This window comes from Loxodonta africana, chromosome X (genome assembly GCF_030014295.1).
Source record: "Loxodonta africana isolate mLoxAfr1 chromosome X, mLoxAfr1.hap2, whole genome shotgun sequence".
Classification (NCBI taxonomy): Eukaryota; Metazoa; Chordata; class Mammalia; order Proboscidea; family Elephantidae; genus Loxodonta; species Loxodonta africana.
The window spans coordinates 147,952,744-148,024,832 of NC_087369.1; positions in this window are offsets into that span (position 1 = coordinate 147,952,744).

Genomic DNA, 72,089 nt, shown 5'->3' on the forward strand with positions numbered 1-72,089 from the left:
CATGAGTAAGAAAAGTTCACATTAAAATAACAATAGAAAGTACAGTACAGTACATACATAAACCAGTAACATAGGCGTTTGTTATGAATATTCAGATACATGTGTTACAAGCTGTATATATATTGTACCATTATGTGCCTGGCAGTACAACCACTTTGTGTACAAGAAACATGAGATACACATGTTGCATGCAGGAAGCTGTTGCATTCACTATGTCCTGTTAAGTCCTGTTCTTTCATTGGAATTTCTGAGCTCTATTATAACCTTTTTATTATAACCTATGGGACCATGGACGTGTATGCGGTGGAATGTTGCCTGAATGGACATTATATAAAATATAACACATGAGTCGGAATCAACTCGACGGCAGTTGGTTTGGTTTTGGTTTGGGTACCTAATGTGCCTTCAGTGAAAATTTATGATCTCTGAGCCATGTTTGTTTTTTTACAAATTCCTCTTAATATTTATGAGACATAAAAATATATACTCATATTTAGTTCCTTTTATATTTGGTAAAAATAACACCCATATAAATAGTGCTAGTATTATGTCTCCCCATTTTTTCATTAATATAACTATGCAATATTTATGTATAATAATGTGTTTGCAGTCAGCGTTCAGATTACTATTTTGTACTGATAAATGAGGTGTGTCAATTTCATCTGGGATACTATACCTGAAACACATTTCTTTTATGTCTGTACTTTCCTCAAATTTCTTGAGCTTTTTACTTAAAAGAGTACAGACAGCTTCTAGGCTAGAACCAAGTGATGTTGAGAGATTTACAGTTTTGTATATCAACTAGCAATTTTGAACCTTTATTTTTATCTGATTGCATCCATTTTTAGGAAAGTAAAATGTCTGCTAACAAATGAAGTCTTAAATCATGCATGCAGGACCGAAGCTGTAGATTCAAAGGCATGATGATAAAATTTCAGGTATTTACATAGCCTTCTGAGGTCAGGGTCTCAATTAGGTACTTCTGTTACGTCTGGGAGCCACTGTGTTTATGTGTTTTAACAGAAAGTCTGTTGTATACCAATCTATTTCATTACTGCTTGTTGCTACTAACATACTCAGATAAATTTGTATTAGCTTCACCTATCTCCCCTACACCAGATTCCCTTCCATTGAGTGGGGGCTTATATGAGAGGTTTCTCCACACTGTCTCATACTGTTCCTGATTATTTAATGTGTTTAAATGTAGTTTTCTTAGTCAGATTGTTAACTTCTCAAGGGGTTAGGTCATGTTTCCTACTTCTTTTGCACAATACACAGTTTTAAGTACATAGTAAATTCTTGATAAAAACTTGTGATTGACCAGTTCATAAACCAAGAGAACAAAAGGAGAGGACAAAATGGATATGCAAAAAGTAAAAGTACAATATTTTGAAATCAAAGTATTTGTAGTGGAGAAAGGATTTGAATTGAATTGTAATAATGCCACAGAACTTAGTTGAGTTCTCATTATTCCTGTCTACCTATTTATCTACCATCTATGTGAATCTATCTATATCTATTTATCTGTCTATCTATGTGGAGCTCTGGTGGCACAGTGGTTAAGAGCGCAGCTGCTAACCAAAAGGTTGGCAGTTCCAATCCACCAGGTGCTCTTTGGAAACCCTATGGGGCAGTTCTACTCTGTCCTATAGGGTTGCTATGAGTCGGAAGCGACTCAACGGCAATGGATTTGGGTATCTATCTGTCTGTCTGTCTATCTATCTGTCTATCTAATCTATCTAGCTACCTAGCCATCCATCCATCTATTCTCCTTTTTAGCATACTGGACAATTTTATGGACTGTATCTGTCCACCTGTGTGTATGTCCACTGTATCTGCCTGATCTACGATTGAGGAAAAGGAGATGTCTAGCCAATAAACAAGTTAGTTTTCCAATTTAAAATCAGTTAAAGCAGACGATGTGTCATTTCATTGTGATATTGTGAAATATAAGCTTGGTTATTAACTATGATTCAAAATATTTTGAAAAAGTTACTATTTTTAACTTCAAAACTAAAAAAAAAACAGGGCAAAGACATTGAAAATTGAGAGGCAGGGTAATAGTAAAACTGATGGGTCAGTCACACATCTTTTTGAAGAAAGGTCAGTTCTGGAAGTTTCTTTTTTAGATTCTTCTGCAGGAAAATAGACGTCACAAATAAATAAAGGCTTTGCAAATTGGAGCAGATTCTCAGGTATGGAGGCATCTATCTGCCTTCAGAAATAGACGTACATAATTGTTTTCAATTTATTTCATATAGATGTAAAGCAAGGCTGTCCTTAATGAATATTTTGGGACATTTTCTTTATATTTGTATTTATTTCCCTTGCATTATCTTTACCAGCAAGTATAAATATCAGATAATAAAAAATGAAACATAGTTAATTAGTGTTGTTTTACAATAATATATGATAATGATATCCTGTTATTTATAACAGACGCGAGGCACATTATTCCCTAATTATTAAGTTGAATAAATTTTCACATAATCTCTAATTATAATACAGTTATACCACTTCAGGCTGTGACCTTGTCAAGTGTCCTAAGTGTCCTAAGACAAGCAACTGTGAAATTGGTTTCTAGTCTGATGGGAAGCTTTGTCCAAGCCTTACAATGCAGAAACTGGTTTAGATGACTCAGCAAGCTATGCTCCCCCACCCCCACCCTCCCTTCTGCCAAAAAAAAAAATGGCACTACTAAAGGCCTATGCTGCCAAATGGGTGAAGAAGTTAACGATTTATCACATATTTCATTAACTAGAAACAGAATTATAGGGAAAGAGGCAATTTTAACTCTATGCTCACTTCTTTGCCCTCTTCATCATCTCTAAAAGGAAGGAAGGCACATGATTGGTGAGAGCCCAACTTTGGGCTTCCTTATATAAGAGGGTAGATTCAATGCTGATTATATGTTTTATGGGAGGCACTACAGTGTAGTGGTAAAGACAGTGGGGCTCTTGAGCCAGACAGCATAGTTTGAAATCTGGCCCTACAACTTGCTGTCTGTGGGACTTTGGACAAGTTATTATCGTCCCTTCATTTCATATTTATTATCCCATCTATAACACGTACATCATGGGGTTGTTTTGATGACTGATGAGTTAATACATACACAGCATTAAGAGCAGTGTCTGGCAGAGTGTAAACACTCAATAAATTTCTCATAAAACCTAATAGTTTTTCCTTTCCCTTAGCATTTAACTTTGCAGAGACAACTTGACAGCCATGCTAATGGAGGTTATTGAGTGCTGACTGCAGTGCAGCACACGCTTACTGACCATTACTAAAAATTAGTACACACGGGAATAAAATATTTGTAGAACTAGCTACTTGTCTACTCATATACAGCTCATCAATCTCTACATTGTCTCCAATCTACAGATGAAGATTAATGTGGGAAGAATATACTGTAAGAACAACTTTACAGTATGCTAATAGATCATCAAGGGAGAGTTTGGAAGGGTTCATTCCATGAACCAGCCAATTGGAGTAGTTAATGTTAATAGCTATCATTATAAATATGTACCCCCTTTTTTTTTTAACAAAGAATAGATCCTCTCCTAGATTTGGGGCATTAACTACCTGTTGATAGTAGTTAAATTGGACAACAGAGTTGGAAAAAAAGGATATAGATCAAGGCCTGATATCAGGTAGCTACATAAAGGATGAATTGGATGAGATTATGTCTATGAAGTTGATTGAGAAACATTTCTATTCCATGCTCTTGTAGTGTCTTAACTGGATATGTTGCTGTTTCTTGCTGTAAACAGGCTGGCTCCTGACTTGTGGCAACCCAATGCACAAGGGGATCATACCCTCATGATCCGTAGGGTTTTCATTGGCTGATATTCTGAAGTAGATTGCCAGGCCTTTCTTCCTAATCCATCTTAGTCTGGAAGCTCCACTGAAACCTGTTCAGCATCACAGCAATACACAAGCCTCCACTGAAGGACGAGTAGTGACTGTGCTTGAGGTGCATTGCCAGGAATCAAATTTGGGTCTCTTGCATGAAAGGCAAGAATTCTACCACTGAACAGCCACTATTTTCCCTAACTTAGATACTGATGTACTCCCAGCTTAAGCTGTACCTTCTATGGCAATGCCTCCTAGTTTTTATATCTCTATCCCAAATCTGTCTCCAATTTCCTGCTTGACATCTTGGATGTCAAAACAGAATTTCAAATTCAGCGTGTATAACCTCAAGCTCCTGATTTCCACCTGCACAACCTGATATTTCATTGTCTTAGTGAATAGCACCACCATTCATCAAGCTGTGAAAATCAGAGTCCTAAGAATTATCTTTGACACACATGTCTCCCTTATCTTCAGGTCCGACATTCCACCTCCAAAGTCTCACATTTCTGAAATTCAGTCAGTTCTCAACATCTCCACTGCTGCTACCCTTTTGTAAGCCACTATTTTGTCTTGACTGGACAAACTGATTTCCCCACAACTACTCTTGCCCTTGTCCATTTAATTCTCTACACTATACTCAGAGTGTTTCAAAATGCAAATCTGATAATGTTGCTGCAGTTATTTAAATAAACCAGTGTCTTACTATTACCTTAAAATAAAGACTGAAATCCTTAACACTTGACTACACTGCCCAGCATGATATAACCTAAGTTCTCCAGCCACATTTCTACTTTCTCTGCTCCAGCCACACTTGCCTTTTTAAATTTCCTCAACAGTGTTACATAGCTTCATGCCTCAGATCCTTTTTTGCGTCCTGTTCTCTCTGGGCAGAATGCTTTCTCCCTGTGGGTCTTCCCACTTTATATTCTTTATACTTTTAGATATTTTACCTGGTTAACTTTTATCATTCAGATTTTAAGTAGTATGTCACTTTCATAGGTAAGCCCACCTGGACACTCCCCACCCCAAAACACTAGGTCAGACTCCTGTTCCTCTGTTATACATGGAGATCCCCATAACTTAACTTTGTAGCATTTACCACAGTGAAATTGCATGGTCATTTCTCTGATTTTTTTTTTAATGTCTGTATCCACCAAAAGACTGAACAAACACTCCATGAAGTCAGAGGTAGTGTGCATTGTGCTCACTACTGTATCTCTAGTGCTTAGCATGGTACCTGTCATAGAAGTGCTCATTCAATATTTGTTGAATGGTTGCCTAATTACATTTTGGAGAACATTGATTTCTGTGTAATTGGTTCATCAACAACTTCACACCATTTGACCAATCACCTCTAATTTGGCACAGCTTGGAGGGAAGACGTTTTTGCTTCCTGACATTTTAGAGTTTGTCAAATTGTTTACTCCTCAGTTATGATTCTATCTGGATCTAGTCAAAGTCTAATCAACTCTATTTTCCAAAAGCTTAACCCTTTATTCCTGTAAAACTCTGGAGCAATTAATGTAATAGACAGCCCCAGAAAGCATTATTCAATTAGATTGGAAGCACAATATTGCACTATCAAAAATTGCTGTGTTCTCTCTCAGCTATGGAGACTTCTGTCCAAATTGACATAAGGTTGTTTCCAGCTTTCATTAATCTATCATCATAACTTTAAGGACAAGCATCAGTTATGATAGGGTGGTGCAAGTATAAAGTAAAACCTCAGCATTTAATGTTTATCTAAAATGGGCATTTTAAGACCATGTGAATAATCAGAGGAGAATGTACTGGTACCTTAAAAAAACCTGTTTCAAGTGGTATCAAACAGAGTGAGCTGTACCTTAGGTGCCATTGTCTCTAATGTCTATCTTAATGGTTTGATATCACTTTTACATGGATTGAATCTCCCTGTCTTGTTGTGAATAAGACATTTAGTGTCTGTTATGGATTGAATTGAATTGCGTCCCTAAAAATATGTGTTGTAAATCCTAAACCCTATACCTGTGGTTACAGTCCCATTTGGGAATGGGGTTTTTTTGTTATGTTAATGAATAGTATTAGTGTAGGATGTGTCTTAGCCAATCTTTTTTGAGATTTAAAAGAAGCAGATTAAGCAAGGAAGAAGACTAGCAGAGATGGGGGAGGAGAGATGCTACACTAGATGTAGATCACCGAGGAACCGAGGAGCAAGGACCTTCCCCCAGAGCCGACAGAGAAAGAAAGCCTTCCTCTAGAGACAGAGCCCTAGACTACTAAACTGTGAGAAAATAAATTTCTGTTAAAGCCACCCACCTGTGATATTTCTGTCACAGCAGCACTAGATAACTACGACAGTGTCTATGTATAAGGCATTGTTTCACTATCAAGACCTAGAGTAACCTTATTAACAAACTACTGACTAAAAGAATGGTTTAATATTTATTATGTAAAATCATAAAGCCATTGTTTTGGACAGTTATCTTCCAAACCTCAGTTTGTCATGTCAAAATTACTTCTAGCAGCATGGCAACTCATTTGGTTACTTTCCCGGTCAGGGTGGGGAGCGTTTTGAAACCAATGTATCATGGTCAGCAGAGGGGAAAACTGCTGCTTTGCATAAAACTTCACATGAGGTTTTTACCTTCAAAGAAAGTGCCTAGTAACCATTCTTTTGACCATTTTCTAGGCTAATTTCATCTGTATAATGTTCCGTTAGAATTTAGGAGCCTGAGGGAAGCACTAATTCAAGTACATTAGAATTAATCCAAACGTGCTTCCCAATCAAATCTTGGTTTTGTCTGCAGATATTCCCACATATTACCTCTGTGAGAAAGTAGGATTCCTTTAATATGGATGAAAATACTGGTCAGGCTTCTCAACTTTCATAAGATGAGAAGCTTACCACATTTTTTTATATAAAAAAAAAAAACCACTGTTGTCAAGTAGATTCCGACTCATAGCAACCCTATAGGACAGAGTAGAACTGCCCCATAGGGTTTCCAAGGTTGTAAATCTTTATGGAGGTAGACTGCCACAATTTTCTCCTGTGAAGTGGCTGCTGAGTTCAAACCACCAACCTTTTGGTTAGCAGCTGAGAGCTTTGATTTTTCTGCTAGTACCCGAGTGCTTGAACCACTGGGCATCTAGGGCTCCTATATATATATATATATAAAAAAACAAACAAACAAAATATATATATATATATATATATATAGCACAGTGGTAGATAACAACAAGAACAAAAATCAAACCTATTGCCATTGAGTCAATTTCGACTCATAGTGACCTTATAGGACAGGGTAGAACTGCCTCATAGGGTTTCCAAGGAGTTGCTGTTGGATTCAAACTGCATCTGAGCTGTTAACCACTGCACCACCAGAGCTCATGGACCCTTTAAAAAAAAACCTATATGATCTGTATGACCTTATGTAATTTACTTGACCTCTGTTTGCTTATTGAATAATTATCTTTTTTTTTTAATCTATTAGGGCTCCATAGAAGTAAATACTTAGTAAATGTTGGCTCTTATTAGTACCTGGATTTTTCAAGCCTATGAACCTATCCTTAAAATTTACAACATAGATTACCCTACCCTTTCAGATCTTATCAGAGAATGTAACCTAAATATGTCTATCTGGGTATCCCTCTCCCTAGATTGTCCATTTCCTTGTCTGCCTGGAAGAGTTGTACTTATCCTTAAGTCTCACCTCAAACATACATCCTGTGTGATAACGTCTTTTTGGCTCTGCCAGGTGGGCTTAAGGGCATCTTCTTTTGTACAGTGTGTACATACTTCCATTATAGAAATTAGCTTACTTCATTGCGGCCATTGGATTATCTTATACTAAAATAATTGCAAGTTCCTTTGACGTAGAAACTTTTTTTTTAATTTATATCTCCAGGACCTAGTACACTGCCTGACATATAGATGGCCCATATATATTTGCTGAATGAATGAACAAATGAATTCAGCCTCTTTCAAATCCCTTCCTAATAAAATATATTAGTTAGATGGCATTCTGAAGGCCAATCCAAGTACTCTCAGTTTTATTCTTAAATCACCTTAGGCCACCAGAAGGCATATCATAGCATCATATTAGCTTAGTCCTTGCTGAAGCAGTTTCATTCACTTGCATATAATGTTATGCTGTAGGCAGTTATCAAAGTCATTAAAAGAAATAGCTAAATAGTTATATAGATATCCCTTCTACACTCATTATAAATCTGTTATGAAGGGCACTGTTCATCATATTGTCCAATGTCCCCTTTATACAATGTCACAGAGAAAATTAATTTTATAATCTAATACTAAAAATCATTTATCTTTGTGAAATTATTATATTTCTGCCTATCTGACCATAAGAACTATATAAGAGAGCAGGCTATGAAGTCAGATAATCCTTGGTTTGAGTCTTAGCTCCACTTATGTGTTTAGTTTTGTGACACTGGGCAAGATGGTTTTCCTAACCTTAGTTTTTTCATCAATGAAATAAAAATATAGCATTTACTATCCATGATTGCAGTAAGGAGAGATTTAATGTTAAATCATCTAGCAAAATTTCTGGTACATAATATGTGTTCAGTACATGGTAAAAATAATTTACCTTTTTTTCCTGGCTGGGTCGCTATGAGTCGGAATCAACTCAATGGCAACGTTTTTTTTTTTTTTTATGGAGCAAAAAGCCAAATCTGATACTTAATCACAGCAACTATATCAACTTTACCACTTTTTCTCTTTCTTGTTTTTGCTTATATTTTATTTTTGAATTTTATTCTTAAAAGCTATCTCACATAATCATGGAATGAAGGCATATAAAATATATAAATGGATTATTATCTGTGAACTTGGAACAAAATATTGCCATTAATTAGAAAGCCTAAAGTTCTAATTATCATAGGTTGATGCAAAATAGAGTAGGAAAGGTTGCAATTTTACAGGCAGTGAGGAAAATTCCAATATCTCCACAAGTTTCTCCCCTTTTACATGCCAAAAAATCATAAATACCACCATTGGAGATCATTCTAGGGATTTCTCTCCCAGCAGGACTCTTGAAATGTAAATACATGAATATACATTAAAGCATCATTCCCTTGTTTTCATCGAAATTAATGGGATCAAAGATAAGAAGGGTTACCTAGAAGACAAAGATAAAAACAGAGCAATAGAAAGAAAGAGAATGGTTAAAATATTTTAAAAAGAGAAAAAAAAAATGAAGGCAGAACACAGAATATTGGCTTTGCCTATATCCCAAGTGGCTTGAGGCAGACCTTATCATACTGTTCTCTGGAATACCTACCCGTTGTTGTTGAGTTGATTCTGACTCTGGAATATAACTTATAGAAAAAGCAATCACTTTACAATGCGTCCTCTAACTAAAGAGACCGACTAGGGACCGTGTATTTGAAATGCTCACTGATAACCTTGGAACGAAATGGAAAAAAGTGGGCAAGATGCTAGGGCAATTAGGTAGATTATGGAGTGAATGATTAATAACTAATGGTTGCATTCATTTGACAAGGATTTACTAAATGCCTGTGATGTGCTAAGAAGGCATTAGATAGTAAGAAATACAAAGATTAGTGAGATATAAAGTCTTTGCCTTCAATGGATATGAATTCTATTGTGACAAAGGAACAAAATGGAAGGACCAGGAGAGCAGGCCAAATTCATTCACCAAACATATACTGGACAACTACTGTGCATCAGCAACTTTGCCAGAACCCATGGACACTGGGTTAAATATAAATATCTATATATATCTATCTGTATCTGTATCTATATCTAAAATCTCTATTCTTCACAACAAACCTGTAAGAGAGAGGACATTCTTTCAATTTCTCAGATGAAAATGCTGCGGGTCATTGAAATGAAATAGCTAATAAGTGACAGCTCAGATTCCAATCCAGGCCTGTGATCTTGCCTCCATCACACTGTGTCCACTACAGTATTTTTTCCCTGAAATTTATCAGTTCTTAGAGAGGTGATGAGTGGGACATGGGGAAGGAGCTAGGTAAGCCTTGTATGCTCCATTCCCAATGCCTGGCCACTGAATGATTTGAGTGCTCACCCAAACTTGGGTGGGTGAGATGGAGAACTCAACACAGAAATGGTCCCCAGGCTTCCTACCTTGCCCTGCCAGCAAAACACCTTTTCTAGGTGTGGTAGGGAGCCTCTAAAGTGGTCTCCAATGATGCCTGCCTCCTAGTGTTCATGCAGTTGTGAAATCCCCTTCCACGAGCATGGGCTAGCCTAGTTACTTACTTCTAACCAACAGAATATGGCACAGGTGATGGGATGAAACCTCCATGAGTAGGTTACAAAAGATTGGAACCTCCATCTTGCTTTCTCTGTCTCTCTCTCTATGGCTCTCTCACTGGTGCATGCTGAGAGAAGCCAGCTGCCATATTGTGAGCTGCCTTATAGAGAGACCCACATGGTAAGGAACTGATGTTGTTGGTTAAAAGCCAACAAGGGCCTGAGTCCTGCCCATGGCCATATGAGTGAGCCTGAAAATGGATCCCAGGTGAGCCTCGAAACGAGACCACAGGGCCAGCTGACACTTTGATTGCAGCCTTATGAAAGACTGTGCCAGAGGCACCCAGCTAATCTGCGCCAAGATTCCTAATCCACAAAAACTATCAGATAATAAGTGCTCGTTGTTTTAAGCTACTCAGTTTTGGGATTATTTGTCAAACAACAATAACTAACTTGTACACTAGGAAAAATATGTTTCTCAGACTTTTAAAGAATTGATTAGGCCAAAAGACTTGAAAGCAGAGACTCAAACAGATACTTGTACACCAGTGTTCATTGCAGCAAGAGTCACAATAGCCTAAATTCCCATCAGTGGATAAGTGGATAAGCAAAACGTGGTACATACAAAAAATGGAATACAATTCAGGCGGTAAGAGAAGTGAAGTCTTGATACATGCTGCAATACTGAGATACTGACTCAACACTGAGCAATCTAAATACAAGCTCTTGACACATTAAGACATTTACTACGCATTTACCAAACACCAGACCCATAGCACATTATCTTAGTTATTCAAAACGACTTTACAGAAATATTGTAGTTGGTCTCATTTGGCTGATGAAGAAATTGAGGCACAGAGAGAATAAGCTAATTTTTCAAGTTTGCAGAGCAAGTAGCCAAGCTTTGATTTGAACCCAATACTGTGACTCTAGAGCCAGGCTTCTTACAGTTACACCATATTGTCTCAATTATGCTATACATTCTCAGTTCATAACCTAGGGGTTTGCGAAGTGGCTTTCTCCTGGTCTTTTTTTTTTCTGATAAGGACATAAAAGGAATGGTTATCAAATTTATAGATGAAATAAAACTAGAAAGTAGAAGGAACAAGATGTGTGACAGAAACAGGATTCCAAAATAGATTTGGGGAAATGTTCTAAATTTAACATAGCTACCTTTAATGGGAATGTGTCCTGTATTTTCATATTAAACATATCTAAATATAGAATGGAAGCGACATGGCTTCACACTTAGAAACTCATGCTAAATGACTTTGGAATTTTATTTAATGGTAAGCCCAAGAATGAATAAGAAAGGTCTTCTGATCTTAGGCTGTCATAATAGAAGTGCAGTACATAGAACGAGCTAAGTCATAATTGTACTCTTTATGAGCAGATAAGATTATATGTGAAGTGTGGCATTCAAAACTTGGCATCATATTTTAAAGAGCTATAGACTCACTAGCAGAGAGGGCCTTATCAGGACATGGGGAGGGGTGGCCACTGGCCCCTAGGGAACAATTTGAAAATTTCGGGTAGTGTTTGTCTTTTGGTTTAGTTGTGATGTACACATTAAAAAACATTTTATTTTATTATAAACTTATTTCATTGTATTTCTCATTTATAGTAAAGATCAAGATATATAGACTTGCATAAATGTTGTGGATAGGTAGGCTTGGAAACCTAGGTGGTGTAGTAGTTAGCAGATCGGTTGCCAACCAAAAGATCAGCAGTTTGAATCTACCAGCCGCTCCTTGGAAACTCTATGGGGCAGTTCTATTGTGTCCTACAGGGTCGCTATGAGTCACAATCAACTGGAAGGCAAGGGGTTTTTAGTTATGGGTAGGTTATATTATCTATGAATTTAATTTCACTGAAATGTATGTTGTAAAATGTGGTCATTAGACCAGACAGGAATAATAAGAACTGCACTAAAAATATTTAGAATAGAACAAGCAGGGTGGTGAGAGGTCTTGAAATCATATAACTCTGGAAACTACAGAAGGAGTTTGGATGGTTTGGCAGGGAGAAGAGAAATATAACTCTAGGCTGGTGTTATGGATTGAATTGTGTCCCCCGAAATATATGTGTTGTAATCAGAGCCCTGATGATGCAGTGGTTAAGAGATCAGCTGCTAACCAAAAGGTCAACAGTTTGAATCCACCAGCTGCTCCTTGGAAAACCTGTGGGGCAATTCTACTCTGTCTTACAGGGTCAGTATGAGTCAGAATTGACTATACCGCAATGGGTTTGGTTTTTTGATTATACCTGTGGTTATAATTCCATTTGAGAATGGGTTTTCTTTGTTATGTTAATGAGACAGAATTAGTGTATGGTGTGTCTTGAGTCAATCCCTTCTGAGATATAAAAAGAGATTAAACAAGCAAGTGTGCAAGCAGAGATGGGGGAAGAGGGATGCCAAGCCCATAAAGAATGCCCAGGAGCAGAAGCTCAAAAGAGATAAGGACCTTCCTCCAGAGCCGACACAGAGAAAAAACCTTCCCCTAGAGCCGACACCTTGAATTAGGACTTCTAGCCTCCTAAACCGTGAGGAAATAAATCTCCGTTTGTTAAATCTACCCATTTGTGGCATTTTTGTTATAGCAGCACTAGATAACTAAGACAGGTAGCGTGAGAATTATTTTAAATATTTGATGTGTTGCCCTGAGGAACAGAGACCAGAATTGTTTTTGTTGTTGTTGTTGCCCTAATAACTAAAATGAGAAAAAGAAGGAAATTCCAGAGAGCATAATTCAGTGAAATACAAGAGAGAATACTCCAACAGGGCATTCCTAGACTGGGCAGCTTCACAAAGTACAGATTTGCAAGGCACCACATGTAGTCAAAGACTATCCGCTTGAATAGCTAGTATACGTTAGGTTTTCAGTGAATATGTGCTGAATAAATGAATAAATTTCATAGAAGACGGCAAGCATTAGATGGGTCATTTGAGTTACATAAACTCTAAGGCTCTTCCCTGCTCTGAAAGTCTACGATTAAAACTGTAACTGAAAAATGTATGTTATATATCATTTTAAACTATGTACTTCAGAATGCAGAGTCCACACATGCGACAATAAAAACAAAATGAAAGGCATATCTGATCTATTTGCTATAGAAATGTCAACTAATGGTGCAAAATAGATGACTGTAAATCTGCACAATATATAGAATCACAAAAATCTCCAAAGTCTGTTTTAACAAAGCCTAAATATTTAGCTCAATTTTGGTAAAGTTTTATAAAAGGACATTCCATATAAAACAGGAGACACTTTGGTTCTATTAAATGGAATGGTGGAAGAAGTTGGACATGGAAAGTGTTCTTATTTTTACTTGGTGAATGGTGTGGTGGCAATAAGTTAAAAATTCAGAAATAAGATTTAACTCATTTAACTCTTCTTATCAATACATGTTGATGGTCTCTTTATCAATAGAAATTTATTGAGGATATACTAAATGTTTAAAGATACGCTAGGTTCTGTAGTACATCTGAAAGAAATAATAAATAATGGCTCCTTACCTCAAATAGCTTATAATATGGTTAGGAAGATAGAATGACAATAATTTATTGTTTAAAATAATTTTTAAAATTCATGACTATAAAATTAAGTACCAATATAAGGAGTCATATGGAGTCTTATACTAATTATAGGAGTGTTGAGAAGGAAATTACTCACGGCGGGCTGCAGCATGAAGAGAAGAATTCACAGAGGAGATGTGACCTTCTTGAACTTTGAAGGTTATTTGGACAACATAGGACAGTGTAGAAAATAACCTGACTGAAGCAGAGCCACTGTGTTATGAAAAAGTTGGAAATTGACTTGAAAATCTAAGCTAAGGGTCATCAGTTAGGGAGGGCCTTTGAAATCAGGTAATTGCATTAGTGAAAATAGAGAAATACCATAGGCTTTTGAGAAAATGAATGACAAGATAAACCCATTGCCATGCAGTTGATTTCAAGAGGTATCATTTAAAAGAACTTAGACTCACCATGGTTTGCTGGGTGGGCTGAATCAAGGAGAAAACAGTCCGTGGAGACAAGTTGGCTCCAAAAATCTAGTCACCAGGAGATGTTTTAGAATGAGGTGTTCTCTATGGGAATGCAATTAAGGTACACAAATTTCTAAAAAATATTAGAAAGACTTGTTAATTACCGGGATATAGGAAACGGAGAAGAAGAACTAGTCAGGTGACTACAAAATCCTGAGCTTACCAACTGGCAGAGGCAAGAAAATTAAGAAGGGAAAGACAGAGAGTATGAAAAGAGGGATTTCAAAATTGATTTGATATTGACTTTGAATACCTTTTACTCCTGCATGGACCTGTGTGGGCCCATTTGAGGAGAACAGGCCCTTTATGGCAGACTGCAACTGTTTAAGCTGTGCAGTGGAGAGCGGGGTGTTTGATGTTTGACACCACTTTCTCTATTAAACAGGGCCCTCACCTACCCACATCAGGGGCCTAAGGACTGGTGGCTCCACCCATGTCACCTAACCATCCATGGTAAGAGTCCAGGGACAACTGGTACCTCTCAGTTCTTACAACCAAAAGCATTGGGTGCACATGGTCTGGCTACAAAACCCACCCACCTGTGTGCTCTAGGGAAAAGGGGCACGCTTTCCTCACAGACACTTGGGGGATGATTCTCAGACCCCTGCCTTGTTCAGAGTGTGACCCCCTGCTGCAACCAGATGCCTATACCTACACCAATCACCCCTGCCCCTCTAAGACTGTAGGACAGAGCCTGTACCACACACTTGATGACCTACTACCTGCACACCTGAGCTGAATCCATACAAGAAAAGTGAATGGGCTCCTAGGCTCATATACTGGTAACAGCTCTAGCCAGCTAGTGACAGGACATTAGAGCTTCGAAGGTGAAAATAATCAAGATAGCTCACTCAAGCAGCCTATTTGAGCATATTAAAACAAAATAAAGCAAGAATCTATGACACAGTAAGCAAACATAAAATAAAGTAATACAATAACTTATAGATGGCTCAGAGACAAGAGTCAATATCAAATCACATAAAGAAGCAGACCATGATTGCTTGGATAAGCTCTCAAAACAAAGAATCAAGGAATCTTCCCAATGAAGGTGTCTTCCTGGAATTAAGACATGCAGAATACAAAAGATTAACATACACAACTCTTCAAGACATTGGGAATGAGATCAGGAAAAACACAGAACCAGCCAAGGAACACAGAGATAAAGCAGTTGAAGAAATAAAAAAAGGTTATTCAAGGACATAAGGAAAAATTTAATAAGCTGCAAGAACCCATAGAGAGACAGCAATCAGAAGTTCAGAAACAGAGCAACAAAAGAAACCCTGAGGCAGCAGGAGAAAGCAAATAATAAAAATTAGAGCAGAATTAAATGAAATAGAGAAAAGAAAAACAAGGGAAAGAGTTAACAAGACCAAAAGGTGGTTCTTTGAAAAAACTAACAAAATTGATAAACTATTGGCCAAACTGACGAAAGAAAAAGAGGAAAGGAAGCAAATAACCCAAATGAGAAATGAGATGGGCGCTATCACAACAGATTCAAATGGAATTAGAAGAATCATATCAGATTACTATGAAAAATTGTACTCTAACAAATCTGAAAACCTTGAAGAAATAGATGAATTTCTAGAAACACACTGCTGACCTAAACTAACACAGAGGCAGAACAACTAAATAAACCCATAACAAAAGAAGAGAGAAAAGGTAATTTAAAAATTTTGAAACAAAAAAAGCCCCGGCCTGGAGGGCTTCACTGGAGAGTTTTACCAAACTTTCAGAGAAGAGTTAACACCACTACTACTAAAGGTATTTCAGAGCATACAAAAGGATGGAACACACCCAAACTCGTTCTAGGAAGCCAGCATATCCCTGATACCAAAACCAGGTAGACCTATATCCCTCATGAACTTAGGTGTAAACATCCTCAACAAAATTCTAGCCAATAGATTTCAAACAACATATCAAAAAAATAATTCAGCATGACCAAGTGAGATTCATACCAGGTATGCAGGGATGGTTCAACATTAGAAAACAATGAATGTAATCCATCATAAAAATAAAACAAAAGACAAGAATCACATGATCTTACCAATTGATGCAGAAAAGGCATTTGACAAAGTCCAACATCCATTCATGATATAAACTCTCGGAAAAATAGGAATAGAAGGAAAATTCCTCAACATGATAAAGGGAATTTATACAAAGCCAACACCAACATCATCCTAAATGGAGAGAGTCTGAAAGCATCCCCCTTGAGAATGGGAACCAGACAAGTATGCCTTTTATTATCACTCTTATTCAACATTGTGCTGGAGGTCCTAGTCAGAGCAATTAGGGTAGATAAAGAAAAAAAGGGCATTTAGATTGGTAAGGGAGAAGTAAAAGTATCTCTATTTGCAGATGACATGATCTTATACACAGAAAACCCTAAGGAATACTCAGGAAAACTACTGAAACTAATAGAAGAGTTCAGCAGAGTATCAGGATGTAAGATGAACATACAAAAATCAGTTGGATTCCTCTACCTCAATAAAAAGAACATCGAAGAGGAAATCACCAAATCAATAGCATTTACAGTAGCCCCCAAGAAGATAAAATACTTAGGAATAAATCTCACCAGAGGCATAAAAGACCAATACAAAGAAAACTACAAGACACTATTGTAAGAAACCAAAAGAGACCTACATAAGTGGAAAAACATACCTTGCTCATGGATAGGAAGACTCAACATTGTAAAAATGTCTATTCTACTAAAAACGATCTATAGATACAATGCAATTCCAATCCAAATTCCAACGACATTTTTTTTTAATTTATTTTTTTGTGCTTTAGGTGAAAGTTTACAAATCATGTCAGTGTCTCATACAAAAAGCTGTTACACTCCTGCTGTGAACTCCCAGCTGCTGTCCCCTTAAAGAGACAGCACATTCCTCCTCTCCATCCTGTATTCCCTGTGTCCATTCAACCAGCTTCTGTACCCCTCTTCTCATCTCACCACCAGACAGGATTTGCCTGCATAGTCTCCTGTGTCAATGATATTTTTTAATGAGATGGAGAAACAAATCACAAACTTCATACGGAAGGGAAAGAGGTCCTGGATATGTAAAGCATTACCAAAAAAGAAGAACAAAGTGGGAGGTCTTACTCTACCTGATTTTGGAAACTATTATACCACCACAGTAGTCAAAACAGCCTGGTACTGGTAGAACAACAGACACACAGACCACTGGAACAGAATTGAGAATCCGGACATAAATCCATCCACATATGAGCAGCTGATATTTGATGTTTGACAAAGGCCTAAAGTCAGTTAAATAGGCGAAAAGACAGTCTCTTTAACAAATGGTGCTTGCATAACTGGATATCCATCTGCAAAAAAAATGAAACAAGGCCCATACCTCACACCATGCACAAAAACTAACTCAAAATGGACCAAAGACCTAAATGTAAAATCTAAAATGATAAAGGTCATGGAAGAAAAAATAGGGACAATGTCAGGAGCCCTAAGACATGGCACAAACAGTATACAAAACATTACTCACAATGCACAATCACCAGAAGAGAAACTAGATAACTGGAAGCTCCTAAAAAACACCTATGCTCATCAAAGGATTTCACCAAAAGAGTAAAAAGATTACCTACACATTGGGAAAAAGTTTTTAGCTATGACATTTCCAATCACCGTCTGATCTCTAAAATCGACATGATGCTGCAAAAACTGAAGAACAAAAAGACATATAACCCAATTAAAAATGGGCGAAGGGCAGATATAAATCCATCCACATATGAGCAGCTGATATTTGACAAAGGCCCAGTGTCAGTTAATTGGGGAAAAGATAGTCTTTTTAACAAATGGTGCTGGCATAACTGGATATCCATTTGCAAAAAAATGAAACAGGACCCATACCTCACACCATGCACAAAAACTAACTCCAAGTGGATCAAAGACCTAAACATAAAGACTAAAACGATAAAGATCATGGGAGAAAAAATAGGGACAACCTTAGGAGCCCTAATACAAGGAATACACAGAATACAAAACATTACCAAAAATGACGAAGAGAAACCAGATAACCGGGAGTTCCTAAAAATCAAACACCTATGCTCATCTAAAGACTTCACCAAAAGAGTAAAAAGACCACCTACAGACTGGGAAAGAATTTTCAGCTATGACATCTCTGACCAGTGCCTGATCTCTAAAATCTACATGATTCTGTCAAAACTCAACCACAAAAAGACAAACAACCCAATCAAGAAGTGGGTAAAGGATATGAACACACACTTCACTAAAGAAGATATTCAGGCAGCTAACATACATGAGAAAATGCTCTGGATCATTAGCCATTATAGAAATGCAAATTAAAACCACGATGAGATTCCATCTCACTCCAACAAGGCTGGCATTAATCCAAAAAACACAAAAGAATAAGTGTTAGAGAGGCTGCGGAGAGATTGGAACTCTTACACACTGCTGGTGGGAATGTAAAATGGTACAACCACTTTGGAAATCTATTTGGCGTTATCTTAAACAGTTAGAAATAGAACTACCATACAACCCAGCAATCCCACTCCTCAGAATATACCCTAGAGAAACAAGAGCCTTCACACAAACAGATATATGCACACCCATGTTTATTGCAGCTCTGTTTACAATAGCAAAAAGCTGGAAGCAACCAAGGTGTCCATCAGCGGATGAATGGGTAAATAAATTGTGGTATATTCACACAATGGAATACTACGCATCGAAAAAGAACAGTGACGAATGTGTGAAACACTTCATAACATGGAGGAACCTGGAAGGCATTATGCTGAGCGAAATTAGTCAGAGGCAAAAGGACAAATATTGTATAAGACCACTATTATAAGATCTTGAGAAATAGTATAAACTGAGAAGAACACATACTTCTGTGGTTACGAGGGGGGGGAGGGAGGGAGGGAGGGACAGGGTTTTTTACTGATGAATTAGTAGATAAGAACTGCTTTAGGTGAAGGGAAGGACAACACTCAATACATGGAAGGTCAGTTCAGTTGGACTGGACCAAAAGCAAAGAAGTTTCCGGGATAAAATGAATGCTTCAAAGGTCAGTGGAGCAAGGGCGGGGGTTTGGGAACCATGGTTTAAGGGGACTTCTAAGTCAACTGGCAAAATAATTCTATTATGAAAACATTCTGCATCCCACTTTGAAATGTGGCGTCTGGGGTCTTAAATGCTAACAAGCGGCCATCTAAGATGCATCAACTGGTCTCAACCCACCTGGAGCAAAGGAGAATGAAGAACACCAAGGTCACACGACAACTAAGAGCCCAAGAGACAGAAAGGGCCACATGAACCAGAGACCTACATCATCCTGAGACCAGAAGAACTAGTTGGTGCCCGGCCACAATTGATGACTGCCCTGACAGGGAGCACAACAGAGAACCCCTGAGGGAGCAGGAGATCAGTGGCATGCAGACCCCAAATTCTCGTAAAAGGACCATACTTAATGGTCTGACTGAGACTAGAGGAATCCCGGTGGTCAGGGTCCCCAAGCCTTCTGTTGGCCCAGGACAGGAACCATTCCCGAAGACAACTCATCAGACATGAAAGGGACTGGACAGTGGGTAGGAGAGAGATGCTGATGAAGAGTGAGCTAATTATATCAGGTGGGCACTTGAGACTGTGTTGGCATCTCCTGTCTGGAGGGAGGATGGGAGGATAGAGAGAGTTGGAAGCTGGCAAAATTGTCAAGAAAGGAGAGACTGGAAGGGCTGACTCATTAGGGGGAGAGCAAGTGGAAGTACGGAGTAAGGTGTATATAAACTTATATGGGACAGTCTGACTTGATTTGTAAATGTTCACTTGAAGCTCAATAAAAGTTAATAAAAAAAATGGGCGAAGGGTATGAACAGACACTTCACTAAAGAAGACTTTCAGGTAGCTACCAGATACATGGGGAAATACTCACGATCTTTAGCCATTAGAGAAATGCAAATCAAAACTACAATGAGATTCCATCTCACTCCAACAAGGCTGGCATTAATACAAAAAACACAAAATAATAAATGTTGGAGAGGTTGTGGAGAGACTGGGACACTTATACACTGCTGGTGGGAATGTCAAATAGTACAACCACTTTGGAAATTGATTTGGTGCTTCCTTAAAAAGCTAGAAATAGAACTACCATAGGGTTCCAGCAATCCCACTCCTTGGAATATATCCTAGAGAAATAAGAGCCTTTACACGAACAGATATATGCACACCCATGTTCATTGCAGCGCTGTTTACAATATCAAAAAGATGGATGCAACCAAGGTGCCCGTCAATGGCGGAATGGATAATTTATGGTATATTCACACAATGGAATACTATGCATCAATAAAGAACAATGATGAATCCGTGAAACATTTCATAACATGGAGGAATCTGGACAGCATTATGCTGAGTGAAATTAGTCATTTGCAAAAGGACTAATATTGTATGAGAACCACTATTATAAGAAGACAAGAAATAGTTTAAACAGAGAAGAAAATATTCTTTGATGGTTACGAGAGCCGGGAGAGTGGGAGGGACAGAGGTTTTCGCTAATTAGATTGTAGAGAAGAACTATTTTAGGTGCAAGGAAAGAAGAGGTCAGCACAACTGGAGTAAGCCAAAAGCAAAGAAGTTTCCTGAATAAACTGAACACTTCAAAGGCCAGCGTAGCAGGGGAGGGGTTTGGAAACCGTGGTTTCAGGGGACATCTAGGACAATTGGCATAATAAGATCTGTTAAGAAAACATTTTGCGTCCCACTTTGGAGAGTGGCGTCTGGGGTCTTAAATGCTAGCAAGCCACCAATTAAGATGCACAATGTGTCTCAACCCACCTAGATCAGAGAAGAATGAAGAACACCAGAGACACAAGGTAATTATGAGTCCAAGAGACAGAAAGGGTCACATAAACCAGAGACTACACCATCCTGAGACCAGAAGAACTAGATGGTGCCTGGTTACAACCAATGACTGCCCTGACACGGAACACAATGGAGAATCCCTGAAGGAGCAGGAAAGCAGTGGGATGCAGACCTCAAATTCTAGTAAAAAGTTGAGACTTAATGTTCTGACTGAGACTAGAAGGACCCTGGAGGTTATGGTCCCCAGAGCTTCTGTTAGCCAAGACAGGAACCATTCCCAAAGCCAACTCTTCAGACAGGGATTGGACTAGACTATATGATAGTAAATGATACTGGTGAGGAGTGAGCTTCTTGGCTCAAGTAGACACATGAGACTATGTGGGCAGCTCCTGTCTGGAGGGGAGATGAGAAGGCAGAGAGAGACAGAAGCTGGCTGAATGGACATGGAAATACAGGGTGGATAGAAAAGTGTGCTGTCTAATTAGGAGGAGAGCAACTAGAAGTATATAGCAAGGTGTATATAAATTTTTGTTTGAGAGACTGACTTAATTTGTGAGCTTTACTTAAACCACAATAAAAATTTTTAAAAATGGTTTGATAATGGATAAACTGATTTTTTTATTGTGGTGCAAAAATACGCAACAAAACACTAGTCAATTCAAGTTTCTACAAGCACAATTCAGTGACATTGCAAGACGCTTATCCACCATTAACATAAACACAGTGCCCCTCAAGAGAAATTCTCCCTTTCCCCCTCCCTCCCACCCCTGGTAACCAGTAATAAGCTTTGATTTCAATGTATTTGCTTACTTCATGTAAGTGAGTTTATACAGTATTTGTTCTGTTGTGACTGACTTATTTCGCTCAGCGTAGTCTTTTCAAGGTTCATCCATGTTGTGCTGTGTAGCAGGGCTTCATTTCTCTTTATGGATCAGGAACATTCCATTGTATGCATATACCAAATTTTGTTAGGACAAACTGGATCTAAGTTGACTCAATAAAAAAGAATGAAAGAAACACATTCTCATGACTTGCAAAATTACATTGAGACATATCTATCTTTTGATTTCCTCATAAGGATGTTGTTAAAAACAAACAAACACCAAATTGATTCTGACGCATAGTGACCCTATAGGACAGAGTAGAACAGCCCCACAGAGCTTCCAAAGAGTCCCTGATGCATTTGAACTGCTGACCTTTTGGTTAGCAACCATAGCTGTCAACCACTATGCCATCAGGGGTTCCAAAAAATTATCAGCTCTGGCCCCTTTTAGGAAATGGGAGTCAGGCTAGCAAGTCTGGAGAATGGAGACAAGGTCAGCTTGGGTTCTATTATGACCCAGCACCGCCCTCTGGCTGCAAGGCCCATGCACTTCTCCCAGGAAGGCACAAAAGAATAACTGCAGTGTTTTGTTGTTGTTAGGTGCCATCAAGTTGGTTCTGACTCACAGCGACCCTATATGTACAACAGAATGAAACACTGCCGGGTCTCATACCATCTTCATAATCCTTGTTATGCTTAAGTCCATTTTTCAGCCACTGTGTCAATTCATCTCTTTGAGGATCTTCCTTTTTTGGTGACCATGCTTGCTTCTAATGGGCATTCTGGCTGTACTTCTTCCAAGACAGATTTGCTCATTCTTTTGGCAGTCCGTGGTATATTCAATATTCCTCGCCAACACCATAATTCAAAGGCATCAATTCTTCTTCTGTCTTCCTTATCCAATGCCCAACTTTCTTACGCATATAGGGCGATTGAAAACACCATGACTTGGGTCAGGAGCACCTTAGTCCTCAATGTGATATCCTTGCTTTTGAAAAATTTAAAGAGGTATTTTGCAGCAGATTTGCCCAATGCTGCTTCCATGGGTGTTGACTGTGGATCCAAGTAAAATAAAATCCTTGACAACTTCAACGTTCTCCCCGTTTATCATGATATTGCTTAGTGGTCCAGTTGTGAGAATTTTTGTTTTCTTTATGTTGAGGTGTAACCCATACTGAAGGGTGGTCTTTGATCTTCATCAGTAAGTGCTTCGAGTCCTCTTCACTTTTAGCAAGCAAGGTTGTGTCATCTGCATAATGCAGGTTGTTAATGAGTCTTCCTCCAATCCTGATGGCCCATTCTTCTTCATAGAGTCCAGCTTCTCAGATTATTTGCTCAGCATACAGATTGAATGGGTATGGTGAAAGGATACAACCCCGACGAACCCCTTTCCTGTCTTTAAACCATGCGGTATCTCCTTGTTCTGTTTGAACAACTGTCTCTTGATCTATGTACAAGTTTCTCATGAAGAAAATTAAGTTTTCTGGAATTCCCATTCTTTGCAATGTTATCCATAATATGTTATGATCCACATAGTCGAATGCCTTTGCATAGTCAATAAAACACAGGTAAACATCTGCATGGTATTCTCTGCTTTCAGCCAGGGTCCATCTGACATCAGTAATGATATCCCTGGTACCACGTCCTCTTCTGAAACCAGCCTGAATTTCTGGCAGTTCCCTGTGGATATACTGCTGCAGCCACTTTTGAATGATCTTCAGCAAAATTTTACTTGCATGTGATATTAATGATATTGTTCAATAATTCTGCATTTGGTTGGATCACCTTTCTTGGAAATAGGCATAAATACAGATCTCCAGTTGGCTGGCCAGGTAGCTGTCTTCCAAATTTCTTGGCATAGACCAATCAGCACTTCCAGCGCTGCATCCGTTTGTTGGGGCAGTTCTACTCTGTCTTATAAGGTCGCTATGAGTTGGAATCGACTGGATGGCAAGGATTCTTTTTTTCCTTTTTTCTTGGCTGAGCCATAGTTTAGTGAAAATTGCTAAGGGGTGCCTAACTAAAATGCAATTATCTGACAAATGGAGTTTGCATTCTGACAAAAATGCTTAGACATTTGTCTAGAGATAAAGTGTAAGTTCTGGGATGGCGCTATGTTTTAGAATCCTCATTCTTCTACTTCCTAGCTCTGTGACCTTGGACAAGTTACTTAAGCTCTCTTTGTTTTAGATTTTATACCTCTAAAATGAGGATAATACCTACATTACCTGCTTCTAAGGTTGTTTGGAGAAACAAATGAGATGATGGATGTGAAAATATTTTGTTAGTGGTTTTAGTGTGTTGGCTAAAAATATTGAATATACCATGGACTTCCAGAAGAACGAACAAATCTGTCTTGGAAGAAATACAGCCAGAATGCTCCTTAGAAGTGAGGATGGAAAGACTTTGTTGCACATATTTTGGACATGTTATCAGGAGGGACTAGTCCCTGGTGAAGGACATTATGCTTGGTAAAGTACAGGGTCAGTGACAGAGAGCCTGAATGAGATAAACTGACACAGTGGCTGCAACAGTGGGCTTAAGCATAAAAATTGTGAGGATGGTGCAAGACTGGGTGGTGTTTTGTTCTGTTGTGCATAGGGTCGGTATGAGTGGGAACCCACTCAATGGCATCTAACAACAACAACAACAAAAAAAAACAACAACAAATATTTTGTAAAGTGCCAAGTACCATATGACTATTATCACTAGCGCTTTGTCTGTGTTACATTTGGCTTGGTAGTTATGTTTACTGATTTGTCAGAAGCTGTTACTTAGTAGTTAAGAAAATTGCCTGCAAGTAATGACAAAGATTGCTTAAGAAACACATCACATATTGTCTGCACCGATACATTATTATTTCAGTCTCTACCATAGATATCATACAAGGCCTTGAAAAAGAGAATTTACTTCGTGTTTCCCAGTTCTCAAAACGGGAACTAGAACAACTCCAGTTAGTGCAGGTCAATATGAGGATTTCAAGGGCAGTAACACATTTTTTTTTAACACATAGTGAGATACTGTATTAAGAGGGACACTGTAATTACAGATGTATCAGAGTGCTTCCCATTGTCAATAAGGATTTTTCCCTATCCAATCTGTTTCTTTGGCTAAGAAAAGCACTGAGTCAGATTTCCTGTGTTAACTACTATGTTAACATTTTATGAAATGAAAACTGTAGTAGTTCCAAAATGTCAATATAAGTAGCTCACTGCCAGGTAGTAGATATACCATTGGGAGAATCTGGCTTATTCATTTATAATAAGAACACTCCAAGAATGAATCCTTAAAATTCACTGTAAGATATTTCTCCAAATGTATAATCAGTGTGAATTGTCATATATAATGTCTTTAAACTTCAGTGATTTGTTAAAAATCAAAGTACTGTTTAAAATAATTGTCAGATCAAAAGACCTTAGTTTTGCATATTATTTGGCTTAAATTGATGGCAGAGAGAGCTAGTCCATACAAAAATCTGGAATGGTACTTTATTGTCACATAGTGAGTTTTCTGATGGCAGCTGAGTAAATGGTGATGGTGAGGGAGAATGGTGCGGGAAGTGAAGAGATGGAACAGTGCTGGTAATGGTCACATTTAATCAGGAAACTCTTGCAACCAAGAATTGAAAAAAAATATCTATTGTAATCAGACACTGTGTAGATGTGATTTGTATGAGTGACAGCAAGATTGAAATCACTAGAAGCTTTCAGCCATGAAGGAGCTGTGCACTGTAAACACTTGAATCAAGACCTTTCAACCATACAGAATGGCTTGTTACTTTGCACAAAGGGCAATAAACTGGCTCATGAGCAAAGTGAGTAATTTTTTAAACACGCTACTGCATGTATAACAATCCTTGGAACATATCTGACTGTTAAGCACATCATGTGTAAATACAAGGGGAATTTGAAAATATATTGTAAAGCCAGAAAGGCAAGGGGGAAAAAGCATGATGGTGATTCATGGTCTTTGTCCTATGTTTTGGAAATCAAATGGGCTCAAGAAATAGGTAATCACAGAGTCTGATGAATTACCTTTCACAAATTACCTTCCTGGTGGTGTACATCGAAAATGGAAAATATTACTGAGAGATGGCTATATTTACTTACTGAAGGTGAGAAGAAATTTTGGGGCTAGAAATTTTTTTCTTTATGATTTTTCCATCTTACCAATGAGGCCTTCTGAAAATCATTATGTTAGTGACGGGCATACATTTTATTTTCTGTAGATCCAAATGACTCACAGGTGATGGTATAAAAACATTTTTGCTAAGGTAAGATAACGTTTCCATAACACGATTCAGAATGCAGATACAACTTTAGTTTTCCAACAATATGAAGTTATTTTCTTTTCCTTTGATAAGATGCTGCAAAAGATTCTGTAGCCAAATAAAAAATAACAGCAACATGAAACGGCAAACAACAATAACAACATAAGAAGCCAAAAGAAGGGTTTTGAAATGGAATCAAAGGGCAGAATGACAGAAAAAAAAACTTGTACGTCTATAGGATAAATTAGCGATTATTTGAATTATATCAAGGGATGATAAAGGCCTGTTGCCAAAAGTTGTTCCATAGTTAAGGAGTTCAATTATGTTTGAAAGAAACTACACTATTAATAGGTCAATATATTTATTGTTTAGCAGCCATGAAAGAAAATTTACTAGGAAAACTTTTTTCCAAAACTAGTCTAAAAAAAAACAAAATTTTTTTTTTTAGTAGTCTCAAATTAAAATTTAACAAAGTCTCATTAATTTGTATCTTGGCAGTTGGCTCAGAACGAAGAGTCGCCTTACATTTCCTTGAGTGTTTATATACTTCACTTACTTGAATTCTCTCCTCAATAAAAGTTAAGGTGAGTGCTGTCTCTCTCTTATTTTCTCTTTCTGTCACGCAGATACGCACACACACACCACATTTCTGATGCTTTTAAGAAAATCAGTCACTGTGAGCATAATGTTTAGAATCTATGTAGCAATCTTTTTTTCTATCAAAATACAAATAGTTTTCAAACAAGATTTTAAATTTGTGTCAGAATACCCTCAAGAGGGTATTTAAAATGATACACAAGAAGAGAGATTTCCAGCCAACATGGCACTATAGACAGAAGCACCACACCGTCCCTCCACAGTAAAGACCCAAAAAACTAAGTAAAACACAGACAGACGTCATGCCTGGAACCTGAAGTGCCAAACGAAGAGATAACGAACTCAGCCAAGCACCAAGTAGAATAAGTAACAGAGGGAAGAGAGACACCTGTGGAGGGCCCCATCAGCTAATACAGCACGGATCTGCCATCTTGTACTCCTGTCGGGGATCAGCAGACAGGGAGCACGGGAAAGCAGCTTCTGGGAACTCTCAGCAGGAGACAGCATCCGGTAACCAGCGATACACGCCTTCCCACCCGCCATTCTCTCCAAGCTGCTCTAACTCCGAACATCTGATTGGCTGTGGTGACTCAGCCAGCCGGGAAGTGCAGCGTCGCTGCCCGCCTGGACATTGGCGGACAGGGAGTACGGGAAAGCAGCTTCACGAAGTTCCCAGCAGGAGACAAAGCACCCGGTAACAAGCGATATACCCTTTTCTAACTTCCCCCTTCTACCCCCTCCCTTCAGCCTCCTCTGCTTCCCGCCAGCTGCAGTCTCATGGCGGGAAGGCAAATGCTTTGGCCTCGGGCTGCTTGGATTCGCCCTGCCCACACTGGCTGGGCCCTTGAGCTAATAATGTTGGTTCTTTCCGTCTCTGTTGGTTTCTTCTGTGTCTCCTAACACCTCCCCCTCCTTTTTCTGGAGCACCTGGCTCCGTATACCATCTTTGCTTCTTCCTGAAAGGCTTTGAAGACACTCTCGACTGGGGAACCAGTCCCCTGGCCCTAGATACCATGCTGGTGGGATCCCTGGGGCTTTTTTCCCCCCTTGTTTTGCTTTGTTCTTTTTGTTTTGTTTGTTTGTTTTCTTTTTCTTTTTGCAGCCTGGGATCGCCTTCTAGCCAGGCTGCACTGCGTGGCTTAGGAGCCACTCCCCCAATCTATGCAGCCACGTAGGTGGGATCCCTGGGGGCATTGCTTATTCTTTCTTTTTTTTTCTTTTTTCTCTGTTTTTCCCTTTCTGTCTTTCTTCATTTCTCAGTTCTCGTCTCTCTACACTTATCTTCTTTTCCTGTCTTCCTGAATACCTGGTGCTGTGTGACATCTATACTCCCTCTAGCCAGGCTATACTGTGCAGCCTGGGAGCCACTTCCTCAGTCTTAGGAGCCCCTCTGTGGGACTCTGGGACTCCTGGGGGCTTTTCTTTTTTTCTTTTCCAAGTTTTTATCTAGTTTTTTTACTTTCTTTTTCCCTTTTTCTTTTTGCTTTTCTCCATTTCGCAGTTTCTTTTCTCTCCATTCCAACAGCAAGCTCCGTTAGCACTTTTTTTTCTTTCTTTGTTTGCTTTTGGCTCCTGTTTCTCTCTCCTCTTCTCACAACTGGACCAGTAAGCAACATCATGATAAATGGAGAAAAGACTGAAGTTGTCAAGGATTTCATTTGACTTGGATCCACAATCAACAGCCATGGAAGCAGCAGTCAAGAAATCAAAAGATGCATTGCATTGGGTAAATCTGCTGCCAAGGACCTCTTTAAAGTGTTGAAAAGCAAAAATGTCACCTTGAAGACTAAGGTGCACCTCACCCAAGCCATGGTATTTTCAATAGCATCATATGCATATGAAAACTGGACAATGAATAAGGAAGACCAGAGAAGAATTGATGTCTTTGAATTGTGGTGTTGGCGAAGAATATTGAGTATACCATGGACTGCCAGAATAACGAATAAATCTGTCTTGGAGGAAGTACAACTAGAATGCTCCTTGGAAGCGAGGATGGCGAGACTGCATCTTACATACTTTGGACATGTTGTCAGGAGGGATCAGTCCCTGGAGAAGGACATCATGTTTGGCAAAGTATAGGGTCAGTGGAAAAGAGGAAGACCCTCAACGAGGTGGATTGACACAGTGGCTGCAACAATGGGCTCAAGCATAACAAGGATTGTAAGGATGGCACAGGACTGGGCAGTGTTTCGTTCTGTTGTGCATAGGTTCGCTATGAGTCAGAGCTGACTCGATGGCACCTGACAACAGCACAACAATGCATTTTCTAAATGACTTACTTGAAGTTCTAAACACAGCAAGTTAAAAAAAATCTGACTTAAATTTCAAAACAAATTCATATTTTCTCCCGAGACAGTAATTGTTCTGTTTAGGTAATTTTTGTGTGCATAACTATGGATCACATAAATGTGCAAAAAATGTTGCTTTGATTTATGAACCACATCACAGATCTAAAGGTTTCAATTCATTAGCAGTGAATATAATGACTTTGGAAGCATTGAGGTGTCTCATGTCATATGTTGCTATGTAATGTCCAAAAGCTCTGCAGTAAAAGTCTAAAATCCACTGAGTAGGGAATTTATATCAGAGCTAAATTTTTGAGATTAAAAATGTCCTTAAAGCTTGGTTTGCCAAATGAACAAAGGCCATTATGCATCTGACATACAGGGTAGTACTGATACATTTTTCTTTTCAAGAGTACAAAATTCATATGGCTTTCCTTTTATCTTTAATCTGTTGTATTGTTTGAAAAGTAGGCATGCTGGAATATAAGGTTGAAATCTAAAGCAGGGTCACATAGCTGTTCCTATAGCCTTAAACAAGAAAAATAGATTCTTGGACAATCTTGTTTACTCTAGCAACGCCTTTCATGTTTCAAAGTATTAGACGGATTTTCAACTTTTACTCCAATGTCCCTTAGCCAGTGTTTCATGTTATTTAATTTGTAAAAATGTAATATTTTTAGTTAATGATGACAATTATAAATATTTTAACTTGGAATCTGTGTACAGGACACTAGGAAAAGTGTGCACTACAGTGGAACGGAACTGGCAAGGCACTAAACAAAGTTGATACCAGCTCCAGTGTGTGAGAATATGCCTGCTGGAAATAAGGTTCACAGAGGGTTATGACGGCACCCGTGCACAAGGTTGTTTAAGCTATGAGGCCCCTACCACTTCAGCACCTTCACTGACATCTGTTTCCTACAGTACCTTCCTGTGTAATGGAAACTCCTTATCTCAGCGGGTCTCCTGGGAGTATACAATTTCTTTCTAATAAACAAGAGGCGGGGTGGGCTGTCAAGTCTAACTTGTCCTACATTAACCCAATGTGCAATGGGATTCAACATGAGTGATTACTGGGCAAGGACGGATTATATTAATACATAACAGGTCTCTGATCCATTTTGAGAGTACCATCTTTTACATCCACATCTGCTGAGCCAGCAATTCCAGCCAGGGGAGGCAGCAATGCTCTTTGCCATAATACAAACACAAGGGTATGCTCTTGCACATGTCCTTGGTAAACAACCAATGGGAACTCCAGTCCCAGATGATGTGCAAAAGTGAGGAAACTCGAATAAGTAGATCATGGAAATACATTCAAACAAATTATTTTTTAACTGTATAGCATTTAAGTAGAGCTATATGTCCTAACATAGCAAATGTTCAAAAAGTACTGGAAATATTAATATTTATCTAACACAAAAGGTTTTCATTTATGTATCAAGTAAGTTTTTCTTTTCATTGCCCAGACAAAGTCCCTGACCTTGTTCTGACTGATGACGCTGAGCTTTTCCGTCTTCTCTTTCTGCAGATGTAGTCGATTTGATTCCTGTGTTTTCCATCTGGTGAGGTACACGTGTATAGTTGCATTTATGTTGTTGAAAAAATGGTATTTGCAATGAAGAAGTTTATTATATTGCAAAATTCGATCATGCAATCTTCCACGTCATTTCTGTCACCAGGGCCACATTTTCCAATTACTGATCTTTCTTCTTTGTTTCCAACTTTTGCATTCCAATCACCAATAACTATCAGTGCTTCTCGATTGCATGTTTGATCAATTTGACTGCAGAAGTTGGTAAGAATCTTCAGTTTTCTCATCTTTGGCATTAGTGTTTAGTGTGTATATTTGAATAATAGTCATATTGTCTGGACTTCCTTGTGGGTATATGGATCACTGACCGTGTTGTACTGCAGAATAGATCTTGAAATGTTCTTTTTGACAATGAATGCGATGACGTTTATCTTCAAGTCGTCGTTTCTGGCATAGTAGATCATATGATTTTCTGATTCAAAATGGCTAATTCCAGTCCATTTCAGCTCACAGATACCTACGATATCTATCTTTATGTGCTCCATTTCATTTTTGATGAGTTCCAATTTTCCTAGATTCATACTTCATACATTCCCCGTTCCTATTATTAATGGATGTTTGCAGCTGTTTCTTCTCATTTTTAGCCGTGCCACATCAGCAAATGACGGTCCCAAAAGCTTGACTTCATCCATGTCATTAATGTTGACTCTGCTTTGAGGAGGCTTCCAACCTGTGGGGCTCATCTTCCTACACTATATCAGACAATGTTCTGTGTTATTCATAAGGTTTTCACTGGCCTATTTTTTCAGAAGTAGACCACCAGACTCTTCTTCCTAGTCTATCTTAGTTTGGAAGCTCTGCTGAAACCTGTCTGCCATGGGTGACCTCGTAGGTATCTGAAATACTAGTGGCATAGCTTCCAACATCATAGCAACAGGCAAGCCACTACCACAGTATGACAAACTGACCGATGCATGGTGGATAACAGAAATACAGACCCTGCTTTGTAGAATAATTTTTCTTCTAGTGATGTAAATTACTGGATCAAAAGAGGGTCAGGTGATTGTCAACATCACAGTACATCATTGGAAAATTTGTGTCGACCAAGAGGTATGGGAGGTTGTAAGGGAACACACCCACCTGCAGGTATAGGTTTGGTGGTGGATATTTCTACATACATAAATGTAGTTGATGCTTATATACTAATACAGACAATACAGCACACAAGGGCCACAGTCAGGACAACGTCTTAGATATAGCCAAACTCCTCGTGGGATGAATTTCCTAGGCTCGAAGAAGGAAAAAAGAAAAAAAATTTACATTGAAAATTTCTGAATGGTGAAAAAACAAAATTCTGTAGCCAAAATATATTTCTATGGTGCAAAGCTGATTGTGAAAATTGTAAGAAGGTGTGGCTACTATATTCTCTATCAGTTGGCTCTGTACATTGTTTTGCTTCCAAACTACTCAGTCCTAAATCGTTTAATTCTTGATTTGCTACGGATGGACTTAGTGAGTGACACCACTCAAATATGATTGATAAACATGAAAACAGTTCAATTCACAAAGATTATGTTTAAACAGAAGACATGGTTTTGGCTTAACTCATCAACTGGAAGCACCAATTAATGAAGAACGTCAGTATTGGAAAGCTGCTTTATAATGCACTGTTACTGTCATTATAACAATCTCTGAACATGGACTATCTTTTTGAGGAAAAAATGAAATGTTTGGGTGTTCACAAAAAGGAAATTTTGGGGGTTTACTTCAGCTTGTTGCTCAGCTTTATCCACTTTTAGCAGGTCACATCTCAAAATATGGCAACACAGGAAAGGTCAAGCCTTGGTATATGTCTAAAACAATGTGTGAAGAGTTAATAAACTTAATAAGTGATAAAGCCTGATCAACTATTTTCAGTGAAATAAGTATAGCTCGATATTTCCATCTGTATGTAGATTCCACTTCTGATTTTTCTGATACATACATACCAGCTAAGTATTGTTTTAAGATACGTATCGCCAACAGATGGAAAACTTGTCTAGCATTTTATCACATTTTCTAGCTTAAAAAGTCATACTGGTGAAGAAATTGCAGATCAGGTACTTGACTATTTCTGTGAAGTTTGCAAAATTGTTTTTTCTAAGTGAAGAGGCCAGTCCTATGACAATGTTGCCAGTATATCAGGGCATTCATTATAAATGCATGCAACAGAAAATTTTATAACATAATGAACATGCTGTTTTCATATCATGTGCTGCATATTCACTTAGTCTTGTAGGATGTAGTGCAGTAGATAGTTGTCCGGGAGCAGTTGATTTTTTTCTACTGTTTAGCTATTCTACACATTTTTTGCCACCTCTACTCACTGATGGGCAGTTATTAAAACATATTTAGGCAATGATCAAATATTAAAATGTCTTTCTAATATACCTTAGGACATGCAGTGATAATGATTGCAATTCTGGAATCATACACTCAGATTCTAGATCCCTTAAAAATATTGCTGAAGACCAGACACAAAAAGGAAATACCAAAAGATAAGCTGAAAACATCGCCAACAAAATGCAAACACTAGAGTAGGCATTTATGTTGGTTATGTGGAATAATATATTGCAGCATTTTCATTGGATGAAATCTTCTCCAAGATTCAGAGGTAAATTTAAAGACATGCACAGATCTCTACAGATCTCTACTAGTCATTAACAGGATATTTACATAATTTAAGAGAATATTGTGAAAACACAACAAAACATATACTACCAAATACCGATAATGAAGCAGTTCTCCGTCTCAGAAGCATTAGAAAGAAATAAGTAAATGATGTAAGTACTCCAGAAGTATTGAGTGCTAGAGATCAATTTCATGTAACCACATACTACGCCATCATTGACACACTTGAATCTTGCATGAAAAGAAGGGTGAAAGTGTATGAACTTCTTTCAAATGGATTTTTCTTCTTAAACAATGTGGATATACCTGATGAAGAATGCATGAAGGCATCCAAGAATTTTGTGAAGACTTATCCTGATGACTTAAATGCAAACCTTTAGGGAGAAGTGTTACAGTTTCATTCAAACATGAGAACTAAGTCTAAAGATTCAGGAAAGAAAAATTTTACTCATGTAGGCATGTATGATTCCTTAATAGAAGATGAACTACAATGTGCATTTCCCAATGTTGCATTAATTTTACTGATCACAAACTGCACAACAGAACACTCATTTTCATCCCTAAAGAGGCTCAAAAACCCTCAGCATACAATGATTCCAGAAAGAATCGATTCACTATCCTTATTATGTATGGAAGTAGATATTGTTCGGTAGCTTAACTGTGACAAAATCACTGAAGAATTTGTAAGAGCAAAGAACAGGAAGAAATGTTTTTAATTATAACATGTTAGAGATGAAAGATCTATCTAAAAATAAATTATAGTAATTTGTTGTAATATTTGTTTCCTGAGCATTAAATTTTCTTTTATGACATTTTTTCATTTGTTGATTTATTATGAAACCAGCATCAAAACTGAAGTATAAGCTGTTTAAAGCAAAAGTGGTAAAAGCCATTTTTTCATTGTGGGAGATGAACAGAATTTTGCATTGATTGTTGAAACAACTAAGTTCACTGACTCATTTTCTTTGTTGTAGAACACGTGGAATATTCTTTTTGTAGAAAAATGTGGTATATAGTAAAAATCTTAATACCCTGCATCCCCTAAAAGTTTTTTAATACATTTGTTCTGCTAAAATGGCATGCACCACTTTAGTGTTCAATCATTAATATTATTTAAAAAAAAAAAAAAACCAAACCCGTTGCCGTCGAGTCAATTCCAACTCATAGCGACCCTATAGGTCAGAGTAGAACTGCCCCCATAGAGTTTCCAAGGAGCGCCTGGTGGATTTGAACTGCCGACCTTTTGGTTAGCAGCTGTAGCACTTAAACGCTACGCCACCAGGGTTTCGATTAATATTATTAATATTATAGTCATGTTAAAAAGAAAAAAGTTACATCATGGATAGCTAAGACACACACACACACATATAAAAATCACATATCCTGTTTAAATGCATGAGTAAACTGGGGGAGGGGAGCACCGCAGGTTATCAGTGTTTAGGGCCCTCACATGTGGCCCTACGCTGATCTAAACGCTTTACATTATTATCCCCCATTTTGTAGTTGAGGAATCTGAAGAAAGAGAAATATCATCTGCCTAAAGTTAATCATCCTGCAAGTGGTGAAAGCACACATATTTTGATCCTTGAGCCAACACTTTTAACCACTATACCGTGTTGCCTCTAATGGCAATCCACCTGAATTGAGGGATGCAATATGAAAATAAGGAACCGTGGTGGTGCAGTGGTTAAACATTCAGCTGCTAGTCAAAAGGTTGGTGGCTCAAATCCACCAGCTGTTCCACAGGAAAAAGATGTAGCAGTCGGCTTCATTAAAGATTACAGCCTGGAAACGCTATGGAATAGTTCTACTCTGTCCTAGATGGTCAGTATGAGTCGAAATTGACTTGATGGTGACAGGTAGTACAAAAACACTTCAGTTTTTAAGTTTTTCTACTGATATAGGGAGTATTGGATCTTACTAAGACTGCAAATAACAGACAACTCCCCCTTTACAAGTCATATAGCCCTTCATCTCAATTTCTTCATCTGGAACATTAGGGTCTGAATGAGGTAATATCAAAATTTCTTTCAGTTTTGCAATTTTATGTTCCTATGAATTTACTCAGAGTTCAGAGAAGTAGAAATTGATGCATTAACTACTTACAGTCTACAGAATGGAAAACAAAAGGGACCATTGATTCTTAAATTCATTTTGATCGATGCCATGCAAATAGACGTCAAGTAAGCTTATAAACACAATCTTCGAGCACTGTTCTTTCCACTTAGAAAACAAACATTCTTTCTCAATTCTTTGTTTGACTCACTCATGCTTTAAGACTTCTATCAAACTTTACCTCATTTGGGAAGTCTTCTCTTCTTCAGGAAGCATTCTTGGTTCATTGCCATATCACACACTAGAAGAAGTGACCTTCCTTTTAACCACATCTGTGCATTTACACCTTTCTCCCTGCTGCTCCACATAGCTCCATGCCTTTTCATGTCCTTTTTGGTCTGTCTTCTACTCATCTTTCAATAGCTTAGGCATTATCTCTTCAGGTATCTCTTAGCTTACCTAGCCTCCGCCTCAGACTAGTCAAAGTCCCCTCTTCAGGGATCCAGTACCATCCTGCACATATCTCTTTCAGAATACTCAACAGATTATATCAAAATGATGTGTATACTTGGCTGCCTCAATCACTATATGATCCAAGAAGACAGGCACCATGTTTTATTCATCTTTATATCCTCAAACCTAGACACATTGCCCAGAACAGACTATGTGATCAATATATATTTGATAAACTGAACTTAAGTGATGATTCAAAGCATCCATAGTGTCGGGGAAGTCTTTTATTTCATCCTAAAGAGAGGACAGTCATCTCATACTTGTCTGTACCTTATAAAAAAAACTATGAGAATTAGTGAGACAAACTATTGGTTTGAGATCTTAAGACTAGATGATATTCAAAGAAACAACTCATAAGGCAGCTACCAGTACACCTAATAAACAAACATCTGCGTGCTGATAGTGTTTCTGAGGACAATAATTTATAACTCACGAAGATGGCTTTACTTTTATGATGCAAAAACTAAAAGGGTTATAGGGAACGTACAAAGTGAACTTCATACATAAGTCAACTTTTAAAAATAAAATTATATTCAAATAAAAATTTACATACCATGCTTGCTGTTAAACCTTTTCCACTGACACTCTCAGTAGTTATGATCTGGGTCTTAAATGAAAGTTAAACACACTAAAGAGGCTGCAGATTAATTCATGAGGAACATGGGCATAGCTCATGAACAACCTTTTAAGTGAAGACTAGCAAAAGAAAGATAGTCAAACTTGAAACATTTTATTGAAATCCTTAGCATCCAATAATATATATTAAGCTGTGTTTACACATGGAAGTAGACAAATTCCTTGTCTGGTGCAAAGCATAACTATTCTCTCCTTTGCTCTCTTCCGTCATTCAACAAACACAAGCACTTTGGTAGAGCCTAAAGGAAGGGTTGAGATGTAGAGATGAATAATTTATAGTCTCTGAACCTTCTTGAGCATGAAGAAACTTACCAAGAGACTCAAAAGTACAGTTCAAGCCAGTGCGCGCAGGCAGCACAGCAACACGGCTGACAGGAGGAGAAGTCACCGGGAGGCAGCGACTGGTTTAGGAGCCGGGAGTGTGGTGTCCCAGCTGGGGAACCTTGGCACTGGGCTTTGGACTGGGAGCAGAGGAACTAACCGTGGCTTCTGAGACAGCGCAAGCATGGGACGTGCGCCTGACCATCGGGGACAATCTCTACCCACCCAGCACACACAGTCGACGCGCCCGTCTGGAATCTCAGATAAAACAGTCATCCCAAGCAAGATAAGTAACTTTGTCTATATTCTGGGGTGCTACTCTCTCCTGTTTATCCGAACCCTCCCCTTCCCTTCCCAGGCGGCTTCATTAACATTGGAACTTCCTGAGCCAGAGGGAGAACTGCTCCCCGGTTTTTCTTTTCCTTTTTTTTTTGGTCTTTTCCTAACCCATTCTTCCGGCCTGAGAGAAGCAACCACAAAAAACCCAGGGACCAAAAATCCTTCCCTAACTGGATTAAAAACACAGAACCAGCTCCAGCCAAGCATATGTGATCCACAGTCTCGGGCTTTCATCCCTACAGGGAACAAGGTGGCTATTATAATGCAAAGGCATTTCTGATAGGGATCTGACTGCAATTGTTTTAGTGGATTTACTGGAAAGACAAGTTGCCCAGGTCTGATATCTCTGCATATTCAACAGAGCCCTCACTGACCAACAACAGGGAACTGAGGGCTGAAGCTCCCCCCAGACCACCTAGCCTCCTGCCTTAGGGGTCTAAGGAGGGTGACACCTACCAATCTGTAGAGGTACTTGCATTGGGGGCCTAAGATCTGGTGCACACAGCTATCACCACTACTTTTCTAGGTGGACCCAAAATCAGATTCTACCCAAGAATAGTGAATGGACTCAGGCTTATATATCTGGTAACAGCCCAAACCAGCTGGTAATAGGACACAAGTGAGTCAAGGGCTACAACAATCAAGACAGCACAATCTAGTAGCCCATCTATGTATATTGAAAGAAAACAAAAAAAGATAAGACTCAGTGAGCAAGTATAGAATAAATCACTACAATATCTTAGTGACGGCTTGGAGACAGCAGTCGATATCAAACCACATAAAGAAGCAGACCATGACTGCTTCTACAACTCCCCAAACTAAAGAATCAAAATCTTTCCCAAATGAAGATACAATCCTGGAATTGCCAGATACAGAATATAAAAAACTAATTTACAGAATGCTTCAAGACATCAGGGATGACCTCAGAAATGAAATAAGGCAATCAACAGAAAAAGCCAAGGAACACACTGATAAAGCAGTTGAAGAACTCAAAAAGATTAATCAAGAACATAGTGGAAAAATTAATAAGTTGCAAGAATCCATAGAGAGACAGCATTCAGAAATCCAAAAGATTAACAATAAAATTACAGAATTAGACAACGCAATAGGAAGTCAGAGGAGCAGACTCGAGCAATTAGAATGCAGACTGGGACATCTGGAGGACCAGGGAATTAACACCAATATAGCTGAAAAAAAATCAGATAAAAGAATTTAAAAAAATGAAGAAACCCTAAGAATCATGTGGGACTCTATCAAGAAGAATAACTTGTGTGTGATTGGAGTCCCAGAACAGGGAGGGACAACAGAAAACACAGAGAAAATAGTTGAAGATCTGTTGGCAGAAAACTTCCCTGACATCATGAAAGATGAAAGGATATCTATCCAAGATGCTCATCGAACCCCATTTAAGATTGATCCAAAAAGAAAATCACCAAGACATATTATCATCAAACTTGCCAAAACCAAAGATAAAAAGAAAATTTTAAAAGCAGCCAGGGATAAAAGAAAGGTCTCCTACAATGGAGAATCAATAAGTTCAGACTGCTCAGCAGAAACCATGCAGGCAAGAAGGGAATGGGATGACATATACAGAACACTGAAGGAGAAAAACTGCCAGCCAAGGATCATATATCCAGCAAAACTCTCTCTGAAATATGAAGGCGAAATTAAGATATTTACAGATAAACACAAGCTTAGAGAATTTGCAAAAACCAAACCAAAGCTGCAAGAAATACTAAAGGAAATTGATCAGAAAACCAATAATATCAGATACCAGCACAACACAAGGTCACAGAACAGAACATCCTGATATCAACTCAAATGGGGAAATCACAAAAACAAATTAAGATTAATTAAAAAAAAATGCTCAAAACAGGGAATCATTGAAGTCAATATGTAAAAGATCACAGTAATCAAAAAGAGGGACTAAATACAGGTGGCACAGAACTGCCATATGGAGAGGGATACAAGGCAATATAGGACAATAGAAGTTAGGTTTTTACTTAGAAAAATAGGGGTAAATATTAAGGTAACCACAAAGAGGTATAACAACTCCATAACTCAAAATAAAAACCAAGAAAAACGTAACGACTCAGCAAACATAAAGTCAAATACTATGAAAATGAGGCACACACAATTTACAAAGAAAAAGTCTCAGCACGAGAAAGTAAATGGAAAAATGAAATTGTCAACAACACACATAAAAAGGCATCAAAATGACAGCACTAAAAACACATACTTATCTATAATTACGCTGAATGTAAATGGACTAAATGCACCAATAAAGAGACAGAGAGTCTCAGACTGGGTAAAGAAACACGATCCATCTATATGCTGCCTACAAGAGACACACTTTAGACTTAGAGACACGAACAAACTAAAACTCAAAGGATGGAAAAAAAATATATCAAGCAAACAATAAGCAAAACAGAAGAGGAGTAGCAATATTAATTTCTGACAAAATAGACTTTAAAGTTAAATCCACCACAAAGGATAAAGAAGGACACTACATAATGATAAAAGGGACAATTCACCGGGAAGATATAACCATAGTAAATATTTATGCACCCAATGACAAGGCTGCAAGATAGATAAAACAAATTTTAACAGAACTGAAAAGTGACATAGACACCTCCACAATTATAGTAGGAGACCTCCACACACCACTTTCGAAGAAGGACAGGACATCCAGTAAGAAGCTCAATAGAGACATGGAAGATCTAATTACTACAATCAACCAACTTGACCTCATTGACTTATACAGAACTCTTCCCCCAACTGCTGCAAAGTATACTTTTTTTTCTAGCACACATGGAACATTCTCTAGAATAGACCACATATTAGGTCATAAAACAAACCTTTGCAGAGTCCAAAACATGGAAATATTACAAAGCATCTTCTCAGACCACAAGGCCATAAAAGTGGAAATCAATAACAGAAAAATTAGGGAAAAGAAATCAAACACTTGGAAACTGAACAATACCCTCCTGAAAAAAGACTGGGTTATAGAAGACATTAAGGAGGGAATAAAGAAATTCACAGAATGCAACGAGAATGAAAATACTTCCTATCAAAACCTCTGGGACACAGCAAAAGCAGTGCTCAGAGGCCAATTTATATCGATAAATGCACACATACAAAAAGAAGAAAGAGCCAAAATCAGAGAACTGTCCCTACAACTTGAACAAATAGAAACTGAGCAACAAAAGAATCCATCAGGCACCAGAAGAAAACAAATAATAAAAATTAGAGCTGAACTAAATGAATTAGAGAACAGAAAAACAATTGAAAGAATTAACAAAGCCAAAAGCTGGTTCTTTGAAAAAATTAACAAAATTGATAAACCATTGGCCAGACTGACTAAAGAAATACAGGAAAGGAAACAAATAACCCGAATAAGAAACGAGATGGGCCACATCACAACAGACCCAACTGAAATTAGAAGAATCATATCAGATTATTACAAAAAATTGTACTCTAACAAATTTGCAAACCTAGAAGAAATGGATGAATTCCTGGAAAAACACTACCTACCTATACTAACACAATCAGAAGTAGAACAACTAAATAGACCCATAACAAAAAAAGAGATTGAAACGGTAATCCAAAAACTCCCAACAAAAAAAAGCCCTGGCCCGGACGGCTTCACCGCAGAGTTCTACCAAACTTTCAGAGAAGAGTTAACACCACTACTACTGAAGGTATTTCAAAGCATAGAAAATGACGGAATACTACCTAACTCATTCTATGAAGCCACCATTTCCCTGATACCAAAACCAAGTAAAGACATCACAAAAAAAGAAAATTACAGACCTATATCCCTCATGAACATAGATGCAAAAATCCTCAACAAAATTCTAGCCAATAGAATTCAACAACATATCAAAAAATTAATCCACCATGACCAAGTGGGATTTATACCAGGTGTGCAAGGCTGGTTTAATATTAGAAAAACCATTAATGTAATCCACCATATAAATAAAACAAAAGACAAAAACCACATGATCTTATCAATTGATGCAGAAAAGGCATTTGACAAAGTCCAACACCCATTTATGATAAAAACTCTCACCAAAATAGGAATTGAAGGAAAATTCCTCAACATAATAAAGGGCATCTATACAAAGCCAACAGCCAACATCATTCTAAATGGAGAGAGCCTGAAAGCATTTCCCTTGAGAACGGGAACCAGACAAGGATGCCCTTTATCACTGCTCTTATTCAACTTTGTGCTAGAGGTCCTAGGCAGAGCAATTAGGCTAGACAAAGAAATAAGGGCATCCGGATTGGCAAGGAGGAAGTAAAATTATCTCTATTTGCAGATGACATGATCTTATACACAGAAAACCCTAAGGAATCCTCCAGAAAACTACTGAAACTAATAGAAGAGTTTGGCAGAGTCTCAGGTTATAAGATAAACATACAAAAATCACTTGGGTTCCTCTACATCAACAAAAAGAACATCGAAGAGGAAATAACCAAATCAATACCATTCACAGTAGCCCCCAAGAAGATAAAATATTTAGGAATAAATCTTACCAAAAATGTAAAAGACCTATACAAAGAAAACTACAAAGTACTACTACAAGAAACTAAAAAGGACCTACTTAAGTGGAAAAACATACCTTGCTCATGGATAGGAAGACTTAACATAGTAAAAATGTCTATTCTACCAAAAGCCATCTATACATACAATGCACTTCCGATCCAAATTCCAATGACATTTTTTAATGTGATGGAGAAACAAATCACCAACTTCATATGGAAGGGAAAGAAGCCCTGGATAAGTAAAGCATTACTGAAAAAGAAGAAGAAAGTGGGAGGCCTCACTCTACCTGATTTTAGAACCTATTGTCAGCCACAGTAGTCAAAACAGGCTGGTACTGGTACAACAACAGGCACATAGACCAATGGAACAGAATTGAGAACCCAGATATAAATCCATAAATCCATCCATATATGAGCACCTGATATTTGACAAAGGCCCAGTGTCAGTTAATTGGGGAAAAGATAGTCTTTTTAACAAATGGTGCTGGCATAACTGGATATCCATTTGCAAAAAAATGAAACAGGACCCATACCTCATGCCATGCACAAAAACTAACTCCAAGTGGATCAAAGACTTAAACATAAAGACTAAAACGATAAAGATTATGGAAGAAAAAATAGGGACAACGTTAGGAGCCCTAATACAAGGCATAAACAGAATACAAAACATTACCAAAAATGACGAAGAGAAACCAGATAACTGGGAGCTCCTAAAAATCAAACACCTATGCTCATCTAAAGACTTCACCAAAAGAGTAAAAAGACCACCTACAGATTGGGAAAGAATTTTCAGCTATGACATCTCAGACCAGCTCCTGATCTCTAAAATCTATAAGATTTTGTTAAAACTCAACCACAAAAAGACAAACAGCCCAATGAAGAAGTGGGCAAAGGATATGAACACGTACTTCACTAAAGAAGATATTCAGGCAGCTAACAGATACATGAGAAAATGCTCTCGATCATTAGCCATTATAGAAATGCAAATTAAAACTACGATGAGATTCCATCTCACTCCAACAAGGCTGGCATTAATCCAAAAAACACAAAAGAATAAATGTTGGAGAGGCTGCGGAGAGATTGGAACTCTTATACACTGCTGGTGGGAATGTAAAATGGTGCAACCACTTTGGAAATCTATCTGGCGTTTTCTTAAAAAGTTAGAAATAGAATTACCATACAACCCAGAAATCCCATTATTCCTCGGAATATACCCTAGAGAAATAAGATCCTTCTCATGAACAGATATATGCACACCCATGTTTATTGCAGCTCTGTTTACAATAGCAAAAAGCTGGAAGCAACCAAGGTGTCCATCAACGGATGAATGGGTAAATAAATTGTGGTATATTCACACAATGGAATACTACGCATCGATAAAGAACAGTGACGAATCGGTGAAACATTTCATGACATGGAGGAACCTGGAAGGCATTATGCTGAGTGAAATTAGTCAGAGGCAAAAGGACAAATATTGTATAAGACCACTATTATAAGATCTTGAGAAATAGTATAAACTGAGAAGAACACATACTTTTGTGGTTACGAGGCGGGGAGGGAGGGAGGGAGGGAGAGGGTTATTTACTGATTAGTTAGTAGATAAGAACTGCTTTAGGTGAAGGGAAGGACAGTACTCAATACATGGAAGGTCAGCTCAACTGGACTGGACCAAAAGCAAAGAAGTTTCTGGGATAAACTGAATGCTTCAAAGGTCAGCGGAGCAAGGGCAGGGGTTTGGGGTCTATGGCTTCAGGGGACTTCTAGGTCAATTGGCAAAATAATTCTATTATGAAAACATTCTGCATCCCACTTTGAAATGTGGCGTCTGGGGGCTTAAATGCTAACAAGTGGCCATCTAAGATGCATCAACTCGTCTCAACCCACCTGGATCAAAGGAGAATGAAGAACACCAAGGTCACACGACAACTAAGAGCCCAAGAGACAGAAAGGGCGACATGAACCAGAGACTTACATCATCCTGAGACCAGAAGAACTAGATGGTGCCCGGCCACAATCGATGACTGCCCTGACAGGGAGCACAACAGAGAACCCCTGAGGGAGCAGGAGATCAGTGGGATGCAGACCCCAAATTCTCATAAAAAGACCAGACTTAATGGTCTGACTGAGACTAGAGGAATCCCGGCGGTCATGGTCTCCAAAGCTTCTGTTGGCCCAGGACAGGAACCATTCCTGAAGACACCTCATCAGACATGGAAGGGACTGGACAATGGGTAGGAGAGAGATGCTGATGAAGAGTGAGCTACTTGTATCAGGTGGACACTTGAGACTGTGTTGGCATCTCCTGTCTGGAGGGGAGATGGGAGGGTAGAGAGGGTTAGAAACTGGCAAAACTGTCACGAAAGGAGAGACTGGAAGGGCTGACTCATTAGGGGGAGAGTAAGTGGGAGTAAGGAGTAAGGTGTATATAAGCTTATATGTGACAGACTGACTTGATTTGTAAAGGTTCACTTAAAGCTCAATAAAAATTTTTATATAAAAAAAAGAAAAACAAAAAAATGTACAGTTCACTCTGAACTAAGGCCACAGGTTCAAAAAAAATTAATAATTTCACCATTGTTACAGTAAGTTCCCGTTTTATGAACATCCAACTTACGGACAAACGGTACTTGTCCTTTAATGTAATGTAAATTTGCCCTTACTTTGAAACAATTGAGCCAATACCTAGTCACAACAAATTCTTAATCACGGTATTCTTTACTTGCTGCAGGTGCAGCTTTTAAATCATTGAAAAGGTTTTCAGCCTTTTCTTGCACTAAACCAACAAATGAAAAAAATTCCTTTGCCATTGAGTCAATTCCAACTCATAGCAAATAAGAACCATATGCATCCCTTCCAACTTACCTACGAATTTAACTTAAAGACACACTTAGGAACGGATCTCTTTTGTAACCAGGGAACTGCCTTGTAGACAAAGCCTTGTTCATATTTTCACAATCCAGAACTAATAAAATATTTGTCATCTTCATTAAGTCAGTTTCAATTGGTATGAATATAAGCATTTCATATCAACTCATTTGGAAGTGGTCTGTCTTTTGTGGCAAACAATAATTTCTTCAAGTTTTTACTTTAATGAAAAACATATCATTATTAGGGACTACTTGAACACTAAATATTGAAGACCACCGAAGCTGTGGCATGACATCATACATGAAGAAAGTAAACGGTCATTAAAAAGATAAGAAAGAAGAAAAGACCAAAATGGATGTCAGAAGAGACTCTGAAACTTGCTCTTGAATGTAGAGTAGTAGCTAAAGCAAATGGAAGAAATAAGGAAGTAAAGGAGCTGAATGGAAGATTTCAAAGGGCAGCTCTAGGAGACAAAGTAAAGCCCGATAATGAAATGTGCCAAGACCTAAAGTTAGAAAACGAAAAGGGAAGAAACACATTTTTCAAGCTGAAAGATATGAAGAAAAAAATGCAAGCCTCCTGTTGCAATAGTGAAGGATTCTAGGGGAAAATATTAAACGACTCAGGAAGCATCAAAAGAAGATGGAAGGAATACACAGAGTAGCTGTACCAAAAAGAATTGGCCGACGTTCAACCATTTCAGGAGGCAGCATATGATCAAAAACCGATGGTATTGAAGGAAGAAGTCCAAGCTGCTCTGAAGGCATTGGTGAAAAACAAGGCTCCAGGAATTGACGAAATACCATTTGAGATGTTTCAACAAATGGATGCAGCACTAAAGGTGGTCACTCATCTATCCCAAGAAATTTGGAAGACCGCTACCTGGCCAACGTACTGGAAGAGATCCATATTTTTGACCATTCCAAAGAAAGGTAATCCGACAGAAAGAGGAAATTATTGAACAATATCAATATCACATGCAAGTAAAATTTTTTTGGAGGTAATTCCAAAATGGTTGCAGCAGTACATCAACAGGGAACTGCCAGAAATTCAAGCCTGATTCAGAAGAGAACATGGAATGATTGATATCAGATAGATCTTGGCTGAAAGCAGAGAATACAAGAAAGATGTTTACCTATGTTCTATTGCCTATGGAAAGGCACTCAACTATGTGGATCATAACAAATTATGGGTAATATTTCAAGGAATGGGATTCCAGAACACTTAGCTATGCTCATGAGGACCCTGTACATAGACTAAGAGGCAGTTGTTCAAACAGAACTAGGAGATACTGATTGGTTTAAAGTCAGGAAAGGTGTGCATCAGGGATGTGACTTTTCACCATACTTATTCAATCTGTATGCTGAGCAAATAATATGAGAAGCTGGACTATATGAAGAAGAACGGGGCATCAGGATTGAAGGAAGACTCATTAACAACCTGCGTTATTCAGATGACACAACATTTCTTGCTGAAAGTGAAGAGGATTTGAAGCACTTACTGATGAAGATCAAAGACTACAGCCTTCAGTATGGATTACACCTCAACATAAAAAAAACAAAAATCCTCACAACTGGAACAATAACCAAAATCACTACAAACTGAGAAAATATTGAAGTTGTCAAGAATTTCATTTTACTCAAATCCACAATCAATGCCCATGAAATCAGCAGTTAAGAAATCAAATGACGCATTGCATTGGGAAAATCTGCTGCAAAGATGTCTTTAAAGTGTGGAAAAGCAAAGATGTCACTTTGAGGACTAAGGTGTGCCTGACCCAAGCCACAATATTTTCATTCAACTTATATGCATGTGAAAGCTGCACAATGAATAAGGCAGACCAAAGAAGAATTGATGCCTTTGAATTATGTTGTTGGTGAAGAATATTGTATATACCATGGACTACCAGAAGAATGAGCAGATTTGTCTTAGAAGAAGTACAGCCAGAGTGTTCCTTAAAACAGAGCATGGGGAGACTTTGTCTCAAGTATTTGGACATGTTATCAGGAGGTACCAGTCCCTGGAGAAGGACATCATGCTTGGTAAAGTAGAGGGCCAGCAAAAAAGAGGAAGACCCTCAGCGAGTTGGATTGACACAGTGGCTGCAACAATGGGCTGAAGCACAGAAAGGATTGTGAGGATGACGCAGGACCGGGCAGTGTTTCATTCTGTTATACACAGGGTCGCTATGAGTCGGCACCGACTTGATGGCACCTAACAACAACAACAACATTAGGGATGAAAGAGGAAAAGCATAGATACTTCTCAACTTTCTTTTCATATCTATTTGTTTCATTAGATTTGAATTCAGGGACTGATATTCCACCTTTCAATGACACCTCTGATTATATCATTCATCTGACATAGGCAATGTTACTTAGTGTGACACAACACTCCAAAAACTGTCAGGCTAAGTACTTTAAAAAATGATAAATTAGTAACACGAGAATTAGAGGATATCATGATGGATTGGGCAGAAATCTGTTAAGTATGAACCCATGATATAAGCAAATGCGGACATGGTGTGTTACGAGAGTAACACTAGAATTGTAGCATATTTTTAAAAAAATAGCATTTAAGAATGCTAATTATACTCATCATTTCAGCGCCAGAGCATCATAGAATCTCTATTAGATAAAGTAGAAGATTCATCTTGCAGTCCACATTACCATTTGCGGTGTATTAGTGGCATCAATAATTCTTACCTTAGGCTGCTACAACAGAAAAGAGGGGAAAAAAATGTCTGTTTGGTTCATTTCATAACAGAAGACATAGAGTCCTTGGAATTGAGATGCCACACTTGAGCACATTTAGTGTTCGGCAAATAATTTCTGAATGTCACTGATCCTAGATAGTTTTTAAAATGCTACTTCCCCTTACTTTGAAAGATGTGTTATGTTGCATTTCATTACTTTTCTCCTTACCTCGTTCTTTTGTTTTAAAATAAGTGATGAGGCTTTCGCTGAAGATTAAGCACTAGCAGGCAGCAACGCAATGGGCCAAACAGCGTTTTAATTGGAACCTCAAATCCTGTGGAAAAATAAGAAATTAAATCATTAATAAAATGCATTTCCCAGAAGACACTATGTTGATGTATGTTATGTTAAGAAGCCTTCATTATTTTCTCCTATAAAATTCCTGTAGACATAAATGTGAAATCTGAAATTCACTAGCCATGCCATATGGCCCTTCCAAAATTCCAAATATCAAGGAATTAATAAGAAATTCATAGCAATTTTCCTTTACAAAACTTTAGCATTATTATGTCAATATTAATTCTCATGTTTCTTTACAGTGTTACAGTACACACATTGCTTAATACAATCCTAGAAATACTACAGAAATATTTCATTATGACCCATGCAAAACCAAGGTGCAATGTTAAACAAGTCAAGCTGCCATATAGCTGAAAGCCTAGAAAAAAAAATGTTATTTCTCTGGATACCTGAAAAGACTCTAATCACAAATGACCCCCATTAAAGGAAATCAGAAGAACAATCTTCTAGTGAATCATAGGTTATTCCCGGCATGTGACTAAAGCACATTAGTAAAATAACAATACAGAAGACACACTGGAAGATACTAGATTTATGATTCTACCTCAAATATCACTTCATGGTGCATTTGGTCAACTAGCAATTATTGAGCAACTTTGGGCCCGGTTTTGCTTTAGAGTAATGCAAAAATAGTTGATCTTGCAGAGCTTAAATCTAGTTGGGGAATCACGAGTAAATGTAACAATTACAGAACAATCCATATAAATTGGGGCAACAATTCTAAAGTAATGATTAACCATTCAAATGGCAATATTACTATACTTTGTAATTTTTTAATTGCTCTTAATGATCTCTTTTAGGGAGTAAGAGTTTATTTTTTGTAAAGGACATGTTTCTCTGTTTCGTAAGTATTAAGATGAAACAAAAATATAGTATGTCTGTTGTTGTTAGGTGCTGTCAAGTTCATTCTGACTCATAGCGACCCCATGTACAACAGAACAAAACACTATCCAGTCCTGCGCCATCTTCATGATCATTTTTATGCTTGAGCCCACTGTTGCAGGCACTGTGTCAATCCATCTGATTGAGGGTCTTCCTCTTCACTGACCCTCTCTCTCTCTATAGTATGTATCTAATATATATATGAATATTACATAATTATATATATATGATACATACTATATTCCATAATATGTTTACAAAGACATGCACATGCCACTTTTGTGTGTCACTTTTTATTACTTCGTAGTAAACATAAACAATGAATAATGATATATAGTATAAGCATCTAAAAACTTCTTTACTTCCTCTTGCTTTATTGATTTCAAATGGCTTATTTGCTTGGTAGACTTTAATGCAGCTAAATCTATAAGCCTATTCTAATGGCATTTAAAAGGTCACACTTTTTTTCAAGTGCATTTTATCAATTATAAATGGGCCCCCTGATGGTGCAGTGGTTAAAAACTCAGCTGCTAACCAAAAGGTCTGCAGTTTGAATCCACCAGCTGCTCCTTGGAAACCCTATGGGGCAGTTCTACTCTGTCCTGTAGGGTCTCTATGAGTTGGAATTGACTTGACAGCAATGAGCCCTCTATAGCATTTATTCTACCATATGTATGCTGATGAGAGGATGTATTCCAAAGATTATCAACATAATTGTACTTCTCCTCTGCTTCTGCCTGCTGTCTCTAACATATCTTAATATCCCAACAGTACTTTTATAAACACATTCACATCCATTCTTTCAACAAATATTCATTGATCACTCAAAAAATGCAAGACATTTTACTAAGTGCAATGTAAAATAAAAAGGTAAATCAGACATGAATTCTGCCTTCAAGGCACTTACGGTTTAGTGAGAGGAATGCAATTCATTACTAAAAGAGAAAATAGATTATGATGAGTATTATAAAAAAAAACATAAGGAGCCCTGGTGGTGCAAAATTTAAGCGCTCGGCTGCTAACGGAAAGGTTGGCAATTCGAACCCAGTCAGTGGCTCCACATGGAAAAAAAAACCTAGCAATCTTCTCCTGTAAAGATTACAGCCTAGGAAATCCTATAGGGCAGTTCTACTCTGTCCTATAGGGTCCCTATGAGTCGAAAATTGACTCGATGGTACCCAACAACAACAATGTAAAAAACATAGCAATCAAAATTGTCACAGTAGTTTTAGAGGAAGGATGTTCACTTCCAATTGTGAAGATCAAGGAAAATTCTGTGGAAATGTGGCATTTCTGCAAGTCTTTAAAGGAATCAGACAACTAGAGATTAAAAAAAAAACACATTTGGCAGGGAGAAAACTGCATGGGAAAAGACTATAAGGGACAAGTTCGGGACAGATTTGGAAACTAATGAACAGCTTATTTAGTTCAACTGTGTAGTGCTTGGATCGAGATAGTGAAGGCAAGCCTTGAAAGATAGGTGGCTATCAGATAATGTTGTTGTTACTAGGTGCCCTCGAGTTAGTTCCAACCCACGGCGACCTTATGTACAACAAGATGAAACACTACTCAGTCCTGCGCCATCCTCACAATCATTGCTATGTTTGAGCTCATTGTTGGAGGTACTGAATACAAGCCCAAGGAAATGGAATTTGTTTCCATAGGTGACAAGACTCACTAAAGGTGTTTTCCAAATCTCCTGTCTGTATTTTCCCTTGACTTCCTCCCAGGAAGATGCAATGTTCCCAATACACTGAAGAATACTGTAATTCGCGTAATGTCACCATACTTCCATCTGTTGCAGCTACTGCATGGGCAAACATAGTCTGTAAGTAGTACGCTTGAAAGTGGCAGTTGCACCTTGATCCATAGGCTGAATCTATCTAGCATTGGGAGGTACAGCCACCACTTTCACATCTTGATTTAGATCATCTAAGCGAGGAGGGAAAACCTTGGTGGCGTAGCGGTTAAGTACAGCTGCTAACCAAAAAGGTTGGAGGTTCAAATCCACCAGGCACTCCTTGGAAGCTCTATGGGGCAGTTCTACTCTGTCCTTCAGGGTAGCTGAGAGCCAGAATCTACTCTACTGCAATGTTTTTTTTTTTTTTTTTTTTTAAGTGAGGAGGGTATCCTGGGGCATTATCAAGTAGCAGCAGAATCTTGACGGAATGCTCTTTTCAAGGCAGTAGACGCATACTTCTGGGATGAAACAATGTGCTGCAGCATTGTATGTAGTACATATTACTAACAATAAAACAGTCATAAATGCGGTATGTTGTAATTCGGGGGCTACTTGTATAAGCGAATGAATTAGTAGAAAAGAAAGAATCTTGGTTATTTCAAAACTGTAGTGCTGGCAAGAGGTATAGAAAGGTACATGCCCTGCAGGCGTATGGAAAGGTATAGCTGGTGTCGGGAGAATTCTAGACTGCCTAAGTAGATGTGGCAAGCATCTGCATTCATTCATGCAGTTAACATTTAATAAGCACATAACGCATACCAGGAATTAAGGGTTTAAAGGTAAATAAATGCTACACGGTCCCATGCCCCAGGGATAGGGCCTGATTAAGACGTGTGAGGGCCCTAAACACTGATAATCTGTGGTGTTCCCTCCTCTGCTTACTTACGCATTCAAACAGGATAAGTGAGTTTTATATATATATATATATGTGTGTGTGTGTGTGTGTCTTAGCTATCCATGATGTAACTTCTTTTTAAATGGAACTATAATATTCGCAATTGAACGAAAAAGTGGTGTATGCCATATTATCTCAATGAGATGAACTGGATTATAAAATTTTTAGTGGATGCAAGGTACTAATATTTTTGCTATTCACATTTTCTAAAAAAAGAATATTTCACACATTCTCATACACTGGAGCTGGTATCAATTTTATTTAGTGCCCGCCAGTTCCCTTCCGTTGCAGGTGCTCACATTTCCTTGTGTCTTGTCTGCTTGGCATCTATGGGATTTTGCTTTGGACAAATGGTGCCCCTGTTTTGTTGATGCCCTAACCCCAGGGAGCTAACTTTCTAATAGGGGTGAGAGATCCAGTAATAGAAAATAATAAATAAAATATGGTAAGTTCAATCACCAAGGGTTGTATTAATGTAATCATAACTATGGGGGCACCTGATACATCTTGAAAGAGTCAGAGAATGATTCTGAGAAGCAGTGACACCTGACATGAATTTTCAAGCATGGTGAAATATTAGCTCATGTGAAGGGGCAGGGAAGGTATTTGAAGTAGAAGGAACAACAAGAGCAAAGACATGAAGGCAAGAAACAGTGTGTAAAATTGTATAAGCTTTTTGCAGGAGCGAAAAGGAAAATGTGGGAGGTAGAAGTGCAAAGGTAGTTTAGGGCTAGATTGTCCACATTCTTGGACACCAAAATAAGGCACTGGATTTGTTGAGAAGGCCATGAAGAGCTAGTGAGCGTTTTGGCACAAAGCTTATTTGATGATATCGGTGCTTTAAGAAAATTTAGTAACAGAGTGTAGAATTAATTAGAACAGAGAGAGCCTGTAGATAGAGGGGACAGTTAGGAGTTTGTTGCAAAGTTCCAGTTGAAAATAATGAGGACCTTAAACTAAGGTAGTGGTACAAGTAATGGAAATAGGAGACTGATTCAAGATATCTTATGGAGGCAGGATTGACTGGACTTGATTGGTTTGATGTGGTTGGAAAGCACAATCAAGCAATTTATAACTAACTCTCAAACTATGTGGAAATTACTTGTCTCTATATGTCTTCATTGTAGGTAATGAAACACATCAGACAGAACCAGTTGGCATGAATCAGCCTCTCTTACTAAACAAATGATGTCTTACATCTAAAATGACTCTTCACCATAGTTCTTGTCCACAAGAATTCATGAGGAAATATTTGTAAGCACAAAGCCTTTTTTTCCTTTTTCTTTTGGCTTACTGTCACAGAACCAGGAGTGCCAGCTTTAAGCAAGCACACATTTGATTCTGCTGTAGTTACATAGACTGAATCCAAATGGAATTCAATCTCAATTTTTTAAAAATAGATTCATAATCACTTGACCTATGAACCAAAAAAATTTGGACTGGAACACACAATCCATGGTTCCTTTTTGTGTTCATGTGTACTTATTTGCAGAACCTTTTAAAAACAATAAGATGGTGGTAAGATAGTGAACATAATATCTCAAAATTTCTCAGTCTCTCTATCTACCCATCCATCCATCCATCCATCTATCTATCGATCTATCATCTATCTATTTATCTATGTTGTATAGGATTTTGTCTTAGAAAATTAATAGAGAGGTACTCAGGTTTGACACGCATAAACTCATTTAGTTTATTGCAAGGTAGTCATGGCAAGGCATGCAAGTGAGACTTCATAAAATTCATTTAGAACCAGAGAATCAGAATTATCAATTACAATGTTGACTCCAGGGTTAGAGTCCAAATCTTTAGACTTCAGTTTATTACCTTCAAAGATAGGTCTCAGGAGGGAGGCTTAACCATGGCTCTAACTCAGAGGAGGTCCCTTGTAGTTGAGGTCTGATGTCAGTGGCAGAGGGCAGAGTCTCATTTCCACCTCTGCCTTCTTTCAGTGAGTGAGTAGAAATTTAGGGTTTATGTGTGAATTTGTCACCTTGACTCCACAGGACAAGGGCAAATGGGGTATCAAAAACTAGTATGTTATGTCTTTTCTCCTGGGTTATAGAGTAGCCAAATGACACATTTTCTCTTCAAGGTGAAAGAACAGGGAGGTCATTTAGATTTAAATTATGTTTTCTTCTGTCATAGCATGCTGGGTCGAAGTGAACACAAAGGTTGTTTATGTTCTTTACATACTTCACATGCTTCTATGTTTCTATGAGTAAGTTAAAAAGCTTCTAAATAACTTTCTAGTGACTAACATGTTTCTAATGGATTATAGTTAATGTTAGAGAGTTTCACAAAGGTAGACATATTTCTAAGTTTGTATTATGAATGCTTATACCTATGTATTTCAAAAGTATAATAGTGATCTATACCTTATGGGATTTAAGATCATAGAAATATACAGAACAATATATAGCCACACCATTTATCTATATTTATTCAGAATCACTGGAGATTAAGGCATTTACCCAGGTGAATTTTATCATAGCTGAAGCAGCCCTTCAGTTTTAAGACTTATTTTAACCATTTGAGGAAGGGGTCTTCTAAACTTTATTTCATGCTCTTTTCCTTGCCTTACAGAGGAGATAATGCACATAATTCAACACCTCTCTAATGGCCCAGAATCATCTGCTTTGGTATCAGCTATTATTCCATGGAATGGGAGTTCAAGGAGTGATTAGAATACAGACACTTGTTACAGCAGCCTTCATTAAATGAACTAGATTTTTTAGAGCAACTCATTTGATTAAAAAAAATTATCTGTCCCCTTTCCTATCAAGTTGTTAGCTGTCACTTACTATTATTGAATTTCTATAGCTGGCTCTGGCAGCCTCTCTGTTCCCTCTAAATTTGGTGCTGTAGTCTACTGGTGCCATACAAAATACATTAGAATTGTGACTAGAGGGTGCTGAGGCAAACACTGGCATTAGGGACGCCTTTTCCACATTGACAGAGACTGAAGAGTGGAAAGTCCATTCACGCCTCCAGAATAAGGAAAAAGCGGCATGCAATCAGCAAAAAATAAGTACTTGCATCTAATCTATTATGCACAGTGCAAAAACACCACTTCGGGAAAAAACTCTCTCCCATTTACCTGACTCCTCTCCACTCTGCACCAGGCCCAAAGTTAGCTTCAGTGATAGCTGCATTTTCTGGGCTGGAAGTATGACCTGTCATGCACCCTGAGACATTTTCCCAGCCTTGGAGAAGAAACAAATTAACAAACTGGGGAAAAAATAATCTGCCGGCTCCCCTGAGCTGGGAACTCAGGGCAGAAACAGCTCCTTTGCCTAGGCACAGGCATAAGGGGTCCATGGACTTTGAATGCCCTTCACCCCTGCATAGACCTGTATGGGCCCATTTCAACAGTGTAGGCCCTCATTAGCACAATACAACAGGGTATATACCTGAAGTCTAACTTCAACAGTTTCGGCTATATGGTGGAGAGGGGGGTTCGTGACAGTTGACACTGCACTGCCTATTAAGCAGGGTCCTCACCTAACCACACCAGGGGGCTAAGGACTGATGGTTCCACCCACACCACCTCCAACCACTCCAGCTAGCTGCTCAAGACAGGGGTCCAAGGATAAGTGGTGCCTCCCAGTCTTTAGAGCCAACAGCATTGGCTGCCCATAGTCCAGCTGAAAAAACCCACCCACCCATGTGCTCTAGGAAAGACGGACTCGCTTTCTTCACACACTCTGAGGGGAGGTTGTCAGCCCCCTGCCTAGCTTGTGACCCCTACTACATCCAGATACCTGTGCCTACACCAATCACCCCTGGTCATCTAGGACTGTAGGTGAGAGCCTACACCACACACTTGGTGAACAACTACCTGGACAAATGAGCTGAAACCATACAAGAAAAGTAAATGAACTGCTGGGCTCATATACCTAGTAGTAGCTCTAACCACCTGGTGACAAGATGTTAGAGCTTCAAAAAAATTTTTTTTTTTTTTTTTAGCTTCAAAGGCACCAATAATCAAACTAGCTCACTTGAGCAGCCTACTTGGGTATATCAAAACAAAACAAGAAGCTAGAACACATTAAGAAAACATGAAATAAATAAATACAATAAGTTATTGGTGACTCAGAGAAAACAACCAATATCAAATCACATAAAGAGGCAGATCATGATGGCTTCTGCAAGCTCCCAAAACAAAGAATCAAGAAATTTTCCAGATGAAGAGAACTTCCTGGAATTACCAGGGGTAAAATACAAAAGATTAATGTAAAGAACTCTTCAAGAGATCAGGAAGGAGATCAGGCAAAACACAGAACAGGCCAAGCACAACACAGACAAAGCATTAGAGGAACATAAGAAGATTAGAGAAGAGCATAATGACAAATTTAATAGGTTGCAAGAATCCATAGAGACAGCAAACAGAAATCCAGAAGATTAACAATAAAATTTCAGGATCAGACAACTCAGTAGAAAGTCAGAGGAGCAGAACTGAGGAACAGGAATTAAAAATTAGCGAGATTGAAGATAAAACCCTTGACACCAGTATATTTGAGGAAAAATCAGATAAAAGAATTAAAAAAATGAAGAAACTCTAAGAATTATGTGGGACTCTACAAAGAAGAATAACCTACGAGTGATTGGAGTACCAGAACGGGGGGAGGAGGATAACAGAGAATACAAAGAGAATTGTTGAAGATTCGTTGGCAGAAAACTTCCCTGATATTGTGAAAGATGAGAAGATATCTATCCAAGATGCTCATCTAACCCCACACAAGGGAGATCCCAAAAGAAAGTCACCAAGACAAATTATAACTAAACTTGCCAAAACCAAGGATAAAGAGAATTTTAAGAGGGGTTAGAGATAAACAAAAAGTCACCTACAAAGGAGAGACAATAAGACTAAGCTCAGACTACTCAGCAGAAACCATGCAGGTAAGAAGGCAATGGGATGACATGCATAAAGCCTTGAGGGAAAAAAATTGCCATCTAAGAATTGTATATCCAGCAAAGCTGTCTCTCAAATATGAAGGTGAGATTAGAACATTTCCAGATAAACAGAAGTTTACAGAATTTGTAAACACCAAACCAAAATTATAATAATTACTAAAAAGAGTTCTCCAGTTAGAAAATCAATAACATCAGATAACAACTAGAACACAGGACAGAGCAACCAGATATCAATGCAGATACAGAAATCACAACAATAAATCAAAGCTAAAACACTCAAAACAGGGAAACAGGGATGTCATTATGTAAAAGATGACAACATTAAATCAAAAAAGAGGTACTAAAAAATGTAGTCATAGATCTTTCATGCGGAGAGGCAGTCAAGGAGATATAAAGAAAAAAAGATTGGTTTAAATTTAGAAAAATAGGGGCAAATATTAACTTAACCACAAAGGAAACCAACAATCCTACACATTAAAATAAAAAAACAAGAAAAAGACTCGGCAAGTACAAAAGCAACAACAATGAAAAATAGGAAAAGAAAATATGCAAAGAAAAACTATTCAGCACAGAAAATTAAGTGGAATAAAGAAAATGTCAACAACACAAAAAAAAAGACATCAAAACGACAGCACTAAACTCATAAAAATACCCATCAATAATTACACTGAATGTAAATGGACTAAATGCGTCAATAAAGAGAAAGAGAGTGGCAGAACAAATAAAAAGACACGATCCATCTATATGCTGCCTACAAGAGACACACCTTAGACCTAAAGACACAAACAGACTAAAACTCAAAGGATGGAAAAAAAGGTACCAAGGAAACAACAATCAAAAAAGAGCAGGAGTGGCAATATTTATCTCTGACAAAATAGACTTTGAAGCATAATCCACTACAAAGGATAAGGAGGGACACTACATAATGATTAAAGTGTCAATATACCAGGAGGAAAGAACCGTAATAAATATTTACGCACTCAACAACAAGGCTCCAAAATACATAAAACAAACTCTAATAGCAGTGAAAAGAGAGATAGAGATCTCCACAATAATAGTAGGACACTTCAACACACCACTTCTGGTGAAGGACAGAACATCCAGAAAGAAGCTCAATAAAGACACGGAAGAGCTAAATGCCGTAGTCAACCAACTTGACCTCATAGACATATACAGAACACTCCACCCAACAGCAGCCAAGTATGCTTTCTTTTCCAATGCACGTGGAACATTCCCCAGAAAAGGCAACATATTAGGCCAAAAAGCAAGCTTTATCAGAATTCAAAACATTGAAATATTACAAAGCATCTTTTCTGACCAAAAAGCCATAAAAATAGAAATCAATAACAGGAAAAAAAATCAAAAACATGGAAACTGAATAACAGTTTGCTCAAAAACCACTGGGTTATAAAAGAAATTAAGGACGGAACAAAGAAATTCATATACTTAAATGAGAATGAAAACACTTCGTACCAGAACCTTTGGGACACAGCAAAAACAGTGCTCAGAGGTCAATTTACAGCAATAAATGCACACATCCAAAAAGAAGAAAGGGCCAAAAACAAAGAATTAACCCTATGACTCAAACAATGAGAAAAAGAGCAGAAAAAGAAGCCCTCAGGCACCAGAAGAAAGCAAATAATAAAAATAAGAGCAGAATAAAATGAAATAGAGAACAGAAAAACAATTGAAAGAGTAAACAAGACCAAAAGCTGATTCTTTAAAAAGATCAATTAAATCGATAAACCACGAGCCAAACTGACAAAAGAAAAACAGGAGAGGAAGCAAATAATCAGAATAAGAAATGAGATGGGTGATAGCACAACACACTCATCTGGAAATAAAAGAATCATAACGAAATACTATGAAAAACTGTACTCCAACAAATTTGAAAACCTAGAGGAAATAGACAAATTTCTAGACTCACTATCTACCTAAACTAACACAAACAGAGGTAGAACAATTAAATAAACCTATAACAAAAGAAGAGATTGAAAAGGTAACTAAAAAAATTCCCCAAAACAAACAAACAAAAAAGCCCTGGCCCTTATGGCTTCACTGGAGAATTCTACCACACTTTCAGAGAAGAGTTAACATCACTACTACTAAAGTTATTTCAGAGCATGGAAAAGAATGGAATATTCCCAAACTCATTCTATGAAGCCAGCATAATCCTGATACCAAAACCAGGTAAGGGTAACACAAAAACAGAAAATTACAGACCAATATCCCTCATGAACTTAGATGCAAAAATCCTCAACAAAATTTTTCTAGCCAACAGAATTCAACAACATATGGAAAAATAATCCACCATGGCCAAGGGAGATTCATACTAGGTATGCAGGGATGGTTTAATCTTAGAAAAACAAACAATGTAATCCATCACATAAATAAAACAAAAGACAAGAACCACATGATCTTATCAATTGATGCAGAAAATGCATTTGACAAAGTCCAACACGCATTCGTGATAAAAACTCTCAGAAAAACAGGAATAAAAGGGAAATTCCTCAACATAATAAAGAGCATTTATGCAAAACCAACAGTCAACATCATCCTAAATGGAGAGAGTCTGAAAGCATTCCCCTTCAGATGGGAACCAGGGAAGGATGCCCTTTATCACCACTCTCATTCAACATTGTGCTGGAGGTCCTAGCCAGAGCAATTAGGCTAGAAAAAGAAACAAAGGGCATCCAAATTGGTAAGGATGAAATAAAAGTATCTCAAATTGTAGATGATATGATCTTATACACAGAGAACCCCAAAGAATTCACAAAAAAAGTTCTGGAACTAATAGAAGAGTTCAGGAAATTACCAGGATACAAGACAAACATACGCAAATCAATTGGATTCCTCTACACCAACAAAAAGAACTTCAAAGAGGAAATAACCAAATTAATACCATTTACAGTAGCCCCCAAGAAGATAAAATACCTAGGAATAAATCTTACCAGAGACATAAAAGACCTGTACAGAGAAAACTACAAGACACTATTGCAAGAAACCAAAAGAGACCTACATAAGTGGAAAAACATACCTTGCTCGGGAATACAAAGACTCAACATCGTGAAAATGTCTATTCTATCCAAAGCGATTTATATGCACAATGCGATGCCAATCCAAATTCCAATGGCATTTTTTAATGAGATGGAGAAACAAATCACCAACTTCATTTGGAAACGTACGAGGTCACAGACAAGTAAAGCATTACTGAAAAAGAAGAACAAAGTGGGAGGCCTCACACCACCTGATTTTAGAACCTATTATGCTGCCACAGTAGTCAAAACAGCCCGGTGCTGGTACAACAACAGATACATAGACCAGTGGAACAGAATTGAGAATCCAGATGTAAATTCATCCACCTATGAGCAGCTGATATTCGACAAAGGCCCAAAGTCCGTTAATTGGGGAAAAGACAACCTCTTTAACAAATGGTGCTGGCATAACTGGATACCGATCTGCAAACAAATGAAACAAGACCCATACCTCACAACGTGCACAAAAACTAACTCAAAATGGATCAAAGACCTAAATATAAAATCTAAAACAATAAAGATCATGGAAGGAAAAATAGGGACAACATTAGGAGCCCTAATACATGGCATAAGCAGTATACAAAACATTGCTAACAATGCACAAACACCAGAAGAGAAACTAGAAAACTGGGAGCTCCTAAAAATCAATCACTTATGCTCATCCAAAGACTTCACCAAAACAGAAAAGGACAACCTACAGACTGGGAAAAAAATTTTGACTATGCCAAATCTGATCAGTGTCTAATCTCCAAAATCTACAAGATACTGCAAAACCTCAACAGCAAAAATACAAATAATCCAATTAAAAAATAGGCAAAGGATATGAATAGACACTTCACCAAAGAAGACATTAGGGCATCTAACAGATACATGAGGAAATGCTCAAGTTCTTTAGCCATTGGAGAAATGCAATTCAAAACTACAATGAGATTTCATCTCACTCCAACAAGGCTGCCATTAGTCCAAAAAACACAAAATAATAAATGTTGGAGAGGTTATTGAGAGACTGGGACACTAATATACAGCTGGTGGGAATGTAAAATGGTACAGCCACTTTGGGAATTGTTTGGGCTCTTCCTTAAAAAGCTAGAAATAGAACTACCATACAATCCAGCAACCCCACTAGTAGGAATATGTCCTAGAGAAAAAAGAGCCCTCACACGAATAGATTTATACACACCCATGTTCATTGAGGCACTGTTTACAATAGCAAAAAGATGTAAGCAACCAAGGTGCCCATGAACAGATGAATGGATAAATAAATTATGGTATATTCTCATAATGGAATACTATGCAATGATTAAGAACAAGGACAAATCGCTGAAATATCTCATAACATGGAGGAATCTGGAAGACATTATGCTGAGTGAAATTAGCCAGTCACAAAAGGACAAATATTGTATGGAACCACTATTATAAGAACTCAAGAAAAGGTTTAAACACAGAAGAAAACATTCTTTGATGGTTATGAGGGTGGGGAGGTAGGGAGAGGTATTCATCAATTAGATAGTAGACAAGAAGTATTTTAGGCGTAGGGAAGGACAACAATACAGGGGAAGTCAGCACAACTAAACCAAAAGCTAAGAAGTTTCCTGAATACAACCAAACACTTCGAGGGACAGAGTAGCAGGGGCAGGGGTCTGGGGACCACGGTTTCAGGGCACATATAGGTCAGTTTGCACCTCAACATAAAGAAAACAAAAATCCTCACAACTGAACCAATGAGCAAAATCATGATAAACGGAGAAAAGCTTGACGTTGTCAAGGATTTCATTTTACTTGGATCCACAATCAACAGCCATGGAAGCAGCAGTCAAGAAATCAAAAGATGCATTGCATTTGGTAAATCTGCCGCCAAGGACCTCTTTAAAGTGTTGAAAAGCAAAGATGTCACCTTGAAAACTAATGTGAGCCTGACCCAAGCCATGGTATTTTCAATTGCATCAGTGCATATGAAAGCTGGACAATGAATAAGGAAGACCGAAGAAGAATTGATACCTTTGAATTGTGGTGTTGGTGAAGAATATTGAACATACCATGGACTGCCAAAAGAACAAATAAATCTGTCTTGGAAGGAGTACAACCAGAATGCTCCTTAGAAGCAAGGATGGCAAGACTGCATCTTACATACTTTGGACATGTTGTCAGGAGGTATCAGTCCCTGGAGAGGACATTATGCTTGGCAAAGTACAGGGTCAGTGGAAAAGAGGAAGACCCTCAACAAGGTGGATTGACACAGTAGCTGCAACAATGAGCTCAAGCATAACAAGGATTGTAAGGATGGCGCAGGACTGGGCAGTGTTTCTGCTGTGCATAGGGTAGCTATAAGTAAGAACTGACTCCATGGTACCTAACAACAACATACGTCAATTGGCATAACAAAGTGTATTAAGAAGTGTTCCGCATCCCACTCTGGTGAGTGGTGTCTAGGGTCTTGGAAGCCAGCAAGTGGACATCTAAGATGCATCAATTTGTCTCAACCTACCTGGAACAAAGGAAAATGAAGAACATCAAAGACACAAGGAAAATGATGAGCCCAAGAGACAAAAGGGGCCACATTAACCAAAGACTCCGTCAGCCTGAGACCAGAAGAACTGGATAGTGCCTGGCTACCACCAGTGACTGCGCTGACGGGGAACACAACAGAAAATCCCTGATGGACTGGGAGAAAGGTGGGATGCAGAACTCAAATTCTAGTGAAAAGACAGGACTTAATGGTCTGACTGAGACTGCAGGAACCCTGGAGGACATGGCTCCTGGGCTCTCTGTTAGCCCCAAACTAAAACCATTCCCAAAGTCCTACAAATATTGGACTAAACTATAAGACATGAATTGATGCTGGTAAAGAGTGTGTTTCTTGGCTCCAGTAGAGGCATGAGATTATGTGGGCGGCTCCTGTCTGGAGGCGAGATGGGAAGCCAGAATGGGACTGAAGCTGGCTGAATGGTCACGGGAAATATAGGGTGAAGAGTAGGAGTGTGCTGTCACATTATAGGGAGGGCAGCTGGAGTCACATAACAATGTGTGTATGCACTTTTGTGTGAGAGACTGACTTGAATCGTAAACTTTCACCTAACACACAATAAAGAAAAGATAAAAAAAATGTGTATAAACTAAAATATGTTCCAGTAAGGGCCAAAAGGACTTGCTTATATGTAAAGTACAAGAACCTTAGTGGTTGAATTTTGGGTCATGCGCATTAGTCAGCCCAAGCCTACAGTATATGGGCTTATAGTGAGGCTTCAGTACTTCTGTGGTATTCTGGATATGGTACCTCCATTTTTATATTAACTCTTAGTGATTTACTTATAAAAATGTTAAGCCTGGGATGGAGGGATGTAGTACAGAGCTCTTGCATTAGGATCAAACTGACCTAGGCTCCAGATAGAGTCACAGCTCTTGAGGATCCTATAAAATGATTATGGAGACAAAAAAGACACTCATGCACACACATATGTATTTTCCATAAAGCTTCCTAATCAAAGGCCAAGAAAGGTAGAGATATAAAAGGACTGGGTCTTAAGACTCATATAATTTCCTCTAGACCTACATCTTCATTGGCGTTGTGTCCTATGACAAGCACTTGCCCTCTATATTTCAATGTTCCAAAATATAAATGAGAGGTTTAGGCTAGATGGTCTCTAAGGTTGCTTCTAGCACTAACATTTTTGCGATTTATGATTGTGAATGGATTTATAGAAATGCTTGATCCCTGAACCAGAAACACATTCTGAATTATAAAGTTTGATGTTTGATTTGAATTTTGCTAAATTTAAGTTTGAATAACTAAAACCTGAGAGGAGAATAGATCAGTGGGGCTTAAGTAACCTATCAAAGGAACTTGACATTACCTTAATTCTATTCGAAGGTCAAAGGTACTAACTTGATTGCTTATGGAAAATCTTTTGTAGAGCAAACGAAGAAGGTGGTTCAGCTTTACTGCCAGTTAAAAAATCCATATGGTTGCCAGCAAAATTGAGATACTTTGTCAAATGCCTTATATGCATTTTGCAAGTGACTGGGGGATAAGACAATCTTAATTCCCTAAACTAATATACCACATATTCAAGAAAACACTAGGGGAAAAAAAGTAGAAAAAAGGTTAGAAGACTTTGCATTTTTCATCATTACTTGGACTGAGAAAGTATTTAAAACACTGTTAAGTTATTTGACCAATAGATTTTCGAAATATATTCCAGCCTGCTCTCTCTGGGCAGAACTACAATTAAGCTAATGCATCATTAACTTAGCCTCAAATAATTGAGAACTAATTGCAAAGTAATTACAGTCTTGGAAGAAGTATAGCCAGAATGCTCCTTAGAAGCGAGGATGGTAAGACTACGTCTCACATACTTCGAATATATTATCAGGAGAGATAAGTCCCTGGAGGACATCATGCTTGGTAGAGGATCAGCAAAAAAGAGGAACTCCCTGAATGAGATGGCTCAACACAGTGGCTGCAACAATGGGCTCAAGCATAACAGTAATCGTGAGGATGGTGCAGGACCAAGCAGTGTTTTGTTTTGTTGTACATAGGGTCACCATGAGTTGGAACCAACCCAATGACACCTAATAACAATTACAAATAGATGGGAGTTCAGCTGCTAACCAAAATGTCTGCAGTTCGAATCAACCAGGCACTCCTTGGAAATCCTGTGGAGCCGATCTACTCTGTCCTATAGGGTCGCTATTAGTCGGAATTGACTCACTGGCAACGGGTTTGGTTTTTGGTTGGTGGCTCAATGGTTAAGTGCTGGGCTGCTAATTGAAAGGTCAGTGGTTCAAACCATCTAGCCACTCTGCGGGAGAAAAAGACCTGGTGATCTGCTCCCATAAAAATTACAGCCTAGGAAACCTTATGAGGTAGTTCTACTCTGTCGTACAGCATAATTATGAGTCCAAATCAACTCAATGGCATAAAAATATTACAAATAACTGTTAACATTTATTGAGCACTTACGTATTTGTCATTGTTTTAAGAGCTTCAAAACCATTCCTTCCTTTAATTATCTCAAAGGCCCAGTGAGGTAGGTGCTATTATTATCCTGATATTAGAAGTAAAGCAATGGAGAAACAACAAGATAAATACATTACCCAAGATCAGTTAGTAGGTGGTGAAGTCAACACTTGAACTCTTGTTTTTCTGGTCCACTGAGCTTCTGTTAAGAGTGATGAAAAAGTTTGGAAATGGATAATGGTAATGGTTGCACAACATGACGATCAAATTTAACGTCACTAAATTGTACATGTAAAGAATGTTGAGCTGGCAAATGTTTTGGTATACATATATTTATCACAATTAAGAAAATATTTAAAAAAGCACAAGAAAACTAATGCTCTTAATTACCACTCTACACCATGATTATTAGAAAAAGTTGAGCCTAAGTTTATCACTGTTATGAAAAAAAAATTTTTATGATAATGAAAATTCTTTTGAGAAAATTAAAAGTGCATTTAAACCAGAATGAGGAATATTTACCCTACTTAAAAAAAAAAAAAGGTAAGTTGTCTTCATTGCATCATTTATTTGCAAGTCAACAATTAGGTGAGCCATAGCTGAGTCTTATTGATTCCAGGAATTAAGATTCTGCAGGGCTTAGACTTAAAACTTTTTAATTAAAAGGCAATTTGATATATGTACCTGGAAGACATATGTATGTAGATATGCACATATATATTCCATTTCAATTTGCTATAATTCAGTCTTACTAATTTGAATTGCCTTTAGCTTGAATTAGTCAACATATACAGGCTTCCGGTATGTATTATCCTTCGCTAAAAGGAGTCCTATTCCTTACCAACAATAATTTTTTCTTTAACTTTTTTGATATATATTTGCATCCATTTTAACTTTACAGCTCAGGTTTTGACAAACGTAATTATTGATAATGTTTTAGCACCAAAATGGGATACAGTCAGAATGTCCTTTTTACTAACAATTAAATCCTCTTCCTATTATTCAGGTGTCAAAAAAAGCTATCACTCGTAAAATAACCACCAAAAACTTTAAGCATCTTAAGTGCTTAACTGCTAGCCAAAATGTTGGTAGTTTGAACCTACCCAGTAGCTCCGCGGGAGAAAGATCTGGCGATCTGCTTCTGTAAAGGTTACAGCCTAGAAAACCCCATGGGACAGTTTCTACTGTGTCACATGGGGTCGTTATGAGTTAGATTCAACTCGATGGCAGCCAACAACAACAACTGTCTCCACAAGAAATAATATTATATAAATTTTGCACTCCAGTGCTCTGGAAAGAGTGTATGCAGGATGTTTTCAGAAGAGGAGCAGGGGCACTAATGTATCCTAAGATCCTCAAACAGCGTTGGCACATAGTAGGCTTTCAACAAATATTTCTTGAATGAATGAATGAAATAAAATAGTGACGATGAAAATGAGTGTGAGAAAACAGCGTGGAAACAAATGCAGACACATTACCACAGAAAGGAATCTTAGGCATTTGAGAAAGAAGCTCAGAGACTAAAGAGATTAATGATAAAAACTTCCATTAAGAGTTACCTACAGACGTGTAAAGAATCCCACAGGAATCAGTTTCAAGATTTGTCACCTATTCACCCATGTGATCTTAGACAAGTGACTTGGGCAAGCTTCCAAATGTCTCTGAATTGTTTGTGAGATTAGAGTCATATTATTGCCTACCTCAGATTTTTTTTGATGATTAAATGAAATAATGGATTTAAAGCATTCAGCAGAACTTTTGATAGATAAATGCTTGATAATTTGTAGTTGTTGCTCTTGTAGTTGTCATTATTGTTGGTGTCATCGTCAAGGCCTGGAGAATTCCCTGCTATGTTCACTTTCTTAAGACTAAGTCAAGGAAAATGGAGACTATTCTTCAATGTTAGGAGTGTTAAAGAGATTTCAGTCAATAGATTCCATGTTGTCTTCTGCCAATAGCATGAAGAAAAAAATGACAGTTTTTTTTTTTACTAAATGGATGTTAAAAAAAAAAAAACCCGTTGCCACCGAGTCGATTCCGACTCATAGCAGCCCTATAGGACAGAGTAGAACTGCCCCATAGGGTTTCCAAGGTGCACCTGGTGGATTCAAATTGCCAATCTTTTGGTTAGCAGCTGTAGCTCTTAACCACTACACCACCGGGGTTGCCAAATGGATGTTAGAAATACTAAAGAGGTGCTACCTACATTCATCATTAAAGAAAACGTTAAATTTTAGGTAGAGGTTAGTGAAAATAAATATTTTTTCCCTATTTAAGGCCATGGACTTTTTGAACTCAGGTTAAGAACCATTGAGATAAAGGAAAGGAACAATTAAAATGTGATGGTTAGATATAGGAAACAAAGGAGCTAAAATGCTTTTTTAAAAAATTCAAGCTCTGTCTCTGATTACTTGGCAGATTTAGTTAGTTCTCTGTAGACAGAGACAGATTCTTCAAGAGAGCGACTAAACTTGGGGTTAAAGAGATGATGCATAAGAACTTCTCATGAGACAGAAATATGGGAGTTCTGGGAAGCATGGTCCAGATACAAACATAAGAAAGTATTTTGCATATATACAAGAACTGAAGCATGTGCATAGCCAACATCCATTTGAAGAAGAGAGTAGAACTGTGTAGCATATGGTAATTGAGGATCTGCAAAAGCGGAAATAGATTCTGCCATTTGATAGCTGGGAAAGTCATTTTCCCTTTATGGAGGAATCAGATGAGATAGCCTCTAAGTTTTCTCTTATATTTTATTTTATGATATTATGATTTTTAGAGAAAATTGAGGATGAAACTCATTAAGCCCATACTTAGGGGTGAAAGGAGAAAGAGTAGGCAATAAAGCATACATGAAATATATGGTCACAGGTGTGGGAAGAGAACCAAGATAATTTATGTTTTAAGAAGTGAAGGCAGGAGAGAACTTGATGAAGAAGGATGTGATCAGCTGTAAATAACTCAAAGATAAAAGAGGTCCTTCATGACCTCCTAAAAACATATCCAGCAGAGTTGTCCTGGGCATAAGAAAGACTAAGCAATTAAGAAGTGATAATACAGTGAAGAGAATGAGACAAGAAATGTAGATTATTTTTGGGGGAATGCTTTTATCACCAATACTGTCTTAGTTATTTAGTGCTGCTATAACGAAATACCACAAGTGGATGGCTTTAACAAAGAGAAATTTATTCTTTCACAGTCTGGTAGGCTACAAGTCCAAATTCAGGATGTCAGCACCAGGGAATGGCTTTCTCTCTCTGTCAGCTCTGGAAGAAGGTCCTTGTCATCAATATTCCCCTGGTAGAGGAAATTCTCAGTGCAAGGACCCTGGGTCCAAAGGACACACTGTTTCCTGGCTATGGTTTCTTGGTGGTATGAGGTCCCGCATGTCTCTCTGCTTGCTTCTCTTTTATATCTCAAAAGAGATTGGCTTAAGACATAATCTAATCTTATAGATCTCATCAACATAACTACCACTAATCCATCTCATTAACATCATAGTGATAGGATTTACAACACATAGGAAAATCAGAGAAAATCACATCAGATGACAAAATGGTGGACAATCACACAATACTGGAAATCATGGCCTAGCCAAATTGATACACACATTTTTGTGGGACACAATTCAATCCATGACATTTCACCCTTTAGCTCCCCAAAAATTCACATCCTTGCCAGATGTAAAACATATTCATCCCATCATATCATAGCAAAAGTCTTCGTTCAACTCCAAGTCCAAAATCTAAAAAAAATTCTCTTCATTTGTGAAATCTAGAATGCAAGTTATCTACATCCAAAGTACAATTGTTCAACATGCATAAGCTAGACATTTCCTTTACAAATGGGAGAAATTGGAGGGAAAGAAGGCATAACAGACGCCAAGCAAGTCAGCAGAACACATTACATTAGCCATCAAGGCTTGAAAATAATTCTCTGTTCTCTGAGACAATTTACACGATGGCCCTGCCCTCCAGACTCTGGGTGTTGGCCACACTCTTCAGATTCTCAGTGGAGGCCCCTTTGCTCTGGGCTTTAGTTCCACCTTCCAGGCCCACTGGGACAGCAATTCTGCTCCACTGGCTTTAGGTGGCCCCATTCTCCTAGTCCATCTGAGTGGCGACTCCACACTTAGGAACTCCAGAGGCCATGGCTCCACCCTTTGAGACCCCAGAAGTCATGGGCACACCCTTTGAGACTGAGGCAGCTCCACTTCCTGTGTTCCTTGTCTCTTCACCTTCTGCTTCCTTGTTCCTTGGTCTCTCGGCCCTTTGGGACTCTCCACCCATGACTGTCTGCTGGGGCAAGGATTCCAAAGCTCTTTATCTCCACCAATAAGTGCCTGGAGCCAAGCCACTCTGCCAGTAAACTCTGGCCAGAAGGCACTCAGCTCTCTTGCTCCGTGGTTCAGCTCCAGCACTGTCTCAAGCTGGTCTTCTGGTTCTGCTGCTGCTGCTTCTCTGCTGCTGCTTCTTGCCATCTGCACCATCTCCAGTGTAACGGCTCTCCTCATTTCCTGCTTCGTTCTCTATCCTTTCACAATTTCAAAACTGCTTCCATACTTTAGGTATCTGTTAGAGCAGCACCTCACTCTCAGTACCAAATGTCTTAGGCTGGGTTCTCTAGAGAAGCAAAACCAGTAAACCATATATATATATATATATATATCAGGGAAATGGCTCACATGGTTGTAGAGGCTGGAACATCCCAAGTTCATGGGTCAGGATAGAGGCTTCTCCTGATTCATGTAGCCACAGGGGCTGGTGAACCCAAGATTGGCAGGTCAGAGAGCAGGGCTCTTGTTCACAGACTGTGAGGATAGATGAATCCCAAGATCAGCAGACAAGACTACAAGTAAGCTGCTAGCTCAAGTCCCAAGAACTGGAGGTCAGATGAGCAGCTGCCAGCTGCGAGATCCAGAATGAGCAAAAGCCCACAAGCTTTACCAGAATATCCACTTATATCAATGCAGGCCACACACCCAAGGAAACTCATTTTCAACTGACTGGCTACTTACAGCAGATCCCATCATGGAGGTGATCACATAATATCAAATCTCATCATGGAGATGATCACAACATCATATGACTATTAAACCACTGAGAATCATGGCCCAGCCAAGTTGACACACAACCTTAACCGTCACAAATATTAAAAGAGATCTGGCCACCAATCTTAGTTTTTGTTTTTTCTTACCCATACCCCACCTCTTAAAACTTGCTGCCTTGCTTGTAGATTCCTACGTTTACCTGGTTGGTTCACACCTACCACAATACTTTTGTCTTCCTTCATAGTAAAAGTCTCCTTAGCACCTAACACAGTGACTGGAACATACGGAGAAATGGGTACAGTGATCAATGGATGATAGTAAAATACATTTGTGCTGTTCAGTAGAGTGAACTGAATTTGTGCTGTCCTCAAATGTGCTGATCAGTGCTAATCTATGGGGAAGTCTGCTGATATGCTGCATAGTTCTGGATTTGGCCTTGTCAACGTTTCTATCAGTAATTCGAATGAGACAACAGAATCTAGGCTATCTCATATGCAGTGTAGCATGAATCTAGTGGTAACTAGATATTAGATGATAAATTCAAGATTCATAAAGCTCTTTAGAGCCTTTGATAGAGCAGTGAAAGTTCATTGTTTTATACACAAAATATTTGCACATAATTTCAGCAGCCAGAGTAATGGACTAAAACTTAAAACACCAAAAACAATAACAAAACGACATTTCACAAGAAAAATATAAAGTCATATATTTAGATTTTTAAAAATCAACAGCACGCATTTTGTAGGCGAGAGGCCTGACTCAACAGCAGTCTCTGTGAAAGAGACCTGAGGTTCAAGAACATAAAAAGTGAGGTCAGTTCCATTCTTAGCTGTACTTATACATATGTAGCATCTAGACTAAGAGGGTGGGCATCAGTCCACTGTCCTCTCAATGGGTTGGACCTCACTTTCAGTGCAGCATTCCATTACAGACACTAATTCTAGGAGGGATGTTTGACAAGTGTAGTCAGGATGGGGAAAGGCCTGGGAACTAGGTCATTAAAAAAAAAACAAAACTAGGTTATAGAACTGAGGAAACAGTTGAGGGATCTGAGGGAAGAGTAGATGAGTGGATAGAGGCCTTGGTGATGGCTGCTGTCATGGATTGAATTATGTCCCCCCAAAAATGTGTGTATCAACTTGGCTGGGCCATGATTCTCGGTATTGTGTGATTTTCCTATACGTTGTAAATCCTGCCTGTATGATGTTAATGAGGGAGGATGGGCTGCAGTTGTGTTAGTGAGGCAGGACTCAACCTAAAAGATTGGATTGTGTCTTGAGGCAATCTCTTGAGGTATAAAAGAGAGAAGGGAGCAGAGAGATGGGGTCGGGGGAGGGGAAAACCTCATACCACCAAGAAAGCAGTGCAGGGAGTAGAGTGCATCCTTTGGATCTGCGGTCCCTGCACAAAGAAGCTCCTAGTCTGGAGGACTATTGATGAAAAGGCTGACAGAGAGAGAAAGCCTTTCCCTGGAACTGATGTCCTGAATTTGGACTTTTAGCCTACTTTACTGTGAGGAAATAAATTTCTCTTTGTTAAAGTCATCCACTTGTAGTATTTCTGTTATAGCAGCACTAGATGACTAAGACAGCTTCCATTCAATGTTTTTAATCAATGATTCTGAGTAATAGCTCTGGAACAGAGAAAGAAAATCATAAGCTCAGAAAATAAAGAAAAAGAAGTAAAATCTTTAGCTTCCTGCACTGGGAGTTATTTTTGGCTCAAGGGCCCAGGAAGAGTAGAATTTAAGAGCTGATTGCCAGTTAGCAGAGGAAATTATTATTTTGTTTTGTTTTTTTAATTTTCAGCCTTTCCTCTGTATACTTTCCTTTGTTATATATTTTGTGTTTGTGTCTCAGACATGTTCATATTGGTGTATATATAAACCATAATAATTTAAAGAAATATTTATATTTCTTCCCAGATTTAGATGTATTTATTTTCTACTTCTACAATAATTAAAAACAAAAAAAATCCACACAGTTCTGGTTTTAGGGAACAAGGCACAAACAAAGGATGCTCTGTTCACAGCTGGAAACCTGTGGCAGCATTAATCATGTTCAGTAGTCCCACACATGTGAGTAGTTACAATTTGGGTCTGTTTAGCTCTGGCTGATGCATTTAAAAAAAAGTTTCTTAGATGAATAAGGAACCCAGGGAAAAGCAGACAAGTAACCAGTCAGCAAACCAGTGACATCCATGAAATACTTGTTCATCTTGGCAGCCATTCTGGCCCTGTGCTTGTCTTCTGGGAATAGGTGTCTGATTAACAGATACTCTTTCGATACGATCATTGAGCAAGAGGTCATTGATAACCACTAAGCCATTAGTTCTTGACTAATTAATATTCCCAAACAGCCAATGAGTCCTGTTGATAGGGTCTATGGATTGGGATAGAGATAAAGTAATGACAGTAGTTTTCTTAAAGAATACTCCTGAATTCAAACACACAAAGGAATATTAACCCCTTCAAAATAGGCATCCTGGAGGAGGTGGGGTCAAGATGGTGGAGCAGTTAGATGCTTCCAGTGGTCCCTCTTACAACAAAGACCCCAAAAAACAAGTGAATAGATTATATATGAAAATCTAGGAGCCCTCTACATCAAAGACAAAGTTGAGGAACAGGACTGAGTGGCAGGGGGAGGGAAAGACAGTTCAGAACAGCAAGGAGTTGCCATACCTGATCTGGCTGGCACTTGGATCAGCTGACTTGCATGGTGAGACAAGCAGTGGCACCCGGGATGCTTTTTCCACATCAGGAGAGATCGACCAGTGGAGAGTCTGCTCAAGCCTCTAGAACCTGCAAGAAAGAACACTCAATCAGTAAAAGATAAGTACAAGCGTCTAACCTACCATGGGGATTAAAAAAAAAAGCCTTTTGGGAAGTACCTCTCTCCCATTACCTGGCCCCTCCCCACTCTACTCTGGGTCCCAGTCCAGCTCCAGTGATTGCTGTACTCCCTGGGCCAGAAGTAGGACCTGTCACATAACCTGAGCCATTCTCCCAGCTTTGCAGAGTGAACAAATTAACAAACAGGAAAAAATAATTTGCCAGCACCCTAGGCCAGGAACTCAGGGAAGGTACAGCCCCTTTGCCTAGGCAGAAGTATAAGGGGTCCATGAACTTT